Source organism: Oryzias latipes, chromosome 6 (assembly GCF_002234675.1).
Source record: "Oryzias latipes chromosome 6, ASM223467v1".
NCBI lineage: Eukaryota > Metazoa > Chordata > Actinopteri > Beloniformes > Adrianichthyidae > Oryzias > Oryzias latipes.
In genome coordinates, this window is record NC_019864.2 from 20024865 (window position 1) to 20095769 (window position 70905).

Here is a 70905-nt window from a genome sequence, read left to right on the forward strand (position 1 = left end):
AGAGTTACTAATTTATTGTTGCATTTTTAATCTTTTAGGGGATATATCATCAATTTTCAGCTCTGGAAATTATGGTTTGATTACATTGTATTGTTGTATGTTATGAATAAGATTAAGTAAAGGTATGGGAATTGCTTTACAGACTTTGCTATAACAGTTACTAGAATCCTTAATTTTGTATTTAGTTACAAACTCATTGTATGATAACAGCATTCCATCAGTACGCATCAAGTCATAGACAAATCACACACCATTATCACACCATAAAGAAGATTTTTTTGTTTACAGTTATAAATATTTTGTTCCATAAAACTGTTGTGAGGGGAGAAGTAATGGGTGAAAAGCATCTTCCCAAATTCTATGGCTTGCTTGTAAAAGTTTGATAGATTCATTTGTGTTTTTGATGGATTATAATCAAATTTCAACAAAAACTCCAGTCCCCCGACCTTCTCAAAGAGTTTGTTAGGGATATGATACCACATAGAATGAGTCTGGGAAATACAGTCTTTTAACCACTTCATTCTAAACGCTACAATTTGTGATTCAACGTCTAAAGCTTTTAAGCTGCCATTTTTATAATCTCTGACCAATTGTGATTTTCGTATATAGTGGGTTTTATTTTTCCAAATTAATGTAAAGAGAATAGAATTAGACAACTTGATGTTTTTTAGGGATGTATATAATGAGTGGCAGGGATACACAAGTCTAGAAAAATCTTCCGCTTTGGATAATGGAATGCAGCCAAATATTGATAAGCCACGTCCCAACCATTGATTTAATGTTTTCTGTATTGTTTTTTAGTCTGGGAGTAATATTTACACTTTCTCTATCATTAGTGTTTTTCGTTGTTATTAGACCAAGATGTTTCACTTCACTTTTTACAGGTATGTTTTCAATATGACTTTGATTGCAAGAATGTATAGGTAAGATTTCACATTTTCTGAGATTTAGAGTAAGGCCAGATGCTCTTGAAAATGATAATAAAACGATGATAAGCGGTGTCATCGGCAAATTGACTAATTTCAAATTCCCTGTCTAGAATGTTAAAACCCTCAAAATCTGGAGAACATTTAAGAAAGATGGCTAGTAATTCCGCCGAAATTATGAACAACAGCGGGCTAATTGGACATCCTTGGCGAACACCTCTATTTACAGGAAAGCTGTTTGAGAAACCTCGGTTAAGTGCAATGTTGCTACTTCTGTCATTGTAGAACATCTTTATTATGTTACAAAATGTTGATTCAAAGTCAAAGGTTTCCAAGGCATTAAACAAAAAGGCCTGTCTAATGAGTCGAAGGCCTTAAAAAAATCCAAAAAGAGGATAAGACTTTCCTGGGGAATAATTAGGTTGTAATCTAATATATCTAAGATTAAGAGTGTGGTGATGAATGTGTCGCCCCTTAATAAAGGCTGGTTGTGATTCAGTTATGATCTGACCTATTCCTGATTTCAGTCTGTTAGCATAGACATGTGCTAATAATTTATTATCACAACAAAGAAGTGTGATTGGTCTCCAATTATCAATTAATAACACATCTTTGCCTGGTTTGGGTAAAAGGGAAGTGTGTGTGTTTTGAGTGTGTTTTGACTTGAATATTGAGTAGTGTAAAGGTTTTTATAGAAATCAGTGATATAATCCTTAATATTGTTTTGGTCTTCTACTAGAGAGTTTTCAATCTGTCACTTGTCTAGTTTTTTCCAAGTTAAAAAAGTAAGCTGAATTTTTTTCTCCATCTTCAATCCACTTTGCCTTCAAACAAATAATTGCTCCTTTGGCTTTTTCGGTATAGAGTTCATCTAATTTTGATTGCAATTTGTTAATTTTAATGACATTCTCCTCACTCAGTTGAGTTAAATTACACAATGTGTTTAATTTGGAAATGTTTTCAGTTTGTTCTTGTCTTTTTTTCCTAGCCAAAATCTTTCCTTCTACAATCGCAGTTTTTCTAATATTAAATTTTAACCACTCCCATCTGTTAATAGGAGACAGGTATTGTATTTCTTTTATTTCAGGAATAAGTGATTCGATTGTTTTTTTTACAAAAGTTTGTGTTATTTAAAAGGTTATTATTGAATTTCCAGTGGGATGCTCCAGTTTTTGGTTGATTTTTTTCAGGGGTAAGAGCCAAAGTGATAGTACAATGGTCAGTGAGAGGAGAGTGAGAGATATTACAGTTCAAGGTTGAAGATGTTAGATTACTTCTTACTAACCAGTAATCTATCCTTGATCCTTGAGAGTGTTGATAGTTATTCCAGGTGTATTTTGATTTTCTACGCCAAATATCGATAAGGTCTAGAGAGCTAGAAATTCAGAAATGATTTTATTGAAACGATGAGAGTTATGTTGAGTTGGATATCTTTCTTGGTTTTCATCTGGTACTACATTGAAATCACCTGCAACAATAACCTTGTCAGTTGCATACATCTGTTTCCAGTAGATTATCATATGATTTATGTTTGTAAATAATCTCTGTTGTTTTGTCCCATTATTAAAACCATAAATGTTAACAAGAATATATTTAGTGTCGTCCACCTCAATGTTAATCATTAGATAATGACCTTCTGTGTCACTTTTATGATCCACAATTTTACCATCAAAATTATGTAAGAAAATTGCCACTCCTGCTGAACGAGGACTTCCATGAGATAAATAAATGTTTCCACTGCCCCACTGAGATTTCCAAAATTAAAATCTTCTTCACTACTGTGTTTCTCTTGAAAGAAAAAACAGTTCACGTTAACTTGTGCCTTGCAGGAAAGAAAAATTGCCTTGTTACATTCTTAAAACCATGAGCATTTAAAGATAACAAAGAAAGAACCATAAAGAATAACTAGAAAGCAATTAACTCCATAAAGGGCTATAACACACTTTCACATTGTTTAATCTGTTTCCTCAAAGCTGTAAAAACATTCAACACAATAAATAACATACCAGCTTTGGATTTGTTTTCTCTCTTCTCCTTAAGGAAGATGTCTCTGCCCATTCAGTCTAGATGAAGAAGTGTTGGTTTCATGCTGTGACCTGATGACCGATGACCATCAATGACGGCGTAGCCGTCCTTTAAAAAAGTCTTGAGTCCTCTCTTCCTCGCCTCCTCCACTCTCGGCCAAAGACGCTGACGAGTCTCCCTGTCTTCTTTGCAAAAGTCTTCTTTGAAGCGAGTATTCAGATCTTTGCAGATTTGTGCATTTTTTGAAATTCTCCAGACTTGGTCTCGAACAATTCTCATTCCAAACTGGATGATAATTTGTCTTGGTTGGTTGTTTTTTTCCTTTCTGTCCCAGCCGATGCACTGTGTCCACAGTGTTTCGTAGTTCTTCTACGTTGACCGACATCACTTTGGAAAGGATCTTAAGAATTTCATCTCTTATGATTTCCACTTCTTTCTCAGGAAGGCCAATAAGTCGCAAAGACCATCTTTGTTCATATCTTGCATGTTCCAGACACATTTCACAGGGAGAAGCATTTTCTTTTTGCAGAGACACCATCTGCAGTTTGAGGCGGTTCACATCTTCCACAACACTTTTAACAGCAGCTGTATTTGCATCTTTAACTTGTTTAACAGCATCTGTGTTCTCTTGCAGTTGAAACTCATATCCTTTCAGAAATTCACTTTGAGTATCAAACTTGGTGGTTAGGGTTTGAATTGCGTTAAAGAGGACACTGTTGGATATTTATTCCTTGCGTTCTTGTGGAGCATTCTTTTTAATCTTTTTTGGGGTTTGGTCTTTTTACTGGTGTGTGGTGTCTGTTGACTCTCGTCTGATCTTGTGAGGTGTCTTCCTGTTCATCCATCCATTCAACCTCTCCCTCGCTGGATGTCTGTCCTGAAGCCACTAGATGGTACTCATGCTCTTTGCTAGTGTTGGGCTGTTAGGCATTCCTTCTATCATGTCGAAGTTCGAACAATACAACGGAAACAGTGGTAAACAAACCTCTTTCAAGCTGAATCGGTTTGAAGGTTCTTTGCTGGTATTTTCTTTAGCTTTGGTTGAACTTCTCACATGGAAAGAGTTGTTTGTTCAGGTAAAGCGTCTGACTCTGAGCCCCTGAAAAAAGTAACTGCTTGTTCCGTCATCTTGGTAACACCCCAAGTAGGGGACTACTTAACCAGTCAGAAACAAAAAGAACTATATTCACCTCAACAGTCCAGTTCTCTTCAAAACAAAAAACAACAACGTTGTTGAATTTCTGCTTCCCTCCCAAAAGCCTCCTCAAACTGAGCAGCTCTCCCTCTGGCAACCGTACTATTTGGTTGAATGCTTTATAGCATTCAACCAAATAGTACGGTTGAGTAAGCATTCAACCCTTTGTTTTCCTCTTCTATCTTCCGCCGTTTTTCGGCACTTAACTCCTTCTACAATTTTCAACCTATTTTAACCATTCAACTACTAAAATGTTCAGCTCTTTCAGCTTATTCCTGCTATGACTTTTGGTTTTTCAAATCATTCAACTTTTTAAGATATTCCAGGATTTTCCAGGAATTTTTGCTCCATTAAAATACATAGGGAATTTGTTGTGCAGAAGTTCACAGTTAAACTTCCTCTACAATTTTTCACTTATTTTAAAAATTCAACTATTAAAATGTTCAGCTCTTTCATCTTAATCCAGCTATGACTTTTGGTCCTTCAAATCCTTGAACTTTTCCAGATATTCCCGGATTTTCCAAGATTATTGCTCCATTGGCCACACCTTTGCTTCTTTAAACCATTGTAACTTTAACATTCTTTTAGCTAGAGACACTGTTCCAACATTAAAATGCTCACAAGGCTTTAAACTTCAACATAAGGTTCAACATTATTATGGGATGGCAACACCACCTACAGTTTGGCGGCAATTTTGTGCAAAAATATGAGGCGATTTCAAACTCCTTCAAATTTTCACCTAGAGACACCGTTCAAACATTAAAATGATCACAAGCCTTTGGACTACAAAATAAGTTGAGCCCAGAAGATCATCGGCTGCCCTCTCCCATCCCTGGAAGAACTGTACAGTTCCCGCTGCCTAAAAAAGGCTCAAAACATTCTGCTGGATCCATCACACCCCGGTCATTCCCAGTTTGAACTGCTGCCTTCAGGCAGGAGATACAGAACAATTAAAACAAGGACAAACAGATTAAAAAACAGCTTCTATCCGAGAGCCACCGTGGCCTTAAACGCTGCTAAGTAAAGTTTATTTATTAGGGAAGTGTGCAATAACCGGAGAAGGTGTAACCTCCTTTTATATTTTGTTGTATATTTTTTAACATATCTTTCTTATATTGTCTTATTTCGCAGTTTTTAGTTTTCTACTCTTACTTGACTTTTTATTCCACCGGAAAAAAATTGCACTGTAATTTCGTTGTACATGTACAATGACAAATAAAGATATTTCATTTCATTTCAAGTTTAGAAATCATTATGGGATGTCGACACAACCTACTGTTTGGTGGCCATTTTTTGACAAGTTCTGAGGTGACCCTTGCAATAAACTTCATCCATGGCTGGAACTGAACATATTGAAATTCACTGGATCTGGACATATAAGGAATGTGGGCGTGGTTAGCAAACAAACTTTGTTGCTAAGGACATCCAAAAGTTTACTTTTTCCGATTCGTCTGAAACTGACGTCGATTGGTTCGTCAACCCCAGGCAACCCAAACATAAAATGGTTGCTATGGAGATAAAATCAATAGAAAAGCCGCCATTTTGAAAAAAGTGGATTTTCTATCAACTTAGAACATGTAGCTTTTACCAATATGATACTCTCAAGCAATGTATTTTTTTTTGAGTCAGTTGATGATGCTGATTCCAAAACAATTACTTTTAGCCATTTTAGCAAAATATTCAAATTTTCAACAGTTCAGCCATTTTTTCAACAATTTCAGCTTTAATGCTTAACTCCTTCTACAAATTTTGACCTATTTTAGCCATTCTACTATTACAATGGTGAACAGCAAAGAACCTTCAAACCGATTCTACTTTTGATCCTTAACTTCAGCAAATTTAGCTTTCATTCAGCATTACAGCATTCAACCCTGCATTTTCTTCTGGAAATGCAGCTCCTTCTAGTTCCTCTTGCTGTCGTCTTTCTTCCCCATACAATCGTAGTGACACAAAACACAAAAATTCTTCCTCTTTCCCACAAACACTCTGACCAATTGGATGTTTCCCTATTAAATGCAATGTATTATTTGAAGCCGTGTTTTCCATCCTCAATCCTGAATATTGATTTGATCTCTGGTGTTTGATCTAATGCATACCTTTCCCTACCTTATTGTTGAATAGATGTCTCCCCTCTCCCTTTTCCAATTGCCTCTGCCATTCTTCCATAATACGCCTCCTAATAATTGTCCTAATTTCTGTTCTTCCTAATGGAATTTCCACCTCCACACCCCGTTTCAATGCCCACTTTGCAAGTAAGTCAGCCATTGCATTTCCCACCCCTCTGTGTGGTCGTACCCACATAAATCTAATACTAATCTTCAATTCTTCCAATCTGAATAAACTCATAAATTTCATACACTACACCTGACCTGATAATGAGTCCAAGCAAATTAAAGCATCACCAGTTCTATTCTGTTCTAACCAGTGTAAACTAAATGATGTTGCCAACATTTCAACTGCAAAAACTGAAAGATCCTTTGACGTCTTAATTCTGACATATTTTCCAAATTTAGGGATAACGAAAGAAAAAAAAACAGTCCTCTTTGTTTCTGGATCTTTAGATACATCCGAGTAAATGGGAATGAATGAAGCATGAACTGTATCTCACCTGTCTGCTATGATTTCATCCAAATTTACCTTCCCTTTGCTGACCTTAAAGCAGAACTAGCGACCTCTAGCGGTCATATTTGATTAGTGATTATTTTTTCTAAAAATAAAAAGCTTTATTAACAAATTTAACCTTCATAATCACACTGAACAGTACCGAATGAAGAAAGCAAACGAAAAATGATACATTCATTTAAAAAAATAACAGAGCATATTCCCATTGATAACAAACTTGAAAACAATGAGGAGGAAAAAAGGGCATCACCAATTATTCAGATAGTATCTTTTAATTATGTTCCAAGTTATTTTAGCGTTTAAATTCTCAGAGACACAGTTTTGTGAATTGCTGCGTTTCTTTCGTTTTCTGATTAAAAAAAAACAGCTTTAGGGCATGACATCAATGCAATGCTATTTTAGCTGGAGCAGGTGTTAATGCACTATAACTGCATGTTTTGTGATGCACATCTTTTTCCTTCAATGACAGCTATGTTTTGTTTGTTTTTTTGTCACAGTTTTGTGTGTGTGTTTTATTTAATTTTTTATAGACTAAGTAAGAACCACATTTATTCCAAAGCCTAAATTTGAATATGTAAACTTGCAAGGGGACCCAGGTCTGGTTCTCCCTGTGCTGGTCCCCAGCCCGAATGAAATACAGGGTTGTGTCAGGAAGGGAATACGGCGTAAACCTCATTGCTGAACCACCTATGCAAATCAGTGAAAGAAGGGAGATGAAGAAAGGTGAACACAAACAAAAAGGGGAATATGTGAACTAAACATGCATGAGACAAAAATATGATATATATTGTTTCATACGTGTTTATGAGTTTGTTTATTTACAGGATTAACAAAGAACAATTCAGTTACAACCATTTCGATTCCTGTTTTTTCTTCTTCTTTTGTCTGATTATGATTATGATTATTCAGAAACTGTTTGAGTTACCTTTACCATACGATCCTTTTAGACGCACAGATGATTTATCTTTGCCAGTGCTTTGCAGCTCTCTTTAAGTGTCTTGTCCTCATTCCGGGCTGCCAATCAATCCCCGTGTCAGAGAATGAGTTGAGCACAGACCAATTTTTCTTTGTTTTTTTAAAACAGCAAGTTAGAGGCATCGGTGGTTTGGTTGGATCCTTTCATGAGCTCATGTGTTTGTCCTGTCATTGTCGCTCTCCAGTCCCTTTAGTCACGGCTGGGTTGATGCTTTCCTGTGTCCTCGTCAGATACCGGGTTAATCACACCCCCGAGGTGGAAGTCTCTGTAACTACTGGCTGAATGGTCGAATGACCTGAAAAAGCAACACTGTCTCCCAGGCTTTATGCACATAAATATTAAGTTTTGTTGTTTGATTTTAATTCAAAATCACCTCCCCCTTACAACAAATATGATTAGTTTATGTGATAAAATGTGCTCAAAACAGGGATCTGTGTTCTGTTTTCTCAGATCAGGCAGGGCAGACCCAAAAAGCTAGCTGCCTCAACTTTAAAGTCTCTGTTACTAGATGCTTATGAAGGCACGTGGATTCGATTTTACTTCAGAAATATCCCAGAGTATGTCCTGAATGAGGTTTTTTCTCTACTGAAAACGTTTCCCCCTTCAATATTACCAGATCTAAGGTGATTTATCAATGTTTCTGTATATTACAAACTCATTCCACATTCTTTAATTGGAAATCTTTCTTTTTTTTAAAGCAATCCTGTGAAGACAGCTTTTCCAGACTTTTAATTAAATCCATGTTTTCCTCCACATTGTATAAGTTATCCAAAGTGAAAAGTTAATTTGTCTTCATACATTGAAAATATTCTAAGTTGTTGAAGTTGCTGTAGTTTCTCCATCTTCTTAACCCACTGCATCCCTGTCAGGGTCACGAGTTTGCAAAAGCCTGTCTTAGCTATATTTGGACGAAAGTGGTGTACACCCTAGAAAGGTTACCTATGAAGCCTGTTTTTGGACTCTGGGAAGAAGCCGGAATCCCCAGAGATAACAAATGCATGGGCTAGGAGAAGATGCAAACTCCTCACAGAAAGGTCCCAGGTGGAATTTGAACCAGAGCCTTCTAGCTGAGAGGTGAGAAGGCTGATCACTGTGCCCTGTGCAGCCCTCGCTGAAGTTTCTTGTTTTTGTTTAAAAATAATTAACTACTGTTTTTCCAATATTGTTGTATTTAAGGAAACAAATCACACTGAGCTTAGCATTGTTCATTTTTTTCAGGTATATATCGGAATGTTATATATAATAATTATATAATAATATATAATAAAAATAGATGCAAAGAGTTATTGAAATGAAGTTAACTTTTAAGTAGTACTTCATTGGACTTAAAATATATATTAAACTCCTCAAAGTATGTCACAATAGACAGAACATTAAAATCAACTGTACTTTCCTCTTTTATGGATGTTATTGTGTGTGAAAGAGGAAATAATATTGGAATGAGGAACTTTTTTTTTGGAAGAATGCAATGATTCTATGACTTATGCAAAAATATTATACAATCATTTTTTGACAATGAATTGAAAAAATAGAGATGTGAGTTGGAATAAAAACTGCTTGTCAAGTGCACCAAAATTTTATTGGATCAGGTTGATTTTCCTGAAGATGTGTGCCGCTCCGTTTAGTTTCTTTTCTTTTCCCTGCAAAGAGGTGGTGCTGATGATGCTGCCTCTAACTGTGCCACTTTCAGGATAGCATAGAAACAGTGTGTCGGATGGTGGAGGCTGTCCGGAGGAGGTGGGGCCATTCCCCTGTGTTTACTGCCTGATGGAAAGAAAGAGGGGCAGAGCATGTTGAAAATGAAAAGACACAGTCATGTAAAGGCTGCAGGAATGCAGTAACAGAGTCTAGAGCCTTTTTTATATATATAAAACAGGCTTTCGGATGGATTTAGAAGGTAAGAAAGCCAGAATCTTAATCAAATACAGCAGTTCTTGTGGATTTTTCTAGTCAAATATGCTTTATATCAAATACAAAAAAATGATTTTAAAACTAGGTGCTTCATTTATCACTGGAATTATTTTACTTTTATTAAGGTTCTTGATGTACTTGTAACAGTACTGCTTTTTCGGAGGTTTTAATCCCCTCCTTGTGCATACCCACCTGAAACTGGAGAACGCTGGCTTTATTGGGCTCTTCAACATTTTTAACCTGTTTTTCTCCAGGTGTGTCCCATTTGAGGTCCCAGGAGAGCAGATGTTTGTGACCACTATCAAACATGCGACTGGACAGCCTTTACAGCGCGTGACTTTGCTTTTTGAAAATCTTCATCATGGGTGCGATGTGGAATATAGATTTTTTCCTCGTCTTTTTTTTGACACCAACACTTCATACATTAGCCTTAAATGGAAACAATGCCAGAAACTCATCCCAGAGAGGCACCGCAGAGTTATTTCTAAATCCAACCTCACACAGACCTTATAGATCGAATTTAACACCAGATGATCCCAACTATGGACCCGTGGGTGTTCCAAGCCAATCTCTGAGTTGGCCCTCATCACCTGAGGATATAGACAGACAGGGTGTTATTGGTGAATACACAGAATCAGAGGAGATCACTGAGACATCTTTTGAAAATCATTATGAGAGGAGACTCACATGGAGGCCAACTGAAAGTCCAACTTATAATATTACCCCCAGAGAGAATATAGAAACAGTAGTGTTTTCCCCAGAAAAAGCTACACAAAAACCTACGCCAGAACAAAAACTGAATTTTTGGTCAAGAAAGAAAATGACTGGATCCATTTTATATCCAACACAAGCCAGTCAGAATGAAATAGCTGTGACAACTCAACAAAATGGCAGGACATTTAGCCATTTGCCTTTTTTTCCGTCTACTCCATGGCAAAGAAAGGCACTTGAGATAAACCCAAAATCAATGGTCGGTTCTACGACAAACGCAGGGTCCCCGAGTCCCCCAGCATGGATCACAGAGGTTTCTGTTTCTAGACTAGGAGGACACAATGGACTGGACGATGGCACAGAACAAACTTTACACAACGTGACTGTCAGCACAAAGTCAACAAGAGGTAAGATGCATCTTCATTTGTTGTATGAGATTAGAATGTTATTTAGATACTTGACATTTATTTCAAACTTTTGTCTTTTCAGTTATCACAGGAAAGGCTTATGACTCTGTTTCCAAGTCCGTAGCACTGCTTTGTTTTATCTGTTCCATTGAAAAACCTTTGTTTTTTTTTCTCAAAAGCTGCATCCCGACTCTACTTATAGGCTTTTAACCCCTCCTTTGAAGTCCTGTCTGTCTCTGTTTAATGTGTTCTACTCATTTCAAGCAAATTATCATTTATTTTTAATAGTCTTAAAACATTTACTTAGCAGATATACATATCTCACCTCCAAATGTGGGATGTTTTGGGGCATTCAGGGACAAATAGTGCAGGTAGTGACATTCACTTGCTGAAGTCAGTGTGTTTCAGAACCTAAAGCGTAAAGGAAGGAGAGATTTTGCTTAATCTTATCTAAAATTCCAAGATTGTGAGTAAATCATCTGAGCAACTACATCAAAATAGGAAAAACTGCCCTTAATTGGTTTATATGAAACATTAAAATCACTTCTTTTGCAGAATGTTTGTTTGCTGAGTCCATATTGACTTTAGTAGCTTCACTGCTAATGGAAGTCCAAAAGTAGGACGCATTCCATTTATAGCCAGCAGGTTACCTGATTCCTACAGCTTCACATGATTCAGTATAGAGGTCATTTCATCTCAAAATCTAAATGTCAGGTGATCAGGACACAATGAATCTAGACCATGCTTCGGAGTTGTTTTAAACATAAAAACCACAATGAGGTCAGTATTGGTTAATCAAAACACCTCTCTCACACACATGTTCACACCCCCGCACTGTGTGACCCAGTTAGAGCCTCACCATTTAGAGCCAGCTCTCATTTACAGTACTGTGGACTAAATTTGCACACAACTTATTCCAGCATGCTTTTCTTTAAGAAATTAGGCCTGTCTGTTTGATTTATCTTGACCTAAATTTATTGCTAGATAAAATGTTTAAACACAAAATTTCCAATAGCCGATAAGTACAACAATTATTTAGTTATTTTTATAAAAATGTATATTTTCATGTGTCTACTCATTGTGACCTTAATATATGCAATAGATCAAGATCAAACATTTCTTTTCAAATGTGTTTACTTTCAGATGACTCCTGGAATAATAATCTGCATGCTTCAGAAGCCACACCCACAGTTTTCTTGGATAGTAACAACAGCACATCGGTCACTCCCTGCAAAACAACAAATCAGTCTTGGACTCCTCTCGACCTAGAAGATTCAACCCAATCTTTGCACCCCTTTCTGGCTCTCGGCCCTCCCTTAGTCCCTCTGTACTCAGACTGGAACTCCGCCCTTGCTACATGGGGATTTGCATGGGAAGCACATATCTATGGTCTGGGATCGATCTTCATTCTGTTTTGTCTAATCTCTGTGATCTCCCTGTTAGGCTTGCCCTTCCGATGCCCCCCAGGAAGCCTGTACATAACTATGCTGCACTTCTTCATTATGGCATTTGCAGGGATTCAAGCTTTCTCCTTGCTCTATGATGCTTACAGTTCTCAGGACCGTCTTCCCCCTGCGGTTGCTCTGCTGGTCTCAGAGCTACCATTGCCCTGCTTGATATCAGCCTTCTCGTTTGCGTTCCTCATTCTTTCATCACACTTTCGTAAACGTCTTTCACTGCCACTTGCTCTTTCTTGCCCATTCTCGATCTTGCCTAAACCTTGTATCCTTCTATGTGCATCATTTTTTAACTTCATAGTCTCTCTGGGGTGTGTTGGTCTCCTTCAGCTCTTCCATTCTCTGCCACCTGTTCTCCTGTTGATCCCTCATGTTGTGTTTGTTTGCCTTTGCATCATTCTCTCATTCTCTTACCTTTTCCACTGCTGCCTTACAAAAATAAATACCAAGCATATTTACAGGCTGAATGACAATGCAGAAGAGGGAAGATCTCCTGAATTGATTCGTTCTGTAAAAGTTACTTTTTCCAGATTGGAGGACTGGAAAAGAGCAACTGGAGCTGGAATAGGAACCTCAGTGTGCTTATTAGGATGTGGAGGCCTTCAGCTTTATGGGATATTGCATGCTTTTGGTGTTGGTGGGGTTAAAGGCTATGGCTTCCAACCCTGGCCCTGGTGGGGCTACCATTTAGGATGTAGACTATGTGAGTCTGGGGTGTGTCTTGGTTTGTCTATAATTGGCACACACTTTCTTTTCTGCCACAACTCCTCAACCAAGACTTTAACCAGTTCTCGACAGGGGTCTTGGTCTCGCCTGTCCTGCAACTCGCCTTTACGAGGGCAGACACTGTCCACCCAGGATGAAGTAAATTCTCTTGTCCTCCCCTCCCAGGGTAAGCAGGACAAACTTGTGATCTGTGATCTCACAAATAAGCAGACAGAGGTTCTTCCACTTTGTTCAGAGGTTCTTGCTCCTGCAAATGGAGTTAATGGTTTACACCAAGCCCAAAGAACGCTACCTCTACCTACACCTCCAAGTCCACCACTGAAAGCCAAAAGCCCCATTGAGCCTCAACTGCTGTCCCTGGATAGCTTATGTGTGGAGACCGATTCTACCAAGGACTTTCGTCCCCCATCTCCCATAAATCTTTCCCGCAGTATTGACCAAGCTCTTTTCAGTGAGTCTTTATTTTCTCACAGTATTTTTGGTCAACAAAGGCTATTCCATTCCTCTTCAAGTGCTTCTTTGAGCGCTCCTGGACAAGGTACAATAAATCTTGGGCTTAGCTCTGTGGGACATGCGTTTTACAGAACGTCATCCTGTGGAGATGTTGAGCAAGAGAACAATGTGTCTAACTTTCAAAATTCCCTCCCACAAGGACATTTGACATCTCACAGCCATCTCACAGTTTCTCCAGAGAAAAATAACTGGAAGGGAAGTGACACAGGTTCAACCCAAGGGTTGTGCAGCTATCCCAAGGACAGTGGAAAGTCACATACTCATTCCTGGGGTAACAGGGGGCAAAACTTTGCACAAAGCAGTCTCCAAAGAGGAATCCCTCACTTATCTTACCGCAGGCATTACAGAACCCTGAGTCTGGCCTCCCAAGATGGTCAAGGTGGCGGGAAGTTAGCAGGCACCAAACACCTCAGTGAAAGTCGACAGCTGGAATGGGATCTGGCTGTACAAGCAGAGTTTGTCAATGTGTGCAAACAAATTGATACACTTAGTGTTTGCAGTGATACTATTGAATTGTAGATTTATTAAAAAAAAAAAAAAAGTCTAGTACTGGGCTATAGCTAACATGCTCCTGACTCATTCAAAGAAAAAGAGAATAACTCTTATCTATTAGCTAATGTCTTGATGTACGCCACATATTTTTTGTATATACTACGTATACTTTTAAATATTGATGTGTATTATGTTCATAGTTGTTTTTTTTTTTTCATTCTTACACATGTTTATGTAATGCCTGACTCTGACCTGTGCATCAAATTTACTGAGCAGAGTATGGGTTTGCTATCCTTTTCAACATGCAGGGGAGTGCCAGTACACTCAAGATTTATATTAACTTTTAAAACTGACTTAAAACTTGTCAAAATCTATTAAAATTCTTGCCTGTTGAAAAGTTTAGGCCTGTCTATTACCTTGAAAAAGATACAGCAGTTGTGGAAAAGGCATGACAAGCTGGAAAAGTAAAGTCACTGTTGCAGGATACAAAGACTTGACAAGCAAGGCAATGAAAGCCCATTATTCATATTACTATTTAAAATTGCCAGAAAAGTTTTATTAAAAGTTTTGTTTAAATGTATCTGCGTTGCTTGCTAAAATTGACCAGTTTTATTATATTTATTTTTGTTCATCCATTAATGGATTATGAACTGTTTGTTTTGTTCTATCAAAACTGCTATTTATAATCAAAGTTGCAACCACAATCTTAAACTATTCTAAGTAAATTTTCATTTATGTGACTGACTAATTCTCAAAGCAGGTGTTAAATATTTTAAATTGTTAACAGTTCAAACTTGAAAACAGCAAAGACTGAACTATGAAGTCAGGATACAAACAGCATGAACACATTAGAGTCCTTTTTGTTTGATTTGATTAAAACTGTGACTGAAGATATCTCAATTTTCAGCATGTATTCATTCTAACAAAAAAAAAAAACAAAGGGGAAGAACTATTTTAAATAAATTGGCACAATGGCAAAATCTTCTAAAATTTTTTTAATTTTTCACTCTTTACAGGACTTCGAAGAAATTCAGTCAATTCCAATACACAACAAAACAACAGAAGCTTTAAATGATCTGAGTTGAAAATAAACTCTTAAATACTTTTATCGGAGGAAGTTTTATTGAAATTTAAAAAGAAAAAAGAAAGGAAAACAAAGCAACTATTGACGATATGTATTATTGCACTTTAACTGACAACTTCTAAATCAATCTTTAGTAACTATGTCAAGTAAAGAGAAGGCTCAGTCATTGTTTTTCTCTCAATTTTCTGCCTCAAATATGATAGTTGAATTTAATCTAAGCTTTTTTATTCAAATGTGTCAAGAGCCCTGGGTTCCCTCTCAGTAAAACACCACAAAGCTTTTTTTGGTTTGGTGAACAATAAACTAAAATTGAGCAAAAGCATCAGTCTCTAATTTTGCTTAAACATTTGAAATTTACTAAAGCAGCATATAAGTCTTTTATTGCTCTAAATCAGTACTGCCCAAAAGCACTTGAGAACCATGTGCTTCTTTCTAAACCAATGACTTGTAAAAAAAAAAAGTCAAGATTACCCGCTCTTTAACCTTGATTTATGATGACAGCTTTAGACCAGCTACACACTGTAACCCTTATGTTTGACATCCCAAAAGCAGTAAAAAGCAGCGTGAGATTCTAAAGTGACGTTGTGTGGCTAAAACAGCAGCGTTGTGTTGGTGACCTCCATCACATGCGACCATTGCATCTGCTCAAAGCAGCTGGAGTTGGAACATTAGGTCCTGATCGTGCACCTCCTCTTCCTCCGGTCTCAGGGAAGTTGCTCCTTGTGACTACATTTGGAATACAAAAGATTGACAGACATGTAAATACATTTATGAACACCTCTTAAGGGGGACAAGACACGAGATAAGTGCGTGAATGTACTTACATGGCACAAAAGAATATCTAATTCAACAGTTCGGTTTGGAAAAGGACAGAAGGAAAGGAGAATTTAGGTGACGTGATTACAAATCAACCTTATATCCTGCAAAAGGCATTTACAGGATCCAGAAAGGTCACAGGTCAAACATACGAGTGAAGTCCATGAACTCCTCCTTCCATCTGAGCAGACATGGTTCTCTTTTCAAACTTCAGTTCTCCAGAATACATCATTGACCTGGAGAACAACACAAACATAACTGATTTACTGGAATCAAAAAAGTGTTAAAAAAACAAAAACACATAAATGTAAACTTACCGTAAGATAGACAAACTCTTGGCTCCTGTGTCTTGACAGCCATGCTGTATACCCGCAATAAGGTAAGGAACAAACTTCTGAATGGACCCTTTATCTTGCACCGATCCTGAAACCCCTTGTGCCACTTTCACCTTATCTCCCTCACTGCACAGACACGGGTCAATCAGCATCATGAGGGGCAAACGAGTTGTTTAAAGGCACCTCTATACCTGAAGTAACGCTTTTGACTGTTGTTTTTCTCCATGGCATCCAGAGAGCCCATGCCTCTGTACTTTTTCAAGCGAACACCATCTGAAAAGAAATATTCTCCTGGCGCCTCGGTGGTTGCTGCAAGCAGAGACCCCATCATAACTGCAGGCATAAAAAATATCAATAGAGGGAAGAAAAGGGTCATCATCCAGTGGAAAATTAAAAAATAGTATTTTTAACAACTGACTGCCTTTTTCTACCTGTAGATGCTCCTAGAGCGAGAGCCTTGACCACATGCCCCACTGTCTGAATTCCTCCATCAGCAATCACTGGGACCCCAAACCGCCTGGCGTATTCTGCAACCTTGTAAACTGATGTACCTTGAGGCCTTCCGCATGCCATGACTGAAAACCAAGATTAAAACAAAAGGCAAAAATATATTTCCAACATAGACAAGCCATTGTCTATTCTCGAGTGAATAAACTATTTTACATGTTTATATATGCTGTTAGAAGGGTATTTTTTGCTGATAGCAAGCAGACATTCACAAGATGCACACTTCAGTGTACCTTCCTGGGTGATACAGATAGAGCCACATCCCATGCCAACCCTGAGAGCATCTGCGCCTGCATCAATGAGGTTTTTAGCCTGTGCAGCTGTCACCACTAGAGTGAGACAAAGCAACAGAAAACAGATGATTGAGGAAGTGAGTTTTCTGCTAAACAAACTTGTTGCTTCACAACTCACCATTTCCTCCAATCACTTGAATATCAGGATGCTTCTGCTTAATATAGTTTATCATGCTTATTTGATAAACTGAGTTTCCCTGGGAAGAGTCCTGAAAGTAAAACATTTGAAAAATCAAACAAATTCTGTTTATCCATCCATCCATCCATCCATCCATCCATCCATCCATCCATCCATCCATCCATCCATCCATCCATCCATCCATCTTCTTCCGCCTATCCGGGATAGGGGCGCAGAGATGCCCAGACCTCCCTTGCCCCAGCCAATTCCTCCAGCTCCTCTGGGGGGACCCGAGGCGTTCCCAGGCCAGCCGAGAGACATAGTCTCTCCAGCGTGTCCTGGGTCTTCCCCGGGACCACCACCCAGGATGTTTACTGTAACATTAACTGTGAAGGAACATTGCCCATACAGAACTGTAATGTGTTTTACACCTAATTTTCTCCAAATTAAATCAATTTATTAGTCAATTGTTATTAAATGATTTTGCTTATTTATAGGGCTCATCAACAGATTTGATTAGTCAATTTACATTTTGGTTATATAGTCATTTGCATTCTAAAAAAATAGGCAATGTCCAATCCATCAAGATGAATGAAAGTTTGCAGCTAATTAGACTTGAAGGGATTTTGAAAATACTAAACAAAGGTCTTTTCTATTGAGCCCCACACAGTTTTTTCTTAAATGTATTTTTCAGCAGTAGGCTGCATATTGTATACTCAAACTAATATAAAAAATAAGTTCCAACAATTTAAGATAGATTACCTGAAATCAGCTTTGCAATTATGTATTAGTTTGTCATTGAAGTTATTTTTTGTTTTTGTTTTTAAACAGACATATGAAATTTGTACCGGTATCGTAATTACGTAAATGAATAGAGGGTGATAAATGCTTTGAATGCTTTTTACTTTAAAGATATATACATAAATACATACTTTTTTATAAACCTACCAAAACTACCACATCCACTCCAGCCTGCACAAGGAGGTCCAGTCTGTATTTGTCATCTTCCCTGGTACCAATGGCAGCCCCACAAAGCAGCTGTTTGCGGGAGTCCTTGGAAGCCAGGGGGTAGTCTCTGTTCTTTTTTAAGTCAGTTCTAGCTATGATTGCAACCAGCTCATCACTGTCGTTAACGATGGGGAGTTTACCTGCAGACCAGAAAGAAAAACGTAGACGACCCCCCCCCCAAATAAATGTCAAAGTCTGTCTTTTATGAAACAGAATGCCTTTCAAGATTTACCTTTTTTGCTTCTTTGCAGAATGTCATTAGCCTCTTTCAGAGTGACTCCAGCAGGTGCCACAACCAAGTCTTCTCGTTTAGTCATAACCTATATGAAGCAGCAAGTACTGGTAAGCAATGTGTCATTGAAAATATATCCATAGTTGGCATAATTCTTTGAACAAGGTTTTTAATAATAAACATTGTGTGCAAAACCCTATTTCTATTTATTTTGCTACCTAATCTGTAAAAACCAGTTATCAAAAAACCTGTTGGACATGATCTGATCATGACAAGTCTTGGCAGATCTTAGAAGCAAACAAGGCATAACATTTTTTACATTAAGCCTTACTTTTCCATCAGAAAAGGGGTTTAAGGGACTTTACAGTATAAACTCTTTGTCTTTTACCAGGCAGAACAACTAAATAAACGGGTCTGCAGCTGAGCTCTGCTTTTTTAGCATTTAGGGGTGAAGCACAGTTCCAAAGCAACGAAAAGGTGTTTTTCCAGATGTCATGATAAAGGCTCGAAACTACATGTCTAAAGAAGTGCTCGTATGTCTATGACAGGTTTACTTGGCTGTCCTCCAATGAAAAATATAATTTTCAAACATTTTCAATGAAATGGATCAGATCTTATAATATTCACAAAAACACAAAGCTAAATTTTAGATCTCATTCATGTTGCATGAACAAGTGTAAGTTTGATTAAATATTCTTTAAAACAAACAAAAAAAACATTTAAAGTTGCCAGAACTATGGCAAGTAATTAGTGTGGGGTCACTTACAAACCTGTTTTGATCAGATGATGTAATTAGGTTTTTAAATAAAAACTTACAGTAAACAGACAATGAAAGAACAGACATAAGGATTTTGGTACGCAAATCACTGTAGGCGCCATTCTCACCTCTTCAAGAGGCCTGTTGTGCTCCTTTTCAGACAAAAAATCGATATCTCTGGAGGTGACAATACCGACCAGTTTGCTGCCCATTTTTCCAGTCTCTGTCACTGGGATCCCAGAAAAACCATGGCGAATCTTAGCTTCCAGCACATCCCCAACAGTGTGAGTGGGACTCATTACTACTGGGTCTGTTATAAAGCCCTGCTCGAATTTCTGACAAGACAAAGAAAAACGAAGAACTTACTATGACAATGACATAAAACAAATAAGTATTGAGCGATAAAGAGTAAGGAATAATGTAGCACATTCATTTTAAACTTGCCAATGTCTGTCCATGTACTTAGGTGCTTTGACTTCTTACCTTAACTTTGTGCACCTCATTGGCCTGAAACTCAGCTGTGCAGTTATGATGGATTATTCCAATGCCTCCCATCAACTAAAACCAGACAAATCACGGAAGTAAAAAGAAAACATGAATAAAACACAGAAAATATATTTTATTATATCTGTGCATTGTTTGTACTCACTGCCATGGCAATGGCCATAAAAGACTCGGTGACGGTATCCATGGGAGATGAAATAAGAGGCGTCTTCAAGGTGATCTTTTTTGTCAGGGCAGAAGTGAGGTCCTTTAAACAGGGATGGATTTTGAGGTAGATGTTAACAAAAACAAAGCAAACTACTTCAAATATGAACAGTTTTTTGTACAATTGAGCTTTTTGTAGCAGCACAAAGATTCAGGCAGCCTAAAAAGACTGAGGCTTACTTGCTGGCATCACCTGCCGAGTCATGTGATGCAGGTGTGTGTCTGCTCTGAACACCTGGCATCCACAAATCACATGTGACCAAAGCCTGAAATTAATTTTAAGTCCCAGCAGAGTGGAAAATAATACATGGTTGGTAAACAAGTCTTCGCTCTTAGTAATAAGCTATGGACGGATGAAAAGCAGCTAAAAAAGAATCCAAAGCATGTTGGATAAAATCAAATGAAATTTGAAAACTTTTTTACATGAAAGGGGAGAGCAAATTTGAAGTCCAAAGTAATGCAGGACTTAAAAATAGTAGAACGGTGTAAAATTAAATTTGAGACATGCTGCTTAAACATTGTAAAAAAAAAAAAAAAAGCCTACCACTTCATCTGCAGTAAAATCTATAAAACCAGGGAGAATCAAGAAGTCACTGAAGAAAGAAAAGAAGAAAACACTATTATATCACATTTTTTAAACGGTGCAGAGAAAGACTTGTTCAATATTTAAGTATTGTATCAAATATGTATATCTAAATGTATGCTAGGGATGCCACAATTCTCAGTTTAAATCTGAAGCAATGTTGCACCACTACACCAAATCGTGGGGGAAGTGAATTGTAGCATCCGCACTGCACACCCGGTTGTTTACGTTGGAAGTGTTAAAAATGCATTGTGTTAAGGATTAATTATTTTTTGTTTTATTACATTACAGGAGGCTTAGTGGGAGGCACATGAAATATTTTTCTTCATTGGTGATTGCTTATAAAAAATGATTTTTTTTTGGATAATTTTCTTTTACAAAATGAAACAAAATGATGGGGAGAGTGAAATGTTGCATCCCCCAGTGTTAACCTATGTTAGAAACATTTCTATTCACTGGGGGGGAGTATATTATAATTAGTATAGTTTAAGGTTAACGGTACAGGTTAAGTTCAGTGATCGGAGTTGTTAAAGCTAACAGTTAAGACAAAAAAATCTGCCCACATTTCAACCCATTGCATTTATCCGTTGCTCACTAATAAACCCAACAAAGCTCCCATTAGTAAAACTACTCTGACATCCATTAACACACTGACACAGGAACACACACACTTTAGCTAGATGCTTTTAAGCTTTTACGTTTTTAATACTTGTGAAGTGAAGCAGATGTGATATCAGTGCTATTTTAGGAACATTTAATGGAAAACACTACATTAGTCATAATTTTTGCTTAATCTATATGCTTTTGTGGTTGGTACAGCAAAGTTGACTACAAAATATTATGTATAATATATGTTTTACTGTCTTACTTGTATGTCAGCCCATCACAGTTCACAAAAAGCTGTTGTGCCGTGAGTCCATCTTCAGGTACATAACCTGTGCCTCCACTGATCAGATAATCTGCCATGCTGAAATGTGAAAGTAAACAATTAATTGCATAATTTACAAGTGGTAACACTTTTTTTCTCACATCAAAATGTTCCATATGGACTGAAAAGACATCCGTTCTCATGTTAAATGTGGCTTAGTTTAATTCAAGAACATCATATACGTTTTTATTGTATTATTTTGTATATATATTAAATTCCTGATTTTACATTATTTTATATGAGCAAAACATCTTGAAATTGCTGTTAGTATAATTGCATTAGCAACAAACCAGCTTTAACTCACAGGTAAAGGTTTATCATGAACCAGTTTATCCCTTGGCCAGAACAAGGATGTTGTTTGCCCTTGTCTTTATTTGTTTGACCTGTGCTGTGGCCAGATCAGGAAAGGAAAAAGGAAACACTGACAAAAGGAGAGCATCCATGTCAATGGAAACTGTCTTACACAGGTGCATAGGTAAGAGGATTTGGTCGGCTGCCGAGACTTGAGACAAATTAGCTTTTCAGAGTAGACAGTAAGTGCTCCTAAAAAGTGACAACATATCATGTGTTGCTGGTTATAAATAATTTAGAATGCTTTTTACTGAGTTCCTGGGTGACATACAATAACCTTAGTAATTTGGGGGAATAAAATACCTTCAAGTAGACCAGGAATAGTAATAGATGTGTCTAAATACTGACCTTTCTGGCCCGTATCCAGCTTGGATGCGTGTGGCGCTGTATCTCTGCGCTGCCGTCTCATGTCCATGTGAGGTTGGGTGGGCATAGGTCACACATGGATGAGAGGGATCCCCTCCTCTGTTTGAAGCGAATGGCCAAGCTGGTTCAGTGTCTCCTACAATCCTTCTATAGTCAATCTCGTAGTTGTCCCTTTCTCGTCCAAAGTGCTCATAATCATGACACTCCATTTCCAGGAAAATCAGTGTGCTGACCTCCACAGGTCGGTCCTCACTTCATACAAACAAACTTCCTCTCTCTGATATTCCCTCCAACTCTCAGTCTCTCCTCAAGCAACTTGTTGCCTACAGGTGTACAGCCAGCATTGCTAGTAAACAGTGTCCTCCGCAGATCCCCAGAGACTCAATTTGCTGCTCACCTACAAGCACTGATGAGCACAAAATGCTTTGAGCGCATATTCACACCTTCCAGACACACACAAAGGACAGTAGAAAGCTTACTTGCCATCACCCCTGTTGTCTAAGAGACCAGTTTGTAAAAAAAGAAAAAAGTTGACACATGTTAAGTTTTTTAAAACAACTAGCATGTAAAAACACATCCAGATGGATTATCAATGAATCCTTTAACCAGTGCTGTTAGAAGATTTATATCCCAGCATGGCATCACATTTCCTTATTCCTTAGGCTCGAGAAACGATGGTCAGTGAGAAGGTGAGTCAGGTCTAGATAAGCCAGCAAAGACAGAAACTGGACCTGGTTGGTTGGTTAGTTCATTGGTGGAGGCTTTTCTCCACTCAGGCTGCTAAGCTTAATTGTGCTTCTGACTGCAGCAGACGTCACTCTCCCACAAAGAGGATTGGGATTATTAAAGTGGGGTGGAGTGAGATGGGCGTGTGGAGTGGGGTGGGGTGGGGTGAAGAAGTAAGACTAAGGAGGAAACAAGTGTGAAAATGTGTATGTTTACCGCCTGTCAGAAGACACAGCTTTGATAGAGGAAATCATATCGTTATCCTTTAATGGTTTAGTTGGTTATCTGTGTTTGAGGATCTGAGCATGTTCTCACATTCATTTTAACTAAATCCAAACAGCTGCCTCAGTTTTGCAATTTGTGAGCATCTGAAATCCCCAGTGCGGTATTTCTTTTCTTTAGATACATTTTTTAAATGTTTATTTTTATGAATGAATTTAAAGCCACAATTCATTTTGTCACTTGGATAATTACTCAATGACAGAAGTGACCAATTGACCTATATTTGAAAATGGTCAAGGAGAGTAATTTGTCTCCTACCATCATCCACAGGTGACTGACCTGAAAGTAATTGGGGATTGAAACAGAAAAGCCTCTTATAAAGTCTCTCTCTCCCTGTGTTTTTCTCTGTTGTGTCTCTCGCTTTTGACCTGTCTGCCCACTTATCTTCATTGAACAGGGTAAAAAAAATTAAGCACAATGGGTAAACAAATATTTTTTTTAATGGGAAGTTAAAGGAAACTGTACACACTTTGAGAAACTTAAACTGTTTCATGCAGATTTATAAGCTGTATTTTCTACTTTAAAGACCCAATATGGTGGGGTTGTTAGTTTGGGGTTGTGAGGTGGGGTTGTAAGTTTGGCGCTGTAAGCTCACGGGAGAGAGTGTAAAAAAAGGAGTGGTGGAAAATGGGGCTGGCTTACTCTGTGCCAACAATCCCACCCACAACTCAGAGGCAAAGGTCTGATGAACTGCTGCCTCTCTGCAGAAACTATGTCCTAGAAAATGACACCTTATTTATTTATTTTTTTTGCCTTAAACAGCATAATCATAATTAAAAGACCTCTGGTAACACTTTTATCATAGATCAAAAGATGATTGGAGTGGGACTTTAACAGAGGAGCAAAGTGCTTTATGGTAAGGAGTCCCATTCATCTATGCACACACACATTCACACACTGTTGGTGACAGAGCTGCCATGCAAGGCGCTAACCAGACCACTAGGAGCATTGTGTTTTTCAGGTTCTTGCCTAAAGACATTTAGACACATGGGCAGATAAAACAGAGGAGGTTCTCACAAGCCCTATTTTGTTAGTTATGTCTAAAGTCTATGGGATTAACGCCAAATCGAGTCCCAAGTCTTTTGCTGGAATTTTAAGTCAGTTTTCAAGTCCTAAAACTTTAGATAAAAAAAACCATTTTATTTTAATAAATTGTATCTAAAATAACCACCACACAATGAAGCTGTGGGAAAGAGTAGTGGAAGCCAGGCTTAGGAAGAAGGTGGAGATCTGTGAGCAGCAGTATGGTTTCATGCCCCGTAAGAGCACCACTGATGCCATTTTTGCTTTGAGAATGTTGATGGAAAAGTACAGAGAAGGTCAGAAGGAGCTGCATTGTGTGTTCGTAGATTTAGAGAAGGCGTATGACAGGGTGCCGAGGGAGGAGCTGTGGTACTGTATGAGGTCGTCTGGAGTGGCAGAGAAGTATGTCAGAGTAGTTCAGGACATGTATGAGAGAAGTATGACGGTGGTGAGATGTGCTGTAGGTCAGACAGAGGAGTTCAAGGTGGAGGTGGGACTACACCAAGGATCAGCTTTGAGTCCTTTTTTGTTTGCTATGCTGATGGACAGGCTGACAGACGAGGTAAGACAGGAATCTCCCTGGACAATGATGTTTGCGGATGACATTGTAATTTGCAGTGAGAGTAGAGAGCAGGTGGAGGAACAGCTAGAGAGGTGGAGGTTTGCTCTGGAAAGAAGAGGCATGAAGGTCAGTCATAGTAAGACAGAATACATGTGTCTGAACGAGAGGGATCAAGGTAGAAGCGTTAGGTTACAGGGGGCTGAGGTGAAGAAGGTGCAGGAGTTTAAGTACTTGGGGTCAACAGTTCAGTGTGATGGGGAGTGTGGAAAAGAGGTGAAGAGGCGAGTGCAGGCAGGTTGGAGCGGGTGGAGGAAAGTGTCAGGAGTGTTGTGTGACAGAAGAGTGCCAGCAAGACTCAAAGGAAAGGTGTACAAGACAGTGGTGAGACCAGCTCTGCTCTATGGGTTAGAGACGGTAGCAGTGAGACAGAGACAAGAGGGTGAGATGGAGGTAGCGGAGATGAAGATGTTGAGGTTCTCCTTAGGAGTGACCAGGTTAGACAGGATAAGGAACGAGTACATCAGAGGGACGGCTCATGTTGCCTGTGTTAGGGACAAAGTCAGAGAAGCCAGACTGAGATGGTTTGGACATGTTCAGAGGAGGAATAGTGGATATATTGGTAGAAGGATGTTGGAGATGGAGCTGCCTGGCAGGAGGGCAAGAGGACGGCCAAAGAGGAGATATATGGATGTCTTAACAGAGGACATGAAGTTGGCTGGTGTTAGGGTAGAAGATGTCCATGATAGAGTGAGGTGGAGGACGATGATTCGCTGTGGCGACCCCTGATGGGAAAAGCCGAAAGAGAAAGAAGAAGAAGAGTATCTAAAATAACTTGTTAGAACACAATAACAGGCAGTTGGCATTTCTATATTCTTAAAGCAAAAGCATTTTATGGAGGGCTTTTATTATTTGATCTGATAGCAATGGTCTGCAGACAAAAATTGAGAAAAAACAAATGAAAATTGTACACAAGTCCAAGACATTAAATCAAGTTTCATATCTCAGGTCAGAGTTTCAATTCCAAACCACACACAAAGCAAAACCTAAAGAACCCATTTTAGATATATGTAAAATGTCATATTATATGAGTAGTACATTCCTTTCACATTACAAAAAAAATTGCATACCAGTAGTTTGATAAAGAAGATATATCATTTGGTTTTTCTTGAAAACTTTACTTATAGTACCAGGTTGACTCTGAGAAGAAGATTTATGGGAAAAGTGATTTTCACATAATGTGTCATAACAGTTGACAGGAATGTAACCGGAGACACACTGCAGAGCATACCACAGTTTCTGAACAGGACCATACACCTCAACTTCACCATGCAACATGTATAACATAAACTGGCTCAGTTTTTTAATTTTTTAATGCACTTGTATTGACTATTTTCTCAACATGTGTGTGAAGAATATTTAGAAACTGCCTTTAACTTTTATTACACTAATGGTTTAAACTTAATTCACTGAGCATGTATTGTCATCTCAAAATTATATTACATTTGAAGAAAGCACAGCCAAACTATTGTTCTAACAGTTTCTTCCCATACTCCCTCTTTTCTGTGCATGTTTTCTGCTGAGCAGGCCTCAGACTTATCTTCACTTTAGCCTTGGAGCTTCTCTCCACCAGTAACCTGTGGGCATGTTTTTCACACGAGGTCCATCGGACGATCTTCTGAATATGCAAATGCAGGGTATTTATACCAAGCCCATCCCTGAACTCTTTGGTTCGGACTTTGAATGTACCATGTTCATGTCTGTCCCCTTCGTGTTTGTGCGAAGTAAAACCTCCACAAAAGCTAAGTAACTGTCTCTGAGTCATTGTTCATTCATTTCTGTGTGCTGGAAACTGAAAAGGGAACGAACCAACCTAATATTTTTATTAATACAGTCCTTTCTAGAAAATCCAGTTTCCTCACATTTGGTCCTCGCACACAGAAATGAATGAATAATGACTCAGAGACAGTTAATTAGGCTTCTTTTCTGATTCTCCAAGCTTTTTCTGCTGATTAGATTCAGTGCTGGAGGATCCATAAAAAGGGTTACTTGGGTGGGAACTCTGGTTTGTGATTGAAATTGAGAAGCTGGTTCTCAGGACAGCCACATCCGCAAAGGGGCCTAGCCTTTTGTAGAAGCATGGTGTGGTCGATGACTTCCTGAGAACGTTGTGGCTGATCGTCATTCATAAACCTAGAAAAGATGGGTGGGACTCATTCACAAAATCTCACTAAAAAGAAAAAAAGCACATTGATCAGGTCCAGAAAGCTTTTCATAAAGTTTGGAAGTATGTGGAAAGTCAGGATCAGATATAAATCAAGTATTTGGATAAATGGGTTAAAGATTATGGATTTCATAGAAAGTTAAGCAGCCTCAGAGTGCAGGACAGAGCAGAAGGAGGGGGAGCAGCTTCTCAGATCAGAGTGCGCGTGCCCGAGCCTGCAGACAGGCTGATGAGGACTCGCAGAAAGGAGGGGTGATTTCTCCATTGTAAGCAGATATAACAGCTTTCTCTGCTCTCCGAATAATGATAGGACGTGTTTTAGTGTGTATTTTAGTGTTTAGGATATGGACAAGGGTAGATGTTCAGGAAAAGTTATAGAAAGTCTCATTTCTTACAAAGCAGCCGTGGATCAGTTTGTGCAGGACACACCTCCCTCTTGCATAAACATGATCAGACTCAGATGGCGGGTGCCGCCTTTCCTTTTTTAGTTCACTTTCCCCTGCTCGTAAAAAGTTTGATTGCAGTCTTCTGACCCCACTGATCAGGTCCCTGCATTTCTGCTTGTAAATCAGGATTGACCCCTTAAAAGCATTCCTGAGGATCTCTGGTTCACTGACTCGCCCTTACATTTTTTTTAATGGACATGTCTGCTAATCTTTCTAAGTTTCAACTCTCAGGGCAATAAGTGCGGTAAGACTAAACTCCAGCTGGCCCAAGCACAGGTTAAATTTTTCGGGACATTTAGTTTCTGTTTCTAGCAAAATTATTTATCTCCTTGGACCTCACCACCTTATCTGATCAGCCCCCCACCTTTACTCACTCGCTGTAAGCTGCAGCTGCTTGCGCGGCTGATAGTTGAAACACTGTGAACTGTGATTCTCTTGTGCGAATTCTCCAGAATCACATGCAGTATGCTCCACTCCCTTCCGTCCAAGCATTACCATTAGTCAAACTGTTATCAGCCTGTTCATGCTGCTGTTGAAATGAGACACAGTTCTTGTCTGTTTCACTTTCAAGGTGTTTTTTCACAATTTTTATTTTTTAATTTTTATTTATTTTATTTTATTTTATTTTTTTCCTGATTTTTTTTTCTACTCTCATGCCTGGCTCTACTGACACCAATGATGATTTACATGATTGTTTGAAGAAAGCTGTGAGAACAAAGGAACGCATTGAGTCTGCCTCCAGCTCTCTCCTCCCCACAGACTCTGCATCCCCACCAGAAGGCCTCTGTCGGTGACCGGGTTTTCCTGCAGACCATTTATCGAACTGATTGGTCACACCCGAGGTGGACAGGACCCTTCAAGGTTCTCCTCACCATGTCAACTGCAGTACACATTGCTGAACGACCCTCCTGGATTCACGTAAGCCACTGTAAATTGCTGAGCGCCTACGAGACAGACATTTTGAGACACATCCCTGGTTGAAGTCCAACTACGGAGCCGCCGCAGTGTGACACTACTCCTGGCGAGGGGAGCTCCCTGATGTGTTTCCTCTAGCGCTCCTCTCTTCCAGCTACAGTGAGCTTCGAACCAGCTAACATGGGTCCAGCTGTTCCTCGTGGTTTCATCATCTCACTAACATCATCAATGAGGTCAAGTCCCTTAAATCACAAATTTCTTCTCAGATGACTGACGCCTACTGGTCTGGGTCCCCACTTTATTGGTTTACTTCTGGTGGAGTGTACTGATAAAACTAGTCACTCCGGTCCTCTGTGTGTTGTTTTTCTTTTTTCTTTTTGTCACCTGTTTGATTCCATGTGTCAAATGAATGATCGCTGTCAGGCCTCTGCCGACTCTATCGGCATTATGCCAACAATTAACCTAATTCGCATCCGCTCGTGGTTGAACCTGGTCTTTACAGATTTATTTTATTGTTTTTATTTTGTTTGATTTGATTTTTTTTTTTTTTATATTCCTAATTTTTTAATTTGTTTCTTGTTCTATGTAAATTTAATTAATGATTTTGTGCCGAGGTTTGGACTGGTGATGCATGCATATCCTTAGTGATGGCTGCTGAGGGGCACAGAGCCGTTGATGAGTTTTGCTCTCCCTGATCGCTCAATGAATGTTTCACACAGATGGTATAAGTTTAGCCCTGGAGGTTTTCGCATCAACACTCATGTATCACCTACCACCTCTGATATGCTCATTTATTTACGTTGATTTTATGTTTTCTTTTGAATTTACCTGTACCTCTATACTTGTTTTCGATGCAGAGCCGATATGCTGCCTATACTGAAAATCTTCGTGAAATGGTATATGGTTGATGATGACAGGAGTTCTGCTGACTTTCCATATATAATTTTGATATGACAAACAGGGGGGTATGTGAAGAATAGTTAGAAACTGCCTTTAACTTTTATTACACTAATGGTTTAAACCTAATTCACTGAGCATGTATTGTCATCTCAAAATTATATTACATTTGAAGAAAGCACAGCCAAACTATTGTTCTAACAGTTTCTTCCCATACTCCCTCTTTTCTGTGCATGTTTTCTGCTGAGCAGGCCTCAGACTTATCTTCACTTTAGCCTTGGAGCTTCTCTCCACCAGTAACCTGTGGGCGTGTTTTTCACACGAGGTCCATCGGACGATCTTCTGAATATGCAAATGCAGGGTATTTATACCAAGCCCATCCCTGAACTCTTTGGTTCGGACTTTGAATGCACCATGTTCATGTCTGTCCCCTTCGTGTTTGTGCGAAGTAAAACCTCCACAAAAGCTAAGTAACTGTCTCTGAGTCATTATTCATTCATTTCTGTGTGCTGGAAACTGAAAAGGGAACGAACCAACCTAATATTTTTATTAATACAGTCCTTTCTAGAAAATCCAGTTTCCTCACAATGTGGAAACTACGGAAATATATAAACACGTTTAGTCTATTATATTGATGCACATGCTTGTATCTTACTGATCAAAAATGCAATGTATGTATGCAATGTCACTGAAATGTATTCAGCACACAAGAGTGGCATTAAACAAACTGGTAAAAAAAAATATATATATATATATATATATATATATACATTTTCGGCATCATCATAATCAAAACACCACTGGAAGTGCTTTTAAAGAAGATGATTGGTGTAGATCTTTATTTGCAAGATGAAGCATGCATAGATTGAGGGTATACACAAACATTTTCAGGAAATCAAAACATGTACTCTTGATTCCTTATTTCTTTTTCTTGCCGTGTATTGGACTTTCCTCTAAGACTAAGATAAGTTTGAAGCTGCTTATGCAAATGGGGAATCCAGTTTCGCAGTAACAGGCATGACGCTGCAAAACTATTGTTTTATTTTAGGGATGTTCCTGCTCATGCGTTGTGAGCAACTGACAAATTCAATGCTGTGATATTTTCTCTTTATGGGACATGGATAGATGGTGGAAATTGTCTTTATTTATAACACATGCAGTTTTGAAATACCTTAATTTAAAGCCTTTAACTTATTGTATAAGTTCGCAAAATATTAAAAATATAAAGATTATTGCAATAGACTTACATTTTCATATACATATATTTGGGTTTTAATGTCAGCTTTCAGTCAATGATGAATACAAAATTAAGACAGTAGAGTGTAAAGGTCTGTTAGTATTTGTATTTCCTTGTCGAAATGATTTCTTGGAAATTCATTCATTTTTCATCTTCTGCCGTTTTATCCCTTTCGGGGTCACGGGGCTGCCGGAGCCTATCCCGGTTGCCGGAAACTGTTTTTATAAATGTTTTAACCCATAAGAACCCATTGTGACATCAGTGTGACAGAGAAACATCAAAAATGTGTTTAGTGGGCCACTTGGTCTGTCATGTGTCACACTTAATTTTCCCTTTTAGGCAAATTAGGTCTGGTCATGACAATCTGGTCATGACAAAGACGAGGCTTGTGTTATACCTGTTTTATCAGATCTAATATGTTAAGATTCATAACAGAGAAATGAAGGAGAGCTGTCTGTTTAACAAGAAAACATGACCAAAACAGCCTGGCAAGTTAGGGCATGTTTCAGTAAAAACGCACATAGCATTTCTCAGATTGTTCTTCCCACAATTTCACTTTCAGATTAAAGTTTGATTTATGGTCTCTCTAAGTAAGTACTTTACAAATTGCATACTTCTGAACTGTGTTGGTTTAGAAGTCTAAATGGACAACTACTTTGTGACTTCCCAACAAAAATTCTCAATTTGTGTAGTGTACGACACTTAAGCCAAATTTATATACCGGTATATGGCGTCTTCAAAGCCAGTTTAGCTCGTGCTGGTTTGCGGCGCCTTCCGTCCGTGAAACCTGGGTTCGACTCCGGGCTGCTCCCTGTTCCCTTCTCTACCTCTGTGCCGGTTCCAAGCCCGGTTTGAGAAGGTTGCGTCAGGAAGGGCATCCGGCGTAAAACATTGCCAAAATTTACTATGCGACTTGTTCGCTGTGGCGACCCCTGATGGGAGAAGCCGAAAGTGGAAGATATGGCGTCTTCAAATGACCCGAGTGAAACAAGGCGCTGTACGTAAACAGCTCAAAACATATAAAACAACAACTAAAAGGTTGAAACAATTGAAGGTGAAAAAATAAAAAATAAGTACCATAAAAACATGTTAAAACATGTGGCATTTTTCTCATAATGGAGAACAAATATAAAAGAATTTAAGATTAAAATTCCTTTTTTTTTTTTTTTTGTGATAGTTTAGGAGCTTATAAAAAGCATGCAATTTGAAAAAGCTCTCAGTTGGGACGCAGTAATTAAAATGGGCGGGCCAAAGTCTTCCTGCTCCGTTCCATTCTGATGAGTCCATTTGCGACAGATAGACCTAATAACGTCTTTGTTCTCCTCGTCTGAGCTGGTATCTGGCTCAAAATTGTACAGCTGGATAGCAACAATATTGCTCACTATTTTAGCAACACCCAAAACATTAGTGGGAGTGGGGTTTCTCCATGACAACAGTCCCACCTTCGGGCGAATTTCCGATGAACTACTACTACTCTGAAGAAACTATGTTCTAGAAAGCAACACAGTTTTTTTTATTTTTGGCTAGAAACGACATAATCATAATTAAAAGACCGCTGGAAGTGCTTTTACAAAAGATGATTGGAGCGGATCTTTATTTGCAAGATGAAACATGCATAGATTTAGGGTGTACACAAACCCTTTTTGCTAAGTTATCTGCAAAATCTGTCATAGGGAAGTACTTGTGGCTTGTCTCCTTGCGTACCCACAGTTCAGAGAGCATGACAGGAAAAGAAAAAGACTTCCTCATTTAGTGCCTGGAACCAGGAAATCTGTCTCCGAGTTAAACCAACACATTCCAAATAGGGCCAAGGTTTAAGTTGAAGTTCTAAAATAATACAATGGAAATCCATGATCTCACAGCAAAATAACAACAAACGTGTTTCACAAAGTTCACAATGAAGTGTGACCCATTTAAATTCAGGAAGGAGGCTACTTCCTGTTTTCACAGTTTCAAAGGGCATGGTTGTGGTTTCATTTTTACTTTCTGTTTTTAGCAGTCAGCCACAGCAGTTTCAGCCACTTCACAAAGCAAAGACAGCGGTTATCCAAACATCGAATCAGTTAACAGCCACAACATTGGTCAGAACTTGTACATTAACCTTACTGAGATGGCGGTTGAGAAGAGAAAAGGTAAGCTTTGCAATAAAAAAAACAACGCACAGCAGATGTTAGTTCAGTGCGAAAAAGAGGAGAGAGGTGGGTAAAGAGAACACTGTCCATTGTATAAAAATATGATTCTGTTTTCTTTTCGTTTTAGGCTCTTGTGGGTTCAAGGTGATGGGACTACTGAACCCTAAAGCTTTTGATAATGAACACTTAGAAAAATGGGAGTTAATTGGCATTGGGGGATTTGGTCACGTTTTCAAAGTCAAACATAAAAAAATGGGGCATGATGTGGCCATTAAGCTGCTTGATTCTTCTGATTGGTAATTCAACAACTTTCTGGATACAGTATTTGTTTTAAATTTCTTGTTCTTTATTTACAATATCATGTAGCAACAGACTGCAATCTTCTTCCAGCCTTGACATGGAAGGGGCACTGTTTAAGGAGGCCAAGTATCTTGAAACATCATCATCCGACTATGTCCTGAGGATCTACGGAATTTATGAAGGAATCCCCCCTTTCTCTAAAGCAAAGTTACAAACCAAGGGGATAGTCACAGAGTTCATGCGAAGAGGATCTATTGAGACCCTACAGAAGCAACTGAATTGCACTCCACCAGTGCCTCTAGCCTTTCGTTTGGCTCATGAAGTGGCTTTAGGAATAAACTTCCTCCATTCGATGGGTATTTTACACCGTGATCTAAAGCCAAGCAATGTAATGCTGAGTGAAAGCCTTAATGTAAAGGTAAAACACAGTGACGAAAAGTGTGAGTTTATAATGATACAATTATTTTTTAAATTTCCACCGTTGTATTTTGTAGCTGGCAGACTTTGGTCTGAGCACACAGTCTACCAGTGCCAACACCAGCAATGAAGAAAAAGCAGCACATGGAGGCTCACTCAAGTACATGCCACCTGAAGCTTTTGAAGCAAACTATACACCTTCACGTTCCTATGACATTTACAGGTAAATGTTCAATCAGACCTATTGCAAATGTTGTTCACAAATGTGCTGTTTGTAACTGAAATCTGCTGTTTTCATTTATCAGCTTTGGAATCCTTGTGTGGTCCATCTTTACTGGAGAACAACCTTATAAAGGTATAGATTTAAATGTACGGTTAACTACCATCCTCATTCAACTTACCTCTAATTATTCATTGTTCTGGCGATAAGATGCCTTGGAATTTGTGGTGAAGATGAAAGTACCCGAGGGCCAAAGACCTCCCCTTGATCAACTGTTTGTGGAAAATAAAGAACAGTTGGAGGAGCTGAAAACCTTCATCTGCCAGTGCTGGGAAGGGGAGCCATCAAAGAGGCCAACAACTAAAAGCATGTATTCGTGCCAAACATAAACATTTTTTCACAAGTACATTTTTAGGACAATTGTAGGTAATACTTTCTTTTCATTGCACTTAAGGGGTAAGTACCAAGTAATATTCAAGTGAACAAACCTAGGATTTAGTAATGAAATTACCATGTAGTTGAGTGGAAATTGGGCTGACTTTCTTTTACAGACCAGTTTCATTGTACTTAAGGGGTAGTTTCTGTGGTAAAATCATGGTTAATACCATGAAACATACGAGTGCAGACCTAAAGGTCAAGGTCCTTTATTTGTACTTACCTTGTTCTTTCATGTGGTAAGTACCACAAAAGACACCTTTGCACAACATGTTAGTACCCAATAAGTATATTATAAATACCCAGTATCTACCACATATGTATGAACCAAATAGTACCACAGAAATACACAGTAAGTACCATGTAAGTACAGAGTAGACACATAAAAGTACCATGTAAGTACAGAGTAGACACATAAAAGTACCATGTAAGTACCCAGTAAGTCACATAAAAAGTACCATGTAAACACACTGTAAGTACCCAGAAAATTCCATAAAAAGAACCATATAAATACCCCTTAAGTACACTGTAAGTACTGTACTGTAAAAGAAAGCGTTACCCAATTGTATTACTAGTGTTTTTTCAACATGTGGAAAATGCCAAAAATTGTCCAGTCTAAAATTTGGATGCAAATGTTTGCTGGATATTGCTCGTAACATGTATTGATTTTTGTCCTATAGAATGCATTGGAGTCACTGAAAAAATGTATTCAATACACAAGAATGGGATTAATCATGCTGTCTATCAAGTCTTTGAAAAACTGGTAAAAACAAAGTTTAAAAAAAAAAAATAAAAATAAAAAACAGGGACTGATGAGTCAATACTTGTTCTTAATCTTCCTGGGTATGGCATGCACTGTAGGACTCAGTAAAGTCTGAACCTCCTGAAGCAAGCGTGGAACCCAGTTTAGCTGAAGCAACAGGTATGTTGTTCAGTTTTATTTTTATTATATTTTAATTTGGCTAATTTCTGCTTATGCCTTGGGAGCCACTGAAAACTAAATAACAATATGTTTTCTTGTTAGGTAATGGGGAGAATGGTGTAGATCGCCCTGGGTTTACAACACAGGTAGTTTTAAAACACTTTGTCTAAAGTTTTAAACTAGTTATACAAGCTTTCAGAATTTGAATATTAAAACATATGTTCTCTGTTGACATCAGCTATCTGTAGCTGATGGCAGAAAAAATGTGGATCACAAAGGTCTGTCAGCATTTGTTTTTCGTTTTCAAATTAATTTCTTTTTAAATTGTTTGGATATTTTCATAATACTTTTTTTTTTTCAAACAGCAAACTTTGTTGACAGGAACAGAGCAAGTTTGATCAAATCCACCACCAAGGTGATGGAAATAGTTGAAGAGCTTGGAGACATGGTTCAGCCAGAAGCCTGTTCATTCATCAAAGTACAAAAAACGAGCCACATGCAGATGACAGAGCTGTACAGCGGACCATTACATTCAGGAGGGAAACAGGTTAAAGCAGCATTTTATGACGCCCTCAAAAAGCATGAGCCACAACTGGTTAAAGAACTTGGTACGATTTTCCGTGTTTGTCCCATTTACCTGTTTGTCTTTTACAAGTCATTCAAGGTATTAATTGTGCTTTCTCTTTCTCAGGTAACAGTTTTAACTGATGAAAATTGTTTTATTTTTCATGAACTAAAGTTGCAGAGCTTCTCCAAGATGTTCCTTTTACTTTTAACTACTGTGGATCATCTTTAATAAGTATTTTTGTGTTCCAGATTTGAAAAATGCATCAATAAATTCAAACTGAACTTTTTGCTACTGACCGATTGTCCTGTTTGCTGTTTAAGTAAAGATACTGGAATCAGAATCAGACTCTGGGTAAGATCAGTACAAATAAAATTTTGTTGTTTTTGATTGTGAAAGAGCAGATCAGTAGAGTGAGGTAAAATAGATCTTGTGCCAAGACTATGTAGCTGCGTTAACTTATTGCTACTCTTCCAGCTCCAAAGGGTCTGTCTATCTTAACTGTTGACCTTGGATGGAAAACATGTATAGAAAGAAAAATAAGCAGTTGGCTTTAAAAAGATGAAAACACCAAAGCATGAAGTTGTTATTTGAACTTTATCCAAAGTGGTAAGACAACAGGAATAACCAGGCAAGTCATGGCAAGCTTCAACAAAAACCCCTTCACAACATTTTTATCTTCAAATTGAATTCTGACTTGTGGTTTTAGGTGTAAGTCTTTTTGTATCCAAAATAAAAAAAGTTTTTTTAGAGACCAAAATGATGGTGTTTATATTAGATCTACAACTGGCAAAACTTATGTAACACAAGACATGATTAAAATTGTAAAGTAACATGGGAAATCAAATGTCTGACCAGGAAATTGTTGTACAATAGTTCTTTTCATTGTTCTATAGTGCCATCTTTGTTTTTACTTTACATTTGTGTGAATGCATAGGGGAAACAGTGTGTGACATACACATACTGTGTTTAGTGAAGGGACTCCACAAATATTTAGAACAAATCTATATTCTACTTCTGTTATTATAGAGTATCTGACAGGTCAATTGACACAATACTCCAGTAGAATTTTGTTAAATAACCTTGTTCGTGCAATGTGAATACATTCTAGTGAATACAATCAGATGGAAATCACACTTTTAACAGTAACAGACAAGAAAAACATGACAACACACCCTCAAACCAGAAAGACTGCAATCACACCAACCAAGTCTGTTTAAAAAACAAACAGACACACAGTCTTATTTTAATTTAAAATAATTTAAACAAAGGCAGATCCCCACTAAATAACAAATGATTCAACATAAAAGCATACATTTTCATGATACAGCAGTGATTTTTTCTGAATTACTGGTTACCATATCTGTCTCATAAAATATTCTGGAAGTCTAGATTGTAAGACTTTGTAACAGCTTGTTACAGTTACAGAGTAAAAAGTATAGTAAACTCAATACTTTTCATGTGTATTATTTTTACAGTAAATGAAACACCTTTCTATACATTGTTGTAAGTTAATAGGTATTTGACAATTTTTTATTTCATGTTTTATTGAAAGAATTTTGAGGAGGTTTGAAAACTGTGACAATGTTTCTATAAAATCCAGAACATTCGCAGCCTTAGTGGATTAAACCATCTGAGGGGGGAAAAAGGAATATTGTGAAAACTTTGAAGAACTTTTAAATAACAAATACACATGTGCTTAAGAAGAGCAAAGGTTCATCAGCAGCTCTGGCTCATGCTTTTTAAGGGTGTCATAAAACGCTGCTTTGACCGGTGTTCCTCCTGAATGTAGGGGTCCATCCCAGAACTCGATCATCTTCTTGTAGCTTGTGTTTTGTTCTTCAATTTCTGCGTAGGCCTCTCTGTGGACCATGTCTCCAAGCTCTTTGACGATTAACATTATCTTGGTGGTTTTTTGTAGTAAATCTGTCATCTTGCTGTCAACAAAGTTGGCTTTTTGTAGAAAAGAATAAAAGAAGAATAAAAGAAGGCAAAAAAGAAAGAAAAAGGAGAACTTAACAGATATATTTTCAAATGTGCAAAAAGATTGGACACACACATACCTTTTGCATCATCTGTCAGATCACGCTGTTATATGAGAAATATAAAAATCCATCAGTAAATTAAACAAATTCACAAAATTTGTTCTTAGAAGTGGAGAGATGTTTATGAAGGAAAACCTGTGATGGAGGTGCAGGGTGATCTACAGTATCATTTGAATGTTTCGGAGGCTCACAGGTGATGCCGTCCTAAAAGAACAATTTGATAAAAAGAAATAACTTTTTTTTTTTTGCTTTTTAGTTAGTGGTTGTTATTCCAAAAAGTTGTAAATATCGTGTTTCTCACCAGCTTCTTTAAAACCATGTAGACCTCGTCATGTATTTTGTGTTCATGCTTCAAGTACACGTTCTCAGTCGGGGAAATTATGTCTTGGTGATTTTGATTATTGAAGGATGCATTGGGTAAGAAGAAATAATATGATTAAATAAAAAAGATCAATGCTTGGCAGAACTGGAAAATCCCAGTTATGTTGGAAAGACACTGAAATATGTGAAGATAAAACTGAATATATTAATGGTTTTTATGATCTCATACCTTTAAACGTTGGCCTTTTTGATGGATCACCTTCCCAGCACTTCTGCATTAGATCGAGGAGATCTTTCATTCCTGCTGTATCCTTCTTTAAGTCCTCAAGAGTGGGTCTCTGACCTTTTTTGACACATTTTCGCACTTGAACTGAACCAGCACCTTAATTTTGAAAACAACAAAAGGCACAGAAGTGTAAATTTGTTTAATAGGAGCTACTTCACAATAGATCTTTCATTCCCTTTATATATTTTTGCAATATATGTACTCTTGAAAATGAAATGCTTGAATTTACCTGGATAAGGTTCTTCTCCAGAAAGAATGGCCCAGAGAAATATACCGAAGCTGATGAAGACAAAAAATATATACTTGTGAAGAAAAGAAGGAAGAAAAAAAAAAAGGTCAAAGTAATGCATAGTCTTTAAAGCATCTCTAAAAAATAAATTTGCAAATATTTTGAACAAATACATTTATTCAGCCATATTTACCTATACACATCGAAAGAACGAGCAGGTTTGTAGTTTAAATTATCAAAAGCTTCAGGTGGCATGTACTTCAGTGTGCCTGCATTCTCTGTTTCTTCTTGATTGTTGGGGCTATAGGTGATTGACACAGCACACAGACCAAAATCTGCCAGCTGAAGAAATACATGACAAAAAACTGTATGTAACCTTTATATTTATACTTATAAATCCATTTTTACTTTAAGGCATTTTACCTTTGCATGAAGTTCATCAGACAGCATTACATTCTCTGGTTTTAAATCTCGGTGCAGGAAACCCTCGGAGTGAAGGAAATTCATTCCTAAAGCCACTTCCTGGATCAAACGGCAGGTTAGTGCAAACGGTGGAGGACCTGACAACTTTCCGCAAAGAGTCTTTATAGATCCTCTTTTCATGAACTCCATGACCATTCCTTTTTGCCTGATTTGTTCAGTTGGTGGGGTTCCCTCATACATGCCATAAATCCTCAGGACATTTTGACAGGAGAACACCTTTTGAAATTTAGCCTCCTGCAACAGTGACTTCTCCACGCTGCACAGGAAAATGTTTTGAAGTATTTTTTAGTAGACTATAGGGAAAATAAAGAAGCACATAAAGTTCATAATCACATTTTGGGAAGCAAAAATTTACCTGACATCATTAAGGAGCTTAATTGCCACATAGTGTCCCATTTTCTGATGCCTGGCCTTGTACACGTTGCCAAAGCCACCTTGGCCAATCGAAGTCCATTCCGACAAAGAGTCATCTTCAAACCTTTTAGGCTCCAGTTTATCTGCCATCTTTTTTTCTGATAAGTGATAAAACCTTTAATAGGGAAATTAAAATGAAAGGAAAAAAAGTTATGTCTTATATGTTGTCTGTTATGTTGTATTTTAATTTCAGGTTTCTACTCACCGAGTTTACTCTTGGAGTGTGTGGAAGTTGTTGATGTGGTTCAAATCAGAGCTTTCAGAAATGATACCGAGAGAAGTTTGCAAGCTGCAGTTGAGGGGCGGAGTGTATGAGAAAAACCTGGAAGGGGAAAAGTGCACACGGAAAGAACGTGGCAGTTGTTTTTCAAGTCAAAATGACCTGAAGGCAGTTCGTTCTTCTGTAGAAGAACAAATGAAAAAGATGTGCGTGTGTATGTGTTCCCTGAGATATGGCTTTGCACAAAAAGAGACCCCCCTGAACAGTATAAAAGAACCAAATATTTATTTTATTTTTATTTTTTCACAATTGTCTTAAAGTTTCTTGTTTTTCTATGAGGACAATTTATCTCAATTCAATAGTTGTGAAAATGTTAAGTTCTGTATATTTGTACACTCTACTTTGCAATCAGCAAAAAATAGCACATCAAAATATAAGTATATTTTTTTGGAAACAAACCTTTTTCAATAAACATAGTTTTAATGTTCTGGTTCCAGCATGTTCATTTTTACATGGTTAAAGTGCACTTCTTTTTTTAAAGTTGCAACTTTAACTTAATCATTTCACACTGATTTGGCTTTATATGACCGTTTTTCCTTGAATTATGGTGCTGCTCTGGTACCTCATGATGTTGTCAGTGATGAAGCTCTAAAGAACCACTCTTATAACCCCTCTTTCCTGACAGCATTCAGATATGAGTCTTGAACTGGACTCATATCTTGAAAGGTCATCCTTTCCTCTGAAACCAGAACCGGCTGTGAAAGAAGTGAGCAACACTTGTATTAAAGCTCATGATGGTTTTTGCTCTTTGTGCAGCAATCAATGTGACTGATTTTGTAAAACCTACATGATATGTTTTATACAGTTGGACCGGTTTACTGAACTGTTTAATACACGTGTCAAACTCAAGGCCCGGGGGCCAAATGTAGCCCTCCATGCCATTTTATGTGGCCCGCGAGAGCATGAAAGGTTTTAATTTCTTAAAATAAAAAATAAAAATTGGTGTGTATTTATTCATATCTAGGGGGAATCAGACTTGAAATATTGGATTGGGCAACTATACATTAGGACTTAAACACTGTCTATATAACCTAACCTGACAGAATCAAATTTAAAAGGATTTGTACTAGAGCAACAAGCAAACATATGTTTTCTATGCAACTGTAATTGTCACTTTAAAAAGTTGTAATCAATAAATAATGAGTTATACAACATTAAGAAGTAGTTACATTTATTAGGGCCCGAGCACGGAGTGCAAGGACCCTATTGTATCTGTTAGGTTTATTAGGGCCCGAGCACGGAGTGCAAGGACCCTATTGTAATTCGAATGTTTATTATTATTAGGGCCCGAGCACGGAGTGCAAGGACCCTATTGTAATTCGAATGTTTATTAGGGCCCGAGCACGTAGTGCAAGGACCCTATTGTATTTACTCGGATTATTAGGGCCCGAGCACGGAGTGCAAGGACCCTATTGTAATTCGAATGTTTATTATTATTATTATTATTATTATTATTCTACCGGAAGAGTCGCCTTTTTGAGGCCTTTAACATACCCCAAAACTCACCAAATTTGGCACACACATCAGGAGTCGCGAAAAATTTCGTATTTTATAGGAGATTGGCATGGGCGCACAAAAACGGCTCGATAGCGCCACCTACAGTGACTTTTGTCCCGACGCCCCGCATACGCTTTAACGTACAAGCTTGATTTTTACAGGGCATGTTCTTCAGATGGAGACTTACAAAAAAGTCTGAAAGGACCCACCTGTCACTCGCACAGGAAGTCTGATATATTGAGGTCAATATGTCATTTTTGCTTCATTTTGGACATTTGCAGGCCTCGCTCTAGAACGAACTCCTCCTAGAGATTTTGGAGTAATGACTTCAAACTTTGGTTGTGTAAACTAGACACATGTCCGATGTTAAATTGCGAAGCTTTTAAGTTTTTATGGATGTTTGTGACCATGGCGGCGCGTCAAAATTGGAGGTCGTTTCGAAAACACGCCATGAAAAGAAAAATGGCCATTACTCAGCCATGCAAAATCCAATCTGATCCAAAATTGATATGCATGATTGTAGTCTGACTCTGAACACATCTGCAGTGAAAAAATCTGGAAAAAGTGTAGCGCCACCTGCTGGCAAGAGGAAATGACATGTTTTACTTGGAGCATCACTACTCCGAGTAGGATGAGCCGACACACCTGAAAATGACGTCCACCTGTTGAAAAGCCATTGAAGTTTACTCTGACAAAAAACCATAACTTTCAATGCGGGGGTGTGGTCGTGACAGAGCGGCAAAGTTGGGCATCTCGCTATGCACACAAAAGTTGCTCTCACGTGCACATTCCTTGTCCAATCTCACTGAAATTCAATGGATATGATGAAGCTTCTATTCTGAACCCATGGATATGAAAATCTTGGACGAGCTCTATAGCGCCACCTAGTTATTGCATGGGGCACATTCTGCCCTGTATTTTCTCTTTGCTTTGTCCGATGTGCATGAAATTAAAACTGGAGATACTCAGAAGGGTCTTCTCTCATCATGTAAAGTTTCATGGGTGTACACCTGACGGTGCCTGCGTAACAGGAAGTGGTCGATTATGTGCACCCAAATAATAGAAATTTATTATAAATCAGCCGTTTGTCTCAGGAAGCTGAGATTTCAGAATTAGATGCCTTTAATAACCTCCAGCTTTGATATGTAACACTATAGGGTCTACGAGAAACTTCATCACTTGATTTTTTTAATGAAATTTTGGACTGAACAAAGATTTTTAGCATAAATTATGTTTAGGTTATCAGCACCAAGAATTCAACTTTCATAGGCATTTATGTGCTACTGCTTCCTAAAAAAATTCAGAATTATTGAAGTTACAGGTGAACTTTTATTCAACATTTCATCCAAAAAGGTCCGAAAACGTCTTTTTAGGCAAAACTGCAAACACCTATTTTTTTGCAAAACTTATCTTTCAAATATCAGCACAAAAAAATTAAAAACGGTAGGGATCTGTGTTTGCTGCCTTCCATATTTTTTTCAGACTTAAAAGTGTAACAGATGATTTATAAAAAATCCTTTTTCATCCAAAAACCTGTGTTAAATCTGTCTAGACTCCAAACAAACATTTTTTTATGGTAACTTATGTTTCAACAATCGACACCAATTTTCACAGACCTATAGCTAAACATGTCCCATAGCTACCTGAATATTTTCATAGATATAAAATGAACTGGTCATTCTAACATCTGGCATTCTAACATCTAACATCTTACATGTCAAAGCCTCTCTCAGCCTGGCTCTGCTGAAGGAGTCGTGTTACAACCCCGCCCCCTCCTGCTGGGACCCCTGCTATGTAAATTAGCAAGCAGTGAACAGAGAGATGAGAAGTAAGAATGGCCATTACTCAGGCATGCATAATCCAAAGACAGCCAGTTAAACACTGAAAGACATATTTTTTCGGTATGTCTTTCATAAATCTTTAGTATTAAAAACTCTCCAAGATGAATGTGCCTGACTCCACCTGCAGGTGGATCACAGACTTCCTGACGGACAGACAGCAGTATGTGAGGCTGGGGAAGCTCGTCTCAGATACTCGGACCACAAGCACCGGATCCCCCCAGGGCTGTGTCCTTTCACCCCTGTTACTCTCCCTGTACACAAACAGCTGCACAGCTGGTCACCTGTCTGTCAAACTCCTGAAGTTTGCTGACGACACCACACTCATCGGCCTCATCTCTGACGGAGATGAGTCGGCCTACAGGAGTTAAATAGCCAGGCTGGTGTCATAGTGCAGCGCTAACAACCTGGAGCTTAATGCTCTGAAGACAGTGGAGATGACAGTGGACTTGAGGAAGGCCCCAGCCCCCCTCCCCCCTGTCATCCTCTGTGACTCCCCGGTGACCTCTGTGGAGTCCTTCTGCTTCCTGGGAACCATCATCAGCCAGGACCTCAAGTGGGAGCAGAACATCAGCTCCATCACTAAGAAGGTCCAGCAGAGGATGTACTTCCTGAGGCAGCTGAAGAAGTTTCACCTCCCTGAAAAGATGCTGGTAGACTTTTACACCGCCATCATCGAATCCACCCTCACGTCCTCCATCACAGTCTGGTTCGCTGCGGCCACGGCCAGAGACAAGGCCAAGCTGCAACGCGTCATCCACTCAGCAGAGAAGGTGATCGGCTGCCACCTCCCGTCTCTCCAGGAGCTGCACATCTCCAGGACCTGGAGGCGGGCAGCCAGGATTGTAGCCAACCCCTCTCATCCAGGACATAATCTCTTTCGGCCCCTCCCTTCTGGCAAGAGGCTCCGGTCCATCAGGACCAGGACCTCGCGCCACAAGAACAGCTTCTTCCCCACTGCAGCCAGCCTGCTGAACAGAACCCCAACTCCCCCAGGTGACCCCCCCTCCACCCCCCGCCCACCAAAGGACTGTCGGTGCCACTTACAGGCCCCACCATCCCAGCCCATCTGTGCTCCCACTTTAATTCACCTTACTCTACTGTATATAGTGTGTTGTTGTTGTTAACTTAATTTTTAACTTATTCTTAATTGCACTATACACCAAGTCAAATTCCTCGTTTTGTAAAGTGCGCTCTACTGAACCTGGCAATAAAACTTTTTCTGATTCCTGATTCTGATTCTGATTCTATTAATCATTGTTTTTTATTCATTCAAAATGCAATTAAATCAATATTTTATCTTTTTTCTTTTCCTTTTTCTTTTTTTTTTATCTCTTATATCCTTTTTTATAATCAATGTTTGAACTTCTTTTCCTTTCTATTGTCATGGTTTCAGTTTGTTGTCTTTTTTTTCGCTTTAGTTCTTGTTCTGTCTTGTTTGGTTCTGTTTCCTGTTTTATTTTGAAAGGTTTCCTGTCTTGTCATGTTTCTTGAGTTTTACTTCCTTTGGTCCCCATCTGCCCTAATCGTGTTCACCTGTGTCTTGTCTGCCCTGTCTGTATATAAGTCTTGTCTCTGCCTTCCTCCTGTGCTGGTCCATTAACTTCTGCTCATGTTGATCACGTCTTCTTGTCTGGCGTCCATGTCCCTTGCCATGCCACAGTAAGTTTTTGTTTTTAGTTTTGTCATCCTGCTCTGCAGCGCTTTTTGTTAGTTAAATAAACCCACTTGTCCTGAACCCGTTTGCCTCCCGTCTCTGCGCCTGGGTCCTACCTGCTCTCGAGCCTCCCCCCCACACGACATCTATACATCCAATGAAATTAAACTACAAATCAACAAACACAACTGATAACAAATGTCTCTAAAAAATGATGTGTATATTTGCAGAACCTTAAAAACACCAAACAAATAACAAATGCTTCCCAATTAAAGCACAAAAAATGGAACACAAAATGTAAAACCCAAGTTAGAAATTGCAATTTGAAAAAGATACTTTTTTCAGCAGCTTTTCAAAATCAATCACCAATTCTACACTTCTGTGGATGAAACAAAGAACTCCAGAACAATGAAGCCATTTCTCTAAGTCTCTCTCACCTTCAGTTTTAAACAAGGTCTGTGAAAATCCACCATACATTGGTCACATGAACTCAGAGACCTGCTAAAAGTGCACAATTGTAAAAGCTCTTTTATATAGACAACTGTTTGTTTGCTTAGAGCTCTAAATATAAAAAAAAATGCTTTTCTATCACCTAGACACAGATGGAGAACCATATCAACTGGATTAATAACAGGGTGGCATGTTTAGACAACATGAAGCTGTCCATCACATTTTTGACCTAAACATGTAAACACATCCTTGGCTCTGCGGTTAGGAAATGGTATTTGGGAATCTCTTTATACCAGGAGCCAGCCTGGCCATTGGAACATCGCCACAGTGCCCATCCAGACTGGGACAGCAACGGGGTCCACTTCAGAGCCGTGAGCTGCTGTGTTTAACTCCAGCTGTCCCAGCAAGGTAGACAACTGCAGCAACATCCACTGACCAAGCTGACAAGCCCTGGCAGAAAAGATCCCCACAAGAAAAACACTGGCTCAGGCAGGCTGGTCAAAAAAAAATAGTTTTGCCATTGTCTTGCAGCTCGCAGATCAAGTGGTTTAGTTTTCCAGTAATGTCAGTCAAGAATGCAAGTTCAGATTCACAATGTTCATATTCACCATATTCAACAGACATCTCCTCCAATAGCACCTTAAAAATCCTGTGCTGTTTTGCTTTGCAGCTGAGGTTGTTTACGATTTTCAGAATAAGAGTCATTATATGTCCAGAGCCAATCACTTCTGCACATAAGGCCTGCTGGTGAATGACGCAGCAGTAATGCAGACATTTTGGAAAGTCTTGGTCAGCTTTACAGTGAGTGATGAAACCTGTTTGTCTATTGATCATAGCAGGAGTCCCATCTGCAGTCACTGCTACCAGCTTTTCTAATTGTACCTTTTTCTGCACAAAAACTCCTTCACCGTGTTATACATTTCAACTCCTCTTGTAGTTGTCTGTTAGGGCAGATGTGTCAGGAGTTCTTCTCTTGTGGAAACCAAAAGCTATGCTGTACTGTTGCCGTCCACAGACTCATCACACTGGACGTTAACCACCTGCACTTTGCAAGATCCCGGTCCAGCTAATTGGCCAAGTTATCAGACATAGCTGACACTCATCTAGACATTGTAGTGGAAATTGAATGATTTCTATTGTTCTCATCCTTAGGGACAGTGATAGCAATTATCATCATTGCTTGAATTTTTTTCATGCTATATGCAAAAGTCTTTGTCCCTTAAGGCAACAGATTACAGCCCCCCCCCCCCCCCCCCCCCAGGCTGCTGTCGTATTAACAATAGCTTGGAGCTCCAGAATGGACAAGAAAAAACGACGAGAATGGCTCGAGCAGGGCGTTGCTCACGGGGCGGTCGCTCGTGCCAGGCGGTCGCACGTGCTCGGGCCCGCTAAATGCTACTTGTAGCTTTAATTATTATTATTATTTTTCTTCCGACGGAACAGTCGCCTTTTTGAGGCCTTTAACATACCCCAAAACTCACCAAATTTCGCACACACATCAGGAGTCGCGAAAAATTTTATATTTTATGGGAGACTGACATGGGTGCACAAAAATGGCTCGATAGCGCCACCTACAAAATTTGTTTTGGCGAGCCCCGCCACATGCTTTGACATACAAGCTTGATTTTTTCAAGGAATGTCCATCAGATGGAAACCTACAAAAAAGTCTCTTGGGACCAAGCTGTCAGTTGCACAGGAAGTCTGCTATATTGATGTCAATATGTCATTTTTGCTGCATTTTGGACATTTGCAGGTCTCGTTCTAGAACGAACTCCTCCTAGAGATTTATGAATAATGACTTCAAACTTTGGTTTTGTAAACTACGACCCATGTCCGATGTTAAATTGCGAAGCTTTTAAGTTTTTACGGTTGTTTGTGACCGTGGCGGCGCGTCAAAATTCGAGGTCATTTTGAAAACACGCCATGAAAAGAAAAATGGCCATTATTCAGCCATGCATAATCCAATTTGATCCAAAATTTATGTGCATGATTGCAGTCTGACTCTGAACACATCTGCAGTGGAAGAATCCGGAACAGGTGTAGCGCCACCTGCTGGCAAGAGGAAATGACATGTTTGACTTGGAGCATCACTGCTCCAAGTAGGATGAGCCGACACACCTCAAAATGATATCCACCTGTTAAAAAGCCATTGAAGTTTACTCTGACAAAAAGCCATAACTTTCAATGCGGGGGTGTGGTCGTGACAGAGCGGCGAAGTTGGGCGTCTCGCCATGCACACAAAAGTTGCTCTCACGTGCACATTCCTTGTACGATCTCACTTAAATTCGATGGAGATGATGATGCTTCCATTCTGAAACCATGGATATGACAATCTTGGACGAGCTCCATAGCGCCACCTAGATATAAACAAATACATTTTTTGTCACATTTTGACCTATCTTTTCTCTGTGCTTTGTCAGACGTTCATAAAATTACAACAGCAGATACTCACAAGGGTCTTCTCTCATTGTTTAAAGTTTCATGGGCGTACACCTGACGGTGCTTGCGCAAGCCACCGCCAAACAGGAAGTGGTTGATTGCGTTGCAGTCAGATAATTAAAAATTCATAAAAAATCAACCGTTTGTATCACGAGGCTGAGATTTCAGAATGAGATGTCTCTTACATATCTCCACCTTAGATATACAGCTCTCGCATGGGTGCACAAAAATGACTCAATAGCGCCACCTACAATGTTTGTTTTCGCGAGCCCCGCCATGTTCTTTAACATACAAGCTTGATATTTACAGGACATGTTCATCAGATGGAAACCTACAAAAAAGTCTCTTGGGACCAAGCTGTCAGTTGCACAGGAAGTCTGCTATATTGATGTCAATATGTCATTTTTGCTGTGTTTTGGTCATTTGCAGGCCTCGTTCTAGAACGAACTCCTCCTAGAGATTTGTGAACAATGACTCCAAACTTTGGTTTTGTAAACTAAACACATGTTTGATGTTAAATTGCGAAGCTTTTAAGTTTTTATGGTTGTTTGTGACCGTGGCGGCACGTCAAAATTCGAAGGCGTTTCGAAATCACGCCATGAAAAGAAAAATGGCCATTACTCAGCCATGCATAATCCAATTTGATCCCAAATTGGTATGCATGATTGTAGTCTGACTCTGAACACATCTGGAGTGGAAGAATACGGAAAAGGTGTAGCGCCACCTGCTGACAACAGGAAATGACATGTTTTACTTGGAGCATCACTGCTCCAAGTAGGATGGGCCGACACACCTCAAAATGACGTCCACCTGTTGAAAAACCATTGAAGTTTACTCTGATAAAAAACATATCTTTCAACGCAGGGGTGTGGTCTTGACAGAGCGGCAAAGTTGGGCGTCTCGCCATGCACACAAATGTTGCTCTCATGTGCCCATTCCTTGTCCAATCTCACTGAATTTCAATGGATATGATGAAGCTTCCATTCTGAACCCATGGATATGACAACTTTGGACGAGCTCTATAGCGCCACCTAGTTATTGTATGGGGCACATTCTGCCCTGTATTTTCTCTTTGCTTTGTCCGATGTGCATGAAATTAAAACTGGAGATACTCAGAAGGGTCCTCTCTCATAATCTGAAGTTTCATGGGTGTACACCTGACGGTGCCTGCGTAACAGGAAGTGGTCGATTATGTGCACCCAAATAATAGAAATTTATTATAAATCAGCCGTTTGTCTCAGGAAGCTGAGATATCAGAATTAGATGCCTTTAATAACCTCCAGCTTTGATATGTAACACAATAGGGTCTATGAGAAACTTCATACCTCTTTTTTTCCTATACAATTTTGGACTGAACAAAGATTTTTAGCATAAATTCTGTTTAGGTTATCAGCACCAAGAATTCAACTTTCATAGGCATTTATGTGCTACTGCTTCCTAAAAAAATTCAGAATGATTGAAGTTACAGGTGAACTTTTAGAGAACATTTCATCCAAAAAGGTCCGAAAACGTCTTTTTAGGCAAAACTGCAAACACCTATTTTTTTGCATAACTTATCTTTCAAATATCAGCACAAAAAAATAAAAACGGTAGGGATCTGTGTTTGCTGCCTTCCATATTTTTTTCAGACTTAAAAGTGTAACAGATGATTTATAAAAAATCCTTTTCATCCAAAAACCCGTGTTAAATCTGTCTAGACTCCAAACAAACATTTTTTTATGGTAACTTATGTTTCAACAATCGACACCAATTTTCACAGACCTAAAGCTGAACATGTCCCATAGCTCCCTGAATATTTTCATAGATATAAAATGAACTGCTCATTCTAACATCTGGCATTCTAACATCTAACATCTTACATGTCAAAGCCTCTCTCAGCCTGGCTCTGCTGAAGGAGTCGTGTTACAACCCCGCCCCCTCCTGCTGGGACCCCTGCTATGTAAATTAGCAAGCAGTGAACAGAGAGATGAGGAGTAAGAATGGTCATTACTCAGGCATGCATAATCCAAAGACAGCCAGTTAAACACTGAAAGACATATTTTTTCGGTATGTCTTTCATACATCTTTAGTATTAAAAACTCTCCAAGATGAATGTGCCTGACTCCACCTGCAGGTGGATCACAGACTTCCTGACGGACAGACAGCAGTATGTGAGGCTGGGGAAGCTCGTCTCAGATACTCGGACCACAAGCACCGGATCCCCCCAGGGCTGTGTCCTTTCACCCCTGTTACTCTCCCTGTACACAAACAGCTGCACAGCTGGTCACCTGTCTGTCAAACTCCTGAAGTTTGCTGACGACACCACACTCATCGGCCTCATCTCTGACGGAGATGAGTCGGCCTACAGGAGTGAAATAGCCAGGCTGGTGTCATAGTGCAGCGCTAACAACCTGGAGCTTAATGCTCTGAAGACAGTGGAGATGACAGTGGACTTGAGGAAGGCCCCAGCCCCCCTCCCCCCTGTCATCCTCTGTGACTCCCCGGTGACCTCTGTGGAGTCCTTCTGCTTCCTGGGAACCATCATCAGCCAGGACCTCAAGTGGGAGCAGAACATCAGCTCCATCACTAAGAAGGTCCAGCAGAGGATGTACTTCCTGAGGCAGCTGAAGAAGTTTCACCTCCCTGAAAAGATGCTGGTAGACTTTTACACCGCCATCATCGAATCCACCCTCACGTCCTCCATCACAGTCTGGTTCGCTGCGGCCACGGCCAGAGACAAGGCCAAGCTGCAACGCGTCATCCACTCAGCAGAGAAGGTGATCGGCTGCCACCTCCCGTCTCTCCAGGAGCTGCACATCTCCAGGACCTGGAGGCGGGACCTCGCGCCACAAGAACAGCTTCTTCCCCACTGCAGCCAGCCTGCTGAACAGAACCCCAACTCCCCCAGGTGACCCCCCCTCCCCCCCCGCCCACCAAAGGACTGTCGGTGCCACTTACAGGCCCCACCATCCCAGCCCATCTGTGCTCCCACTTTAATTCACCTTACTCTACTGTATATAGTGTGTTGTTGTTGTTAACTTAATTTTTAACTTATTCTTAATTGCACTATACACCAAGTCAAATTCCTCGTTTTGTAAAGTGCGCTCTACTGAACCTGGCAATAAAACTTTTTCTGATTTCTGATTCTATTAATCATTGTTTTTTATTCATTCAAAATGCAATTAAATCAATATTTTATCTTTTTTCTTTTCCTTTTTCTTTTTTTTATCTCTTATATCCTTTTTTATAATCAATGTTTGAACTTCTTTTCCTTTCTATTGTCATGGTTTCAGTTTGTTGTCTTTTTTTTCGCTTTAGTTCTTGTTCTGTCTTGTTTGGTTCTGTTTCCTGTTTTATTTTGAAAGGTTTCCTGTCTTGTCATGTTTCTTGAGTTTTACTTCCTTTGGTCCCCATCTGCCCTAATCGTGTTCACCTGTGTCTTGTCTGCCCTGTCTGTATATAAGTCTTGTCTCTGCCTTCCTCCTGTGCTGGTCCATTAACTTCTGCTCATGTTGATCACGTCTTCTTGTCTGGCGTCCATGTCCCTTGCCATGCCACAGTAAGTTTTTGTTTTTAGTTTTGTCATCCTGCTCTGCAGCGCTTTTTGTTAGTTAAATAAACCCACTTGCCCTGAACCCGTTTGCCTCCCGTCTCTGCGCCTGGGTCCTACCTGCTGTCGAGCCTCCCCCCCACACGACATCTATACATCCAATGAAATTAAACTACAAATCAACAAACACAACTGATAACAAATGTCTCTAAAAAATGATGTGTATATTTGCAGAACCTTAAAAACACCAAACAAATAACAAATGCTTCCCAAATAAAGCACAAAAAATGGAACACAAAATGTAAAACCCAAGTTAGAAATTGCAATTTGAAAAAGATACTTTTTTCAGCAGCTTTTCAAAATCAATCACCAATTCTACTCTTCTGTGGATGAAACAAAGAACTCCAGAACAATGAAGCCATTTCTCTAAGTCTCTCTCACCTTCAGTTTTAAACAAGGTCTGTGAAAATCCACCATACATTGGTCACATGAACTCAGAGACCTGCTAAAAGTGCACAATTGTAAAAGCTCTTTTATATAGACAACTGTTTGTTTGCTTAGAGCTGTAAATATAAAAAAAAATGCTTTTCTATCACCTAGACACAGATGGAGAACCATATCAACTGGATTAATAACAGGGTGGCATGTTTAGACAACATGAAGCTGTTCATCACATTTTTGACCTAAACATGTAAACACATCCTTGGCTCTGTGGTTAGGAAATGGTATTTGGGAATCTCTTTATACCAGGAGCCAGCCTGGCCATTGGAACATCGCCACAGTGCCCATCCAGACTGGGACAGCAACGGGGTCCACTTCAGAGCCGTGAGCTGCTGTGTTTAACTCCAGCTGTCCCAGCAAGGGAGACAACTGCAGCAACATCCACTGACCAAGCTGACAAGCCCTGGCAGAAAAGATCCCCACAAGAAAAACACTGGCTAAGGCAGGCTGGTCAAAAAAAAATAGTTTTGCCATTGTCTTGAGGCTCGCAGATCAAGTGGTTTAGTTTTCCAGTAATGTCAGTCAAGAATGCCAGTTTAGCTCGTGCTGGTTTGCGGCGCCTTCCATCCGTGAAACCTGGGTTCGACTCCGGGCTGCTCCCTGTTCCCTTCTCTACCTCTGCCGGTTCCAAGCCCGGTTTGAGAAGGTTGCGTCAGGAAGGGCATCCGGCGTAAAACATTGCCAAATTTACCATGCGACTTGTTCGCTGTGGCGACCCCTGATGGGAGAAGCCGAAAGTGGAAGAAGTCAGTCAAGAATGCAAGTTCAGATTCACAATGTTCATATTCACCATATTCAACAGACATCTCCTCCAATAGCACCTTAAAAATCCTGTGCTGTTTTGCTTTGCAGCTGAGGTTGTTTACGATTTTCAGAATAAGAGTCATTATATGTCCAGAGCCAATCACTTCTGCACATAAGGCCTGCTGGTGAATGACGCAGCAGTAATGCAGACATTTTGGAAAGTCTGGGTCAGCTTTACAGTGAGTGATGAAACCTGTTTGTCTATTGATCATAGCAGGAGTCCCATCTGCAGTCACTGCTACCAGCTTTTCTAATTGTACCTTTTTCTGCACAAAAACTCCTTCACCGTGTTATACATTTCAACTCCTCTTGTAGTTGTCTGTTAGGGCAGATGTGTCAGGAATTCTTCTCTTGTGGAAACCAAAAGCTATGCTGTACTGTTGCCGTCCACAGACTCATCACACTGGACGTTAACCACCTGCACTTTGCAAGATCCCGGTCCAGCTAATTGGCCAAGTTATCAGACATAGCTGACACTCATCTAGACATTGTAGTGGAAATTGAATGAGTTCTATTGTTCTCATCCTTAGGGACAGTGATAGCAATTATCATCATTGCTTGAATTTTTTTCATGCTATATGCAAAAGTCTTTGTCCCTTAAGGCAACAGATTACAGCCCCCCCCCCCCCCCCCCCCCCCAGGCTGCTGTCGTATTAACAATAGCTTGGAGCTCCAGAATGGACAAGAAAAAACGACGAGAATGGCTCGAGCAGGGCGTTGCTCACGGGGCGGTCGCTCGTGCCATGCGGTCGCACGTGCTCGGGCCCGCTAAATGCTACTTGTAGCTTTAATTATTATTATTATTATTATTCTACCGGAAGAGTCGCCTTTTTGAGGCCTTTAACATACCCCAAAACTCACCAAATTTGGCACACACATCAGGAGTCGCGAAAAATTTCGTATTTTATAGGAGAATGGCATGGGCGCACAAAAACGGCTCGATAGCGCCACCTACAGTGACGTTTGTCCCGACGCCCCGCATACGCTTTAACGTACAAGCTTGATTTTTACAGGGCATGTTCTTCAGATGGAGACTTACAAAAAAGTCTGAAAGGACCCACCTGTCACTCGCACAGGAAGTCTGATATATTGAGGTCAATATGTCATTTTTGCTCTATTTTGGACATTTGCAGGCCTCGCTCTAGAACGAACTCCTCCTAGAGATTTGTGAATAATGACTACAAACTTTGGTTTTGTAAACTAGACACATGTCCGATGTTAAATTGCGAAGCTTTTAAGTTTTTACGGTTGTTTGTGACCGTGGCGGCGCGTAGAAATTCGGAGGTGTTTCGAAAACACGCCATGAAAAGAAAAATGGCCATTACTCAGCCATGCATAATCCAATCTGATCCAAAATTTATGTGCATGATTGTAGTCTGACTCTGAACACATCTGCAGTGAAAGAATCTGGAAAAAGTGTAGCGCCACCTGCTGGCAAGTGGAAATGACATGTTAGACTTGGAGCATCACTGCTCCAAGTAGGATGAGCCGACACACCTGAAAATGACGTCCACCTGTTGAAAAGCCATTGAAGTTTACTCTGACAAAAAACCATAACTTTCAATGCGGGGGTGTGGTCGTGACAGAGCGGCAAAGTTGGGCATCTCGCTATGCACACAAAAGTTGCTCTCACGTGCACATTCCTTGTCCAATCTCACTGAAATTCAATGGATATGATGAAGCTTCTATTCTGAACCCATGGATATGACAATCTTGGACGAGCTCTATAGCGCCACCTAGTTATTGCATTGGGCACATTCTGCCCTGTATTTTCTCTTTGCTTTGTCCGATGTGCATGAAATTAAAACTGGAGATACTCAGAAGGGTCCTCTCTCATCATGTAAAGTTTCATGGGTGTACACCTGACGGTGCCTGCGTAACAGGAAGTGGTCGATTATGTGCACCCAAATAATAGAAATTTATTATAAATCAGCCGTTTGTCTCAGGAAGCTGAGATTTCAGAATTAGATGCCTTTAATAACCTCCAGCTTTGATATGTAACACTATAGGGTCTACGAGAAACTTCATCACTTGATTTTTTTAATGAAATTTTGGACTGAACAAAGATTTTTAGCATAAATTCTGTTTAGGTTATCAGCACCAAGAATTCAACTTTCATAGGCATTTATGTGCTACTGCTTCCTAAAAAAATTCAGAATGATTGAAGTTACAGGTGACATCTTAGAGAGCATTACATCCAAAAAGGTCCGAAAACGTCTTTTTAGGCAAAACTGCAAACACCTATTTTTTTGCATAACTTATCTTTCAAATATCAGCACAAAAAAATTAAAAACGGTAGGGATCTGTGTTTGCTGCCTTCCATATTTTTTTCAGACTTAAAAGTGTAACAGATGATTTATAAAAAATCCTTTTCATCCAAAAACCTGTGTTAAATCTGTCTAGACTCCAAACAAACATTTTTTTATGGTAACTTATGTTTCAACAATCGACACCAATTTTCACAGACCTAAAGCTGAACATGTCCCATAGCTCCCTGAATATTTTCATAGATATAAAATGAACTGGTCATTCTAACATCTGGCATTCTAACATCTAACATCTTACATGTCAAAGCCTCTCTCAGCCTGGCTCTGCTGAAGGAGTCGTGTTACAACCCCGCCCCCTCCTGCTGGGACCCCTGCTATGTAAATTAGCAAGCAGTGAACAGAGAGATGAGGAGTAAGAATGGCCATTATTCAGGCATGCATAATCCAAAGACAGCCAGTTAAACACTGAAAGACATATTTTTTCGGTATGTCTTTCATACATCTTTAGTATTAAAAACTCTCCAAGATGAATGTGCCTGACTCCACCTGCAGGTGGATCACAGACTTCCTGACGGACAGACAGCAGTATGTGAGGCTGGGGAAGCTCGTCTCAGATACTCGGACCACAAGCACCGGATCCCCCCAGGGCTGTGTCCTTTCACCCCTGTTACTCTCCCTGTACACAAACAGCTGCACAGCTGGTCACCTGTCTGTCAAACTCCTGAAGTTGGCTGACGACACCACACTCATCGGCCTCATCTCTGACGGAGATGAGTCGGCCTACAGGAGTGAAATAGCCAGGCTGGTGTCATAGTGCAGCGCTAACAACCTGGAGCTTAATGCTCTGAAGACAGTGGAGATGACAGTGGACTTCAGGAAGGCCCCAGCCCCCCTCCCCCCTGTCATCCTCTGTGACTCCCCGGTGACCTCTGTGGAGTCCTTCTGCTTCCTGGGAACCATCATCAGCCAGGACCTCAAGTGGGAGCAGAACATCAGCTCCATCACTAAGAAGGTCCAGCAGAGGATGTACTTCCTGAGGCAGCTGAAGAAGTTTCACCTCCCTGAAAAGATGCTGGTAGACTTTTACACCGCCATCATCGAATCCACCCTCACGTCCTCCATCACAGTCTGGTTCGCTGCGGCCACGGCCAGAGACAAGGCCAAGCTGCAACGCGTCATCCACTCAGCAGAGAAGGTGATCGGCTGCCACCTCCCGTCTCTCCAGGAGCTGCACATCTCCAGGACCTGGAGGCGGGACCTCGCGCCACAAGAACAGCTTCTTCCCCACTGCAGCCAGCCTGCTGAACAGAACCCCAACTCCCCCAGGTGACCCCCCCTCCCCCCCCGCCCACCAAAGGACTGTCGGTGCCACTTACAGGCCCCACCATCCCAGCCCATCTGTGCTCCCACTTTAATTCACCTTACTCTACTGTATATAGTGTGTTGTTGTTGTTAACTTAATTTTTAACTTATTCTTAATTGCACTATACACCAAGTCAAATTCCTCGTTTTGTAAAGTGCGCTCTACTGAACCTGGCAATAAAACTTTTTCTGATTTCTGATTCTGATTCTATTAATCATTGTTTTTTATTCATTCAAAATGCAATTAAATCAATATTTTATATTTTTTCTTTTCCTTTTTCTTTTTTTTTTATCTCTTATATCCTTTTTTATAATCAATGTTTGAACTTCTTTTCCTTTCTATTGTCATGGTTTCAGTTTGCTGTCTTGTTTTTCGCTTTAGTTCTTGTTCTGTCTTGTTTGGTTCTGTTTCCTGTTTTATTTTGAAAGGTTTCCTGTCTTGTCATGTTTCTTGAGTTTTACTTCCTTTGGTCCCCATCTGCCCTAATCGTGTTCACCTGTGTCTTGTCTGCCCTGTCTGTATATAAGTCTTGTCTCTGCCTTCCTCCTGTGCTGGTCCATTAACTTCTGCTCATGTTGATCACGTCTTCTTGTCTGGCGTCCATGTCCCTTGCCATGCCACAGTAAGTTTTTGTTTTTAGTTTTGTCATCCTGCTCTGCAGCGCTTTTTGTTAGTTAAATAAACCCACTTGCCCTGAACCCGTTTGCCTCCCGTCTCTGCGCCTGGGTCCTACCTGCTCTCGAGCCTCCCCCCCACACGACATCTATACATCCAATGAAATTAAACTACAAATCAACAAACACAACTGATAACAAATGTCTCTAAAAAATGATGTGTATATTTGCAGAACCTTAAAAACACCAAACAAATAACAAATGCTTCCCAAATAAAGCACAAAAAATGGAACACAAAATGTAAAACCCAAGTTAGAAATTGCAATTTGAAAAAGATACTTTTTCAGCAGCTTTTCAAAATCAATCACCAATTCTACTCTTCTGTGGATGAAACAAAGAACTCCAGAACAATGAAGCCATTTCTCTAAGTCTCTCTCACCTTCAGTTTTAAACAAGGTCTGTGAAAATCCACCATACATTGGTCACATGAACTCAGAGACCTGCTAAAAGTGCACAATTGTAAAAGCTCTTTTATATAGACAACTGTTTGTTTGCTTAGAGCTCTAAATATAAAAAAAAATGCTTTTCTATCACCTAGACACAGATGGAGAACCATATCAACTGGATTAATAACAGGGTGGCATGTTTAGGTTTAAACTTACATCAATAGACAACATAAAGATGTCCATCACATTTTTGACCTAAACATGTAAACACATCCTTGGCTCTGCGGTTAGGAAATGGTATTTGGGAATCTCTTTATACCAGGAGCTAGCCTGGCCATTGGAACATCGCCACAGTGCCCATCCAGACTGGGACAGCAACGGGGTCCACTTCAGAGCCGTGAGCTGCTGTGTTTAACTCCAGCTGTCCCAGCAAGGGAGACAACTGCAGCAACATCCACTGACCAAGCTGACAAGCCCTGGCAGAAAAGATCCCCACAAGAAAAACACTGGCTAAGGCAGGCTGGTCAAAAAAAAATAGTTTTGCCATTGTCTTGCAGCTCGCAGATCAAGTGGTTTAGTTTTCCAGTAATGTCAGTCAAGAATGCAAGTTCAGATTCACAATGTTCATATTCACCATATTCAACAGACATCTCCTCCAATAGCACCTTAAAAATCCTGTGCTGTTTTGCTTTGCAGCTGAGGTTGTTTACGATTTTCAGAATAAGAGTCATTATATGTCCAGAGCCAATCACTTCTGCACATAAGGCCTGCTGGTGAATGACGCAGCAGTAATGCAGACATTTTGGAAAGTCTGGGTCAGCTTTACAGTGAGTGATGAAACCTGTTTGTCTATTGATCATAGCAGGAGTCCCATCTGCAGTCACTGCTACCAGCTTTTCTAATTGTACCTTTTTCTGCACAAAAACTCCTTCACCGTGTTATACATTTCAACTCCTCTTGTAGTTGTCTGTTAGGGCAGATGTGTCAGGAGTTCTTCTCTTGTGGAAACCAAAAGCTATGCTGTACTGTTGCCGTCCACAGACTCATCACACTGGACGTTAACCACCTGCACTTTGCAAGATCCCGGTCCAGCTAATTGGCCAAGTTATCAGACATAGCTGACACTCATCTAGACATTGTAGTGGAAATTGAATGAGTTCTATTGTTCTCATCCTTAGGGACAGTGATAGCAATTATCATCATTGCTTGAATTTTTTTCATGCTATATGCAAAAGTCTTTGTCCCTTAAGGCAACAGATTACAGCCCCCCCCCCCCCCCCCCCCCCCCCCAGGCTGCTGTCGTATTAACATTAGCTTGGAGCTCCAGAATGGACAAGAAAAGACGACGAGAATGGCTCGAGCAGGGCGTTGCTCACGGGGGGGGTCGCTCGTGCCATGCGGTCGCACGTGCTCGGGCCCGCTAAATGCTACTTGTAGCTTTAATTTTTCATTGCATTTAGTTACATGTATAAATTATATCTGGCCCTTTGAGGACGACCACTATGCTGACGTGGCCCTCGGTGAAAATGAGTTTGGCACCCCTGGTTTAATACATCTGCCACTATCAAAATAGTACTGATAAAAGCACTCATAATGAAAATCAAGGCCTGATCAAAGCAGGATTCTTGAATTACTTCTTTAGATATTGCTGGATGGCTGAAAAACTAAATATTACAGTACTGTTAGAAGATGCAAGCCCATTTTGCTAAATAAATTATCTTCAATATCTGTGGTCATTCTGGAAGCTGTCCCCAAAGCAAACCTTCCTCATATGACAATAGTGTCAGGGGAATTCAATCTGGGATGCACCCTGGGGGTTAGTTTGCTTGGCTGCTGGGTCCTCTGCTCTCTGGCACTGGGGCCCCCTGTGGCAGTCCTACCGACACTGGTGATAAATTTACAACCATCAAATACTTATGACATACAGCTTTTAGATTTAATACAGTTAACTTGGCAGTGCTTTCCAGGGGCAGGGCCTCCAGGCGCGGCAGGAGGGGCTATTCTTCTGGTTGGGCTGGAGTTTGCACTCTCTGTGCCTCCTTGCTCTCTGGCATTGGGGGACCCTGTGGCAGTCCTGCTGGGCCTGGACTGGAAGGCAGATGCGATTGTCTGGCGGGAGGTTTTCCTCTATCTGCTATCCCGTGCAGATGTTTGGGGCTACCACTGGTGCTCCGGCAAAGGTCTTGATGTGGGGATGATCCCACACTCTCCCTCTGTTTTTACATTCCATCATCCACCCCATAAGTACATAAACACTCATTCGAGCACAGGTGCTAGCTCACCTTTGCACAAATGGTTTCCATGACTGAATAAATTGTTTTGCATGTGTTAGTCTAACTGGATAAGTATGCGTGTGCAAATAATAGCTGTATTGTGTACATGTTGACATGTTTATAAGTGAAGATTTCTGAAGCCAACAGGTCTGTTTGTAACTGTTGAGTGTGTGTGTGGATAGGCCCCACCACATCTACACCTGACAGTGATGATTCTAAACTTCCAGCAACTTGACTTGTTGCTTTAAGATTTATGATGCTTTATGATTTTACCCCCCTCTGCTTCTATAGTTACCCTCCTATCCCCCCTCTCTAACATCCCTCTCTCTTCTTCACTCCTCTTCCATTCCTCCTCCTTTCCGTACAGTCCAACAAAAAAACAGTTATAAATATAATTAATATAAACAAAGTTAAGTTTATATTACAAAAGGGGTTCATTCAAAGATAGACCTTGTGTGTCAGAAGTTGTTACAGTAAAATATGTCCAACATAAGCTCTCATCTGTTTGCTCAGCTGTTGGACGGAACAAGTTAGAAGAAGAAATAGAGATTTAAGATTTAATTCACCAAGACCACCTATGAAGTCCAGACTTTGAAGTGTACAGTTTAATTTACATATCATATCTAAAAAGAAAAGAAGCATTTTTTGCCTTATTGCACAGCTGTCTTAAAAAAAACAGGCAAAGACGGGATCAGTATTATGGTCGATAATATTTGTAAACATTAGACCATACACCTATGCAAATTACAAAAAAGGTGAAATAGTGTAAATAAAAAAGAAAGACAGGTATGCAGCAAAAAGAGCTATTGGAATAATGTACCAATGGTCAACCACAATTTATTTTAAACTTATTTTATTTCTAGTATTACGGGGTTTTTTTATGCACGCTTCTATGACTGGTGACAATCATGAAAACAACAGTGGGTAACCTTTTGGATTCCTGCTTGGTCTACTGAAACCACAAATATTACAACTCATTTGCTCTGAACAAATATACATAAATAGGGGGGGGGGGGGGGGGGTCACTGAATTGATGAAAAGAATGATGTTGAAGAGAAAGAGTTAGAAATGCTCTGACGCTTTTCTCCACATCTCCAGAGTACTCAAAATTACTGGAATTTGTCACCAGGAAGAAAAAAGAAAGTTCTATCTGGAATATTTTAATAACATAAGCAAAACATGCAAAGTTTCTTCACTAGTGTGTACAAAGGTAAAGAAAATAATGTTATGCAAAAAAATCTTTTTAAGCATGATCTGGAACAAAAGTGCATTTTCAAGGTTCCTGAAAATTGTGAAGCAATGCAAGCCAATCTGGTTTGTTATCCTATGGAGCTGTCTTAGATTAAGGCAAATTGACATTCCAGTCCTGAAAGAGAACAATGCAATATGAAGAAGAAATATTTATCAGACAGATTGATGAAGAAAAAAACAGTCACTCACCAGTTTATCCAAAACCTGATAGACCACCTTGTTAATTTCTCGCTCATGCATTGGGAGCACCGTCTCAGTGCAGCCAATACACTCTAAAAAAATCATTTTTGATACCAAAGGACATGTTTAAAACCTGTCATCTGAAATTTCTAGCAACATGAAAACAGTAATTGATGTTTAAACAAATAGTGCATATTCAATATAAAATCTGCAACATTACTTCGTGTGTTCTTACACAGAATTTACGTATTTGTAAATGGAATACATACCATTAAATGTTGGTCTCTCCTTTGGATCTTCTTTCCAGCACTTCTGCATGAGATCTAGCAGATCTTTCATTCCCTCTGTATTTATCTTTGATAAGTCATCAAGAGAAGGTCTTTGACCCATAGGAACTTTTACTTCCACCAAGTCTGCAGGAATGCCTTTGTTTTCAAACAAGAAAAGCACAGAAGCAGAGATGAAGACACACATTTACAATGGGACAAATCTGTGTGATGGTCAGCTTCGTTGTAAAAGACAAAGTAAAAGCATGTTTTTAATACAATACAGTACAGTCTTGGAAAAAAATAAGTAAATAAAAATGAATTGGATTTAATTTACCTTCATAAGGTTCTTTTCCAGAGAGGGTGGACCAGACAAGAATAGCAAAGCTAATGAACAAAGATAAAATATTTAATTGCGCCACTTTGTTTGTCGATATTTTTGACTAAATGTTGACAATACAATTCAGAATTTTTTTTTGAAAACATGTACATCTGCAATGATTACCTGTATCTGTCAAAAGCACGACTAGGTTTATAGTTTAGATCAAAAGCTTCAGGTGGCATGTACTTCACTGTGCCTGCATTGTCTGTTGCTTCTTGATTGCTGGGATTGAAAGATATGGATTCGGTGCACAGACCAAAGTCTGCCAGCTACAAAGTGAAGCAGAAAATATAACAATGAATAATTTGACACCATATATGTACGTATAAAATCAATTCATAATTTAATGCTTGTTACCCTAGCATGAAGTTCATCAGACAGCATTACGTTCTGGGGTTTTAGGTCACGGTGCAGGATACCCAGAGAATGGAGGAAATTCATTCCAATGGCCACTTCATGGATCAAACGGCAGGCCAGTGGAAATGGCGGAGGACCTGACAATTTTTTCCAAAGAGTCTCAACAGATCCTCTCTTCATGAACTCCATCACCATTCCCATTTGTTTATTTCGTCCAAAAGGTGGGATTCCCTCATACATTCCATAGATTGACAGGACAAAGTTACAGGACAGCAGTTTAAGATAATTAGCCTCCTTCTTCACTTCCGCATCCATATCATTTCTGGAAAAAAGGCAGTAAACTCTTTAAAGCAGTGTAAAAAAATAAATAAACAAGCTGCTGCAGTGTACAATGGTCCTTGCGTTCCACCACTGCCCCACATGTCTCATCACTCATATTTGCCCCCAAAGAGGGGAAAAGAGAAAAAAATATTCTAATTAATTATATTATAATCTGCTTTTTTGTGAGTTTGAGCCATAAAGAACACATTTGGAATGATGTGAATTTACCCTTGGTGAATCAACTTGATGGCCACATCGTGTCCCATGTTCACGGCTTTGACTTTGTAGACACTACCGAACCCTCCTTGACCAATAGGCTCCCATGTATCCAAGCCGTCATTATGAAATTTCTTTTGCATTTTTACAAATGACCAGAGCCTTAGAAAAGGAAGAGGACATAGTTAATAATATATATTTACTTTTCAGCTGATTATTTAAAGCTTATTACCACTGCCCAGAAACTTTACATTTAACCAATGCAAACTTTGTTTCTTAGTTTTTGTATCTAAAGAAAGTTTTTTTCTACTTACCAAGTGGAGTTTCTAGTGTGTCAGAGATGCTGTCAGAGAACTGAGTGGTGAGCGCTTCTGTTTTCCTTCTTTTAAATGCTCCTTCAAGCTGCTGCCTCAAACTTGTTTGAACCAGATTTGACATTGCAGTTGATGGGCGGGACTTTTAAGTAATTTTACTAAGTCAGGCGGAATAGCAAAACTGGAGAAGATGAAGACAGCACCCCCTATTTCAGTTTTAGGAGCAAAACCTTGCAAGAGAAATAAAGCTGATGTGGTTTTGTAAGTTATACAGTTTACATCAAAATGTGCGACGCTCTTAAAGTAGTGTTAGGGTTACTTTTTGAGCTGCTGTCCAGGACAGGCAGAGGGTGAAATAAATGACACTGTCAGTTACAGAAATCCAAATTTAAAATAATTATTTCTTAGGTTTGCTACATTAAAGGAGTTGTGCATTTTTGCATCAGCATTTGGACTAAATGCACAGACATCTTTGCATGAGCGAGCAGATGACTGCAGTGTTAGTGTCCATGGTAAGAACAACACTAGAGCAGTTTCTGCTTTTGATCTCTGGAATTATTATTAATCATTATTATTAATTATTAATTAATTATTTCATTAAAGCTCTGACTACAGTGTCATTCACAGGCAACATAAACTGACTCTGGTTTTCTCAAGGGTGGCGGTGTTTAGGACCGGCATGCAGGAAACCAGGGTTTGCTTCACAGCGTGTGCAAAGAGATTATTCCAGTGTGAGTTCTTAGGCAAGACCCCTCACGCTGCTGGGTGCCATGAAAATACAGGGTTGCGTTTTAGGAAGGGCATCCAGTGTAAAATTCTTTACCAAACCACCATGGAATCTCAGGACAAGTTTTCACAAGAATGGAGTCGGAAATATAGCCTCTTGGAACAGTGGTTTCTCTGCCTTGTAACAGGATAAAGTGATAAATTGTCAGCTGGTAGACAATGAGGTGAATTAAGCAACACACAGTATGTTAAAAAAATAATTTGAAACTCACCGAATTTTTCTTATTACTAACTCAAATAGTCTTGACTAAATATTAGACTAAAACATGTTCATGCCCTTGATAGGTAGACTTTATAAACGACTTAACAGCCTTAGTCATAAATACCCTTACGGCTCTGGGCTATATGCGAGCAAAACTTGCACAAACCTGTTCAGGGAATGCAGGTTGCTCAGTTGAGCGAAAATGTTGTTTCTCATTTTTTTCTACATCTAAATGGTGATAGAAAAATTGGTGAAATTGGTGATAGAAGAAATTGGTGATATGCGAGAGTATTGGATCCTTTCTTTTTTACACCCCCAAAAATCCAGCGCCATATGCAAGGAGCTTGTGAATACTGTTCACGTGAAAATTTAAAATTAGGAAATTATACAATCATGACAAAAGGTCCCACATTCATGCGAGGTCAGAATAAGGCCAGTACTCGCACCTGAGTGACATCTAGAGTCTGGCATAAGAACACCGACAGCATCACCTGTGTGTATAAGTCTGTGCAACTTATATTATTCTTAGTAATACTTCATGATACACTTACTACATTTCGACAACAGATTTGCTCCAGGAGCTGCAACTAGTGTGTGAATGAGTGAATCGGACTGTAATTGTAAAGCCCTTTCGGCTTTAAATAAAGGTAGAACAGCACTTTATAAGCACGTGCTGTTTAGTATTTTCAGAAGAACTGCCTAAAACATTCCCAAATAAGGGATGATCACACTGTTGATCAATGATAAATAAATACCTGTGTACATGTGAATGTAAATGGTTCCTGAACTCAGCTGTTTCTGCTGCTCACCTCTCCTCCAGGGGATAGAGCAAACGCGCAGAACACATTTCACACAAATAGGTGCATATCAGCTAATGGGACTTTAACTTTAAGCTTAAATTTAAATATGTGGCTAACAAAAAAAAATCCAATCCAAAAAATCCTTTCTGACATCACAACAGCACACTAGTTAAAAAACAGCGTCTTTGTGACAGTTCAATTGATAGAGATTTAAAAGGAGTTATCAACAGATTGATTTTAAAAATTAAGAAAAGGGTTTGATTTTTTTTTCTCAAAAGCAAATCATGAAATTCAATTCCTAAAAAACTGTTTAACCTCCTGGTAAACGAACCGCTAATGATAATAAATGGTAGGAAAAAAAAGTTTCATTCTGTTGAGAGCAGACTTCAGATTCTTCTAATGCTTACTTTGTTTATATTTTGCATGTACTTTGTGATATGATCATCCTGAACCCATTCAGGTTCTGTTTTTGTCTGCTCCTCCAGACACCGAAGTCCAATAAGCTACTTTCGGTTGTTACCTAAAATTACTTGAACACAATCTTTGATCTCTTTTGCAAATTTCTATCAACAACTAATTTATTGTTTCAGAAAGCATCAGCTTAAAACAAAAGGTTTCTTATTTTGTTTTTTTTAGTATACATTCAAAAAGGGCAATACTTCATTTTTATTTTTGTCAACACTCATCATATGCAAATCCATTCATTTTCTGAATAGTTAAATCCTTGTCGGGGTAATGGGGTTGTGAGGATCTGTCCCAGTCGATATTGAGGCATTCAGTCGCAGGACAGATTTAAATCATTATTCTAATGATCTTATTTGTTTCCCCACTAATAACAATGCAAAATGCATATCAGACAATTAAAATCAGAATAAATGATTCAGTTAGTTACATGCAAACCGAGTGCATGAAGAGATTGGAGACACTTGTGACATCTACATGAAAATCACAGCCAGATTTGATTCAGTTTTTTTCATTATTTAATCACTTCTGCGTGGAAAATTTGCTCTATAACTTGTTTTACAGGTCACTGTGTAGCCTCATGGTGCGGTGTGGAAACCTGTTTGAGAACTGAAAGAGAAACCTGACTGTTGTAGAAGTTATGTTTTAACACACAATGAAGGAAAACAAGTCTCACTAATCTACATATATATAAAAGCTGTGATGCATTTTTTCCTGCAGAGAATGTATTACTTTGACACTGCCTTATGGAAAAACATGCTAAACAACCTTTTTTTACATAAAGTCTTAAGGTATGATGAGGTTAAAAAAATTGCATTCCAAAAAGCATTCCAGTTTAATCCCAGTAGTTACTCCGTCACAGACCTGGTGCAAAAACAACTGAGTTTTGCTTAAAACTAAAAAAGTTAGAACTTTACTTCCTGAGAAAAGACAAAAACCACAATACTTCTTAAATAGGAATTTTATAAATGTGTTTTTCGTAAGTGTGTAAAACTATACAATGCTGCATTACCCAGAAAAATGTATGTCTAAGATGTGAATAAATTATTGCAACATATCAATGCTGCAGGATGAAATAGTTGTCATAAATCTGAAACTGAGAGTTGATCTGTTTTCAGTGGCTTTTCTTTCAGACAACTGCTTAAATGGATGAAACTTGAAATACATGCCAAACGAGCTGCCAATTCTATTCTGCTCCAGATGGCTGCAGTAACGTGTGTGGGTTTGTTTGTCTCTTTATGTTGATTCTGAATAATTTTCTTCCCCTTTGCTTGACGTTAGCACATCTTGAAGTTTTTAAAGGGACAAACAAGGAAGTTTTAAATGAAAACAAATAAGTAATCACAGATTAGAAAAAATGTTTTCTACTAATTGTATCTCATGCAGAATATTTAAGGAAAACATATTGCCTATTGTAAAAAAAAACACTACATTTTAATTTTGTTTTTTCAAAATTATCTTTATCACTTTAATTTAAACAAATTTCCACTAAATAGTTGGTTTTTGCTTTGAAATTTTTGTTTCGCTTCTTATTGCACAGGTTTTATTTTTTTAAATAATTCATAAGGGTTTTGAAGTTAAATTTGTAATATTTTTTAATCTTTTTTGGAAGACAGTAAACAAAATTTGAATACAATTTGTCTTTCACAAATTTTCAGATCACATTGGTTTCAAAATTAAAATAAAATAAAAAACTGAAATCTGTATCCAAACAATTTCATAAAACACTGACTAACACTGAAAAATGTTTTGATGTCACTTTTTATTTATTTATTTTTTTACACAAAATAATGTGTTTCACTGATGAAATAGTTGTTTCGGTATGACTGTAATATTGCAGTAGTGACCATAGCCTATTTCAGCATTTTGATTGTTTTATTTGTTAACCCAATAACCATTTTGTCCTATGTCCTGCAATAAGCAATTAACAGATTTATTTATTGCATGAAAAACAAGGACTGATTAGTTGAAGCTTATTTCTGCATTAAACAATAGAAATTCAAACTCGGTTGGGGTTCAAAAATTAAACTTCTCAGACATTGCTTTGAACATGGTCGAGTTACTCTTCGTGACATTTTCAGGCTAATTTCTGGTGATGACCTTTTCCAGGGTGTACCAAATCTTGTCCTCCATTCGTGACCAGAAAAAGTGATCCAGCGCTGTGCATGACTTTGACAACTTGCAAAAATCGCACACAATTGCATAAAATCTACATCATAATTGTGTGAAATTTATTTATCTATGCGTACACTGCATAATTTTCAAACGACCCAATATTGTCAGGAATGTCTGTCTTCTTTGTTGGTGAAAATTCAACATTTCTACTTGAAAATAGGCTCCCCCTATTGGCTAAGACAAATTTTATCGTGGAAACCACTTAGAAAGACCAGACAAGACTTGTTATGCATATACCGGTACATTAAATTTAGACAAAAAATACAAAAATCTATTTTCATTTTTCAACTTCATATTGAAACAACCTATGAAAGACACAATTAAATATGTTGTTGAAAATAAGGATAAATCCATTTAATCAAATGTTTATCATTTGAAATTCATATAATTCAAAGTCATATAAAGAATTGGACACTTCTTATATTTGATTACATTGATTTATTGATTAAACTAATATGGAAATATTTTAGAAAAAAAACAATACTAAAAAAAGGCTTTCTGTGTCAAAGCAATCATTTAAAAATTCTGTAAGTTGCTTAGGAGACTAAATATAACACAAAATACACCTGCATTCATGTGGTAATATAACTAGCAGTCAAAGTCTTTTTATATATGACACAAACTAAAAATCTTTTAACTTCACTGAAGACCTTTATAACTGTTTTAGTCTAATCTTCTGTACCTAATTGGCAACAGATTTTATTTTTTGATAAATATTCTGCTGGAAAATTAAGTAATAGAATCTCCAATAAGATAGCTTTTTGACAAGAAATCACCACTTGAAAAATAATTTTAATTAAACAAAACACTATTAGCAAACACCTCTAAAGTTCAGGTTTAAATTCACTTTTCATGTTCAAGAAATATCACTGAGATTTAAAAGCTCAGGCTCAGGGTTTATTCTGTGGTTTTGTGCACACGTTTGGTGAAAGCAGATCTTAGTCAAGGTGACTATGCTCATCCTTATATGACTAAGTTTCTCTAAAGCAAACTAACTATATTTTCTTTGTAAAAGCTCTTTTCGTTTTAATCTTTTGCTCACAAAAATTAAGTGATTCTCTTGTTGTGATAGATCATGATCGAGCTTTATTCTTTAAATATCCTCAGCATAAGGGATGATTTATTGCCAAGAAAAAAAAAAGCTGGTGAAAGAGTAAATAACATTTATTATTGGTAGTTATTTCCAGAGATCCTTAAAATCTTGAACATTTCAGACAACTTCTTGAATTAAACAGGCAGCATTTTCTGTTTGAACCATTATAGGATTATTTACAGGCATTTGTTTCCCTCGAGTGGTAAAAAAAGAGAACAGCAATAGATTGTTACCAAAGGGTTTTTTCAGTTTTGTTCTGCTCGTTTGGCCTTTGGTCCTAAATTTATAATGAAATCTCAGCTGGTGCATGTGTGTGTGTTACTTTTTAGACAACTCAGTTAGCAGTGTAGCATCCCCAGTTGAAAAGATGGTCTCTCAAACTGATGGTTCACAACCCTTTATTTCGCCGTGTGTGTGAACACACCGTAAGAGCTACAAAAAAAATACAAATATATTTTACATTTCTTACCGTTGTATTCACCATTTCAACCCTTTTTGTTTTATTCATTACTTTCAACACTTTAAACCATTAATTTATTACCTTCAGATTTTTAACCTCTGATGCAAATAAACTAATGTAACAATATTTTCAACAAAATCATTTAACAATCAAATTACGTTTCCTTCTGTATAAACATAAAATAAATCCTAATATTAGCATTCATTTCAAACTGACTCAGCATTAATTTGACATTACAGTGCCACCTAGTGGGCAAATAAAATGTGCTGACAATGTAAAATTATGTGAAAACACAGAACTAAATCGCCAAAACATAAAAATTACAAACCTTGTTCCCTCATCAACCAGGTGCTATGGAATACTGTAAACATTCGTTTCCTTTAAACTTTTAACACTTTTATAACCGTTTTGGCTGATACGAAGCACATGCAGCCTTCACGTTCGCTTGCCTGACGACTTCCGGTTTAGCGAGTCCTTCAAAATAAAAGCCACAACCATGTCACCCAAAACGGGAGAATTACAAAAATAAAACTACAGTAGGCTGAATCTAGAGGTCATTTACAATCCCACCAAATCAATCGAGCTTATCTAGAAACTAAAAACTAGCGAGAATGATTTACAAATGTAGCAATGACCCATAAACTGTAACATTAAATACACTTAAGTTAATCTTACTGAGTCTCTACAAGCAAAATCAATCTTTGCACTCGGTGATCAAGGATTGACTGTTTTCCGGAACTATATCCCTTTTCAGTTTTCCTCTCTCCATAGCGAATCTTCACTTTTCTCACAAGTCCATCCTTCTCTGTTGTAGTGTCCATTACTCTTGCTAATCTCCATTCATTGCGAGGTAGCTCATCCGACTTTTCCATGACAATATCTCCAACTTTCTGGTTTCTCAGTGGAGTGTGCCATTTCTGCCTTGTTGTAATGTTGGCAAGATATTCCTTTTTCCAGCGCGACCAAAACTGTTCTGTTAAGTACCGGACTCGTCTCCACCTTTTGCGAGCATACATGTCCTCTCTGATGAATTTACCTGGAGATGGCAGTGCAACGTTGGACTTCATAGTAAGGAGATGATTTGGTGTCAAGGGTTCTGGGCTGTTAGGGTCACTTAGATTGTCCACTGTAAGAGGTCTGCTGTTTACAATAGCCATTGCCTCGTAAAGGAATGTCCTTAAGGATGCGTCGTCCATTCTGCCTGAGGAAAGTGATGCTGATGAGCGAAGAACGTTTCGAATTGTCCTGATTTGTCTTTCCCATACGCCTCCTGTATGGCTTGAATGGGGAGAACGAAATCACACTGTTTCTCAGCTAAAAATGTGACCAGTCTTTCAAAATCAACTTGTTTCAAGCATTCTTTCAGTTCATTTTTTGCTCCAATGAAGTTGCTTCCTTGATCGCACCTTATTTCTCTTACTGCTCCTCTTATTGCTATGAAACAGCGGAGTCCATTAATGAAGGCGTCTGTGGTCATATCATCCAACATTTCTATGTGAACCCCTCTGCAGCAAAGGCACGTGAAAAGAAGTCCATAACGCTTATGCACCTTGCGAGCTTGGTTAGTTAAAAAGGGGCCAAAGCAGTCCATTCCGCAATATGTAAACGGTGGTGATGGATCCAATTGTTCTGGCGGAAAATCTGCCATTTTTTGTTGTTCATTGCCTCTCTTTAGTTTACGACACTTTACACATTTATGCACAAAAGATGCAACTGCTTTGTTGATGCCTGGAATCCAGAATCCATTTGATCTGATCTCATTAATTGTTTGTCCTTTTCCCTGATGCTGCACTTTGTTGTGAAAATGAGCTATCAGAAGTTTTGTGACATGGTGATTCTTTGGGACTATGACCGGATGTTTCAAAGCATTTGAGAATGAAGCATTTTTCATCCTTCCTCCCACCTTTAGGAGTCCATCATTGTCAAGAAAGGCATCTATTGCATACAGTTTACTTTTGCAAGGAAGTGGATTTCCATTTCTGAGTGTTTTTATCTCTTCTGCAAAAGCAGTAGCTTGTAAGTCCTTCAGAATAACACATTGTGCCTTCTCTCTTTCCTGTACCGTACTATGTTTTGTTGCTTTGTCCTTCCTTATGAAGCGAATGAGTCGAGATATGGCTTGAGTGGCTTTGTACCAAGATGAAAACTTGATCAGCTTGTCTGATAAACATGTGTGTTCTGTTTTGAGTGTGTTCAGCGCTTGTACCTTTTTGACTTCTGGATCACCAAGGGAAATGTTCTTGTCAACTTCCACAGGGGGTGGTATCTCCCTTTCCCAGAGGAAATGCGGCCCTTTAAACCAGTCTGATGCAATGAGCTGACTTGCAGTGGAACCTCTGGAAGCAATATCCGCTGGGTTTTGATCTGAAGGGACATATCTCCATTGCTGGGGAGAGCTGTTCAGCCTTATTTTTTGAACTCTGTTTGATACAAATGTATGAAAACGGCGCGCTTCATTACTTATGTATCCCAAAACTACTTTGGAATCTGTCCAGAAATACTCATCTGCCTGTGACAATCCAAGCTCATTCTTTAGCATATTACTTACAGTAATTGA

General features: G+C 39.0%; 5 protein-coding genes across 6 annotated transcripts; 2 read left to right on the plus strand and 3 right to left on the minus strand.

Moving 5' to 3' along the window:
• Positions 1-9310: 9310 nt before the first annotated feature.
• Positions 9311-14933, plus strand: LOC105354297 (proline-rich transmembrane protein 4-like). The gene is made up of 3 exons (XM_011476599.3): positions 9311-9641; positions 9910-10773; positions 11917-14933. Exons 2-3 carry the CDS (start codon positions 10017-10019, stop codon positions 13986-13988), a joined length of 2829 nt encoding a protein of 942 aa, XP_011474901.1. The 5' UTR covers positions 9311-9641; positions 9910-10016; the 3' UTR covers positions 13989-14933.
• Positions 14934-14941: 8 nt separating this feature from the next.
• Positions 14942-22838, minus strand: LOC101157210 (inosine-5'-monophosphate dehydrogenase 1b-like). The gene is made up of 16 exons (XM_004069679.4): positions 22030-22838; positions 21271-21369; positions 20364-20412; positions 19761-19862; positions 19595-19669; positions 19240-19446; positions 18355-18442; positions 18063-18262; positions 17115-17205; positions 16937-17032; positions 16628-16771; positions 16388-16529; positions 16179-16322; positions 16014-16097; positions 15870-15886; positions 14942-15771 (listed from the first exon to the last, which is right to left on the minus strand). Exons 1-16 carry the CDS (start codon positions 22254-22256, stop codon positions 15668-15670), a joined length of 1869 nt encoding a protein of 622 aa, XP_004069727.2. The 5' UTR covers positions 22257-22838; the 3' UTR covers positions 14942-15667.
• An 8693-nt stretch (positions 22839-31531) lies between these two features.
• LOC101168038 (receptor-interacting serine/threonine-protein kinase 3) lies at positions 31532-35646 on the plus strand. Of its 2 annotated transcripts, XM_011476213.3 has the most exons (12): positions 31534-32488; positions 32616-32784; positions 32879-33206; positions 33283-33428; positions 33511-33560; positions 33636-33791; positions 34541-34623; positions 34722-34782; positions 34885-34928; positions 35021-35060; positions 35148-35390; positions 35474-35646. In XM_011476213.3, the coding sequence occupies exons 1-12, from the start codon at positions 32467-32469 to the stop codon at positions 35488-35490; spliced, it is 1359 nt and encodes a 452-aa protein (XP_011474515.1). In that variant the 5' UTR covers positions 31534-32466; the 3' UTR covers positions 35491-35646. The 2 variants fall into 2 exon arrangements, with proteins under 2 accessions (XP_011474514.1, XP_011474515.1); XM_011476212.3 differs by having other exon boundaries at positions 31532-32488; positions 35148-35646.
• A 279-nt stretch (positions 35647-35925) lies between these two features.
• LOC101168285 (receptor-interacting serine/threonine-protein kinase 3) lies at positions 35926-39431 on the minus strand. The gene is made up of 10 exons (XM_011476214.3): positions 39331-39431; positions 39067-39240; positions 38652-38967; positions 38422-38570; positions 38229-38278; positions 37943-38095; positions 37694-37776; positions 37528-37596; positions 37411-37435; positions 35926-37300 (listed from the first exon to the last, which is right to left on the minus strand). The coding sequence occupies exons 2-10, from the start codon at positions 39213-39215 to the stop codon at positions 37047-37049; spliced, it is 1248 nt and encodes a 415-aa protein (XP_011474516.1). The 5' UTR covers positions 39216-39240; positions 39331-39431; the 3' UTR covers positions 35926-37046.
• A 20242-nt stretch (positions 39432-59673) lies between these two features.
• On the minus strand, positions 59674-62492 carry LOC101159560 (receptor-interacting serine/threonine-protein kinase 3). Its single transcript, XM_011493963.3, has 8 exons — positions 62371-62492; positions 62069-62218; positions 61520-61841; positions 61286-61431; positions 61118-61167; positions 60784-60939; positions 60524-60606; positions 59674-60449 (listed from the first exon to the last, which is right to left on the minus strand). The coding sequence occupies exons 2-8, from the start codon at positions 62197-62199 to the stop codon at positions 60426-60428; spliced, it is 912 nt and encodes a 303-aa protein (XP_011492265.1). The 5' UTR covers positions 62200-62218; positions 62371-62492; the 3' UTR covers positions 59674-60425.
• Between the last annotated feature and the right edge of the window lie 8413 nt (positions 62493-70905).

Coding starts and splice junctions, on each gene's coding strand:
- LOC105354297 (XM_011476599.3), top strand. CDS start 10,017: ATGGGTGCGATGTGGAATATAGATTTTTTCCTCGTCTTTTTTTTGACA. Junction 10,774..11,916: donor CAGCACAAAGTCAACAAGAG/GTAAGATGCATC, acceptor GTTTACTTTCAG/ATGACTCCTGGAATAATAAT.
- LOC101157210 (XM_004069679.4), bottom strand. CDS start 22,256: ATGGAGTGTCATGATTATGAGCACTTTGGACGAGAAAGGGACAACTAC. Junction 20,413..21,270: donor TGTGATGGGCTGACATACAA/GTAAGACAGTAA, acceptor TTCTTTCTTCAG/TGACTTCTTGATTCTCCCTG. Junction 17,206..18,062: donor GAGTGGATGTGGTAGTTTTG/GTAGGTTTATAA, acceptor TTTTACTTTCAG/GACTCTTCCCAGGGAAACTC.
- LOC101168038 (XM_011476212.3), top strand. CDS start 32,467: ATGGCGGTTGAGAAGAGAAAAG. Junction 32,489..32,615: donor GGCGGTTGAGAAGAGAAAAG/GTAAGCTTTGCA, acceptor TTTTCGTTTTAG/GCTCTTGTGGGTTCAAGGTG. Junction 33,207..33,282: donor GTGAAAGCCTTAATGTAAAG/GTAAAACACAGT, acceptor TGTATTTTGTAG/CTGGCAGACTTTGGTCTGAG.
- LOC101168285 (XM_011476214.3), bottom strand. CDS start 39,215: ATGGCAGATAAACTGGAGCCTAAAAGGTTTGAAGATGACTCTTTGTCG. Junction 38,571..38,651: donor CTGATGAACTTCATGCAAAG/GTAAAATGCCTT, acceptor GTATTTCTTCAG/CTGGCAGATTTTGGTCTGTG. Junction 38,279..38,421: donor CGTTCTTTCGATGTGTATAG/GTAAATATGGCT, acceptor TGTCTTCATCAG/CTTCGGTATATTTCTCTGGG.
- LOC101159560 (XM_011493963.3), bottom strand. CDS start 62,199: ATGCAAAAGAAATTTCATAATGACGGCTTGGATACATGGGAGCCTATT. Junction 60,940..61,117: donor TGGAAAAGAACCTTATGAAG/GTAAATTAAATC, acceptor TTGAAAACAAAG/GCATTCCTGCAGACTTGGTG. Junction 60,450..60,523: donor ATCAGGTTTTGGATAAACTG/GTGAGTGACTGT, acceptor GTTCTCTTTCAG/GACTGGAATGTCAATTTGCC.